General features: G+C 40.0%; 4 protein-coding genes across 9 annotated transcripts in view; 3 read left to right on the top strand and 1 right to left on the bottom strand.

The window, feature by feature from the left end:
- The window catches only part of tango2 (transport and golgi organization 2 homolog), a 25557-nt gene extending 7492 nt beyond the window's left edge, over nucleotides 1–18065 (top strand). For 2 of the 3 annotated variants that reach the window (XM_084053885.1, XM_084053886.1), the window contains exons 3-9: nucleotides 222–310; nucleotides 2222–2341; nucleotides 3295–3412; nucleotides 13846–13913; nucleotides 14778–14931; nucleotides 16372–16479; nucleotides 17642–18065. In XM_084053885.1, the coding sequence (XP_083910011.1) occupies nucleotides 222–310; nucleotides 2222–2341; nucleotides 3295–3412; nucleotides 13846–13913; nucleotides 14778–14931; nucleotides 16372–16479; nucleotides 17642–17762 (778 nt within the window). In that variant the 3' untranslated portion in view covers nucleotides 17763–18065. The remainder of the gene's footprint in view (nucleotides 1–221; nucleotides 311–2221; nucleotides 2342–3294; nucleotides 3413–13845; nucleotides 13914–14777; nucleotides 14932–16371; nucleotides 16480–17641) is intronic. The other variant, XM_084053887.1, reaches the window with a different exon arrangement.
- A 2268-nt stretch (nucleotides 18066–20333) lies between these two features.
- On the top strand, nucleotides 20334–39048 carry dgcr8 (DGCR8 microprocessor complex subunit). Of its 2 annotated transcripts, none has more exons than XM_084055857.1 (14): nucleotides 20334–20447; nucleotides 21021–22040; nucleotides 24693–24855; nucleotides 26531–26673; nucleotides 27512–27851; nucleotides 28231–28428; nucleotides 30424–30525; nucleotides 30622–30720; nucleotides 31648–31730; nucleotides 32963–33063; nucleotides 33164–33270; nucleotides 33556–33683; nucleotides 34862–34975; nucleotides 36765–39048. In XM_084055857.1, exons 2-14 carry the CDS (start codon nucleotides 21330–21332, stop codon nucleotides 36846–36848), a joined length of 2373 nt encoding a protein of 790 aa, XP_083911983.1. In that variant the 5' UTR covers nucleotides 20334–20447; nucleotides 21021–21329; the 3' UTR covers nucleotides 36849–39048. The 2 variants fall into 2 exon arrangements, with proteins under 2 accessions (XP_083911983.1, XP_083911984.1); XM_084055858.1 differs by lacking the exon at nucleotides 20334–20447 and adding an exon at nucleotides 20467–20708.
- Nucleotides 39049–39116: 68 nt separating this feature from the next.
- trmt2a (tRNA methyltransferase 2 homolog A) lies at nucleotides 39117–48352 on the bottom strand. 3 transcript variants are annotated; one of them, XM_084055859.1, is made up of 12 exons: nucleotides 45109–45195; nucleotides 43907–44556; nucleotides 43169–43277; nucleotides 42669–42850; nucleotides 42393–42507; nucleotides 41863–41978; nucleotides 41469–41580; nucleotides 40936–41058; nucleotides 40596–40671; nucleotides 40277–40393; nucleotides 39698–39794; nucleotides 39117–39567 (listed from the first exon to the last, which is right to left on the bottom strand). In XM_084055859.1, exons 1-12 carry the CDS (start codon nucleotides 45160–45162, stop codon nucleotides 39387–39389), a joined length of 1932 nt encoding a protein of 643 aa, XP_083911985.1. In that variant the 5' UTR covers nucleotides 45163–45195; the 3' UTR covers nucleotides 39117–39386. The 3 variants fall into 3 exon arrangements, with proteins under 3 accessions (XP_083911985.1, XP_083911987.1, XP_083911986.1); XM_084055861.1 differs by lacking the exon at nucleotides 45109–45195 and adding an exon at nucleotides 47782–48352 and having other exon boundaries at nucleotides 39118–39567; XM_084055860.1 differs by lacking the exon at nucleotides 45109–45195 and adding an exon at nucleotides 44914–45046 and having other exon boundaries at nucleotides 39118–39567.
- On the top strand, nucleotides 46315–52592 carry ranbp1 (RAN binding protein 1). Its single transcript, XM_084055862.1, has 6 exons — nucleotides 46315–46486; nucleotides 48479–48618; nucleotides 49100–49257; nucleotides 49400–49528; nucleotides 50229–50297; nucleotides 51188–52592. Exons 1-6 carry the CDS (start codon nucleotides 46472–46474, stop codon nucleotides 51307–51309), a joined length of 633 nt encoding a protein of 210 aa, XP_083911988.1. The 5' UTR covers nucleotides 46315–46471; the 3' UTR covers nucleotides 51310–52592.
- Nucleotides 52593–71479: the final 18887 nt, after the last annotated feature.

Here is a 71479-nt window from a genome sequence, read left to right on the forward strand (position 1 = left end):
GGAGGTGTCCTTTTAGAGGTAGAAAGAAACGGTATGTGGAGGGTGCTTAGTGTTGAGCATGTTGATGGATGAATTGTTGATGACATTTGTCTTTTGTATAGAAAAAACATTGACTGCCCTCTCCAAACACCGGCATCGATCATGTCGAGGGAATTAATAAAACGATAATCACCTGCATCCACCCACCCACACACCTTTCTGTTCTGTTGTGTCTTTCTCAGGCTTATATTGGCTGCGAACAGAGATGAGTTCTACAACAGGCCATCCAAAGCCGCTGACTTCTGGGCCAATAACACTGAGATCCTCAGCGGTGAGTAGTTCTTTGTTATCTTCACCTATTGTTTTTTTTTTTTTACATTTTGCTTTCAGTTGTGTGGTTTATTTTGTGTATTTGCACAGACACGGTATAAAGAAGTAAAGTGATGACGATGAGTGGGTAAGAGAGTGAGTATGTTAACGGTGTATCACAAAGGGTTCCCATCAACTAGGGTTACTAGGCAGAGTATCAGCATCTTGACCACACAAAGGTGTGTACACTAAACCTGATTTTGAGAAGCTTATCCCGTGAGACGGAATATTGTTTGGACAGTTTGACCCTTGTATTTAATATGTATTAGTTAATGGTAATGTTGGTGATCTACGTATGAATTAAAGCATATTCTGCTGTTGTACTTGTAAGTAGGTCGGAATGGGCGCATTGTAACGTGGGAGTCTTATCCCGGTTACAATGCGCTGAGGAAGACTATCCTGTAGAAACGTTGGTTTCTGTATTCTAATAAATCAATTTTGCCTCGTGGCTGCGAGCTGTGCGGCCTCCTCCTTTTTATCTCCCTGGGATTTGAACCTGTGTCTCCCAAACTTTCACCGCTCCCAAGACTGAATCCCTGCTTGGGATTATTGATTTTATGAGCTTCAGGCAGTACTATCATGGTCTAAATTTCTCAAAGGAAGGGTATGAATACCATCGCCAACCTCTGTAGAGGATGTTACAGTATATTGAATTACCATACTCTAGAATAAAAATGTGTTAAAATTATAGTTCTGGATTTCAGCTTTACACATTCTGTTAGCAAGTACTGGTTTTGATATTCCGTAAAAGTCTGCTCCATTTGCTTTCAGAATGTCTATTCTCCTTTTCCCCACCGCACAGTAAACTACCCTTTAATTGACTGATGCTCAGCAGTCCGATACGTAACACGTCTACGCCTTAGAAATCCATCATCTCCTTTTCCTGTTGAAGGAGGAAACACAAGAGATGGCCTCGGCTTGCTCACCCGTCTCCTCTGCCAGGGGTCAGGACTACAGCAGTACTGCCTTTAATTGATGGCTGCTTTTATGTGGTGTGACAGAAATAAATAGCCATGGCTTATCTCAGAGACAAGGGCAGAGAGAGCAGTGCCGGTGGTGATGTGAGGTCTGAAGGATACCGCATAAGGAGAGTGGAAGTATAAGCTACAGTATAGCTCACAGAGTGAGTTGGAGTTGCCCCGTTGCTACTCCCTGAGCAATAAAGCGGACTACAGACTGTAAGTTGGCTGAAGTCAGGAGATCAGCCAGGTGAAAAGTGTGACAAACTTGCTGAATACAGTTCTCCACACACCGCACAGACAGTTGACTGGTATGGTGCTAAATTTAGAGCTTGATATTCGCTTACAAGAACAAACGTATGAGCATGCCCACATGCTTAACTAACAATTTGTGAAAGGGCCCCTGCCTCCCTCCCGCCAGGCTAAACATCCAATCGGAGAGCTCTACCCCCCTCTCTGCCCCCATCTCCGCCACCCCGCTGCTATCAACGGGCAACAACAGACTGAGCTGGCTCAGTCTGCAAGTGACGCTTCACTACAACTGATGACCATGTCCTAACCATGTACACACTGCACACACTGCAACAGATTTTCGGCCACAGACGGTTTCCAACATTTGTCGACGTCGCACTGGTGTGTGGGGGCTGTAAGACCGCCCTTGATGAAGGTCGACATGGACCCTTTTCTATGATTAAAAAACTAGCTAATCCTGAAGTATTAGCGTAAATTTATTTTCAAACCACTTGATTTTTAGTTTCATATATACATTTTACAAAACTACCATCTACTAAATTAATTAATAGTGATTAAGCTGAGACGGTTAATTTCTGTCTCAGCTTAATCATTATGTGCTTTGTCCTGGAAGTCGTTATGTATTATATACAGCCATATTTTTAATCATTCTGCATTTCCAGGACTTGACCTGGAATACGGCAAAGAAGGAGGCTCATGGCTAGGAATCACCAAGAGGGGCAAGTTGGCCGCTATTACCAACTACCTAGAAGGACGGGCCAACCCTGAGGCACAAGGGCGAGGTGAGGGGACAAGTTACCCCAAGAATCATCACTACTGTATGTCTTAAAGAGCATAATGTTAACCTGCATCTCTGTTTTTACATTATGCATTTACCTGTCACGTTAATCCTGAGTGACTTTGAATTTAATGAATCAATAGTTGAGTTTCAACTCAACCTCTGAATTACAAAAAGATGAGAGAGCTATGATCCAGTAGACTTGTTCTAAAGCCTCCCTCTATGTTCAAAGACAGAGTTGTATCAGAAACAGAAACGTCATCGGTCAAGTACATTTGCACATACTGCTGGAAGGACCTATGACCGAACCTGAACCTTCCAATTTCCAGTCGACCGCTCGCTCTACCTCTCGAGCCACTGCCACCCCTACAGTGTAGAGGAGGGCAATGAAGTAAAAACAATTTAAATGTAGAAAATCTTTATGATCAATCAGTGTAAATGGACTGCCTTGAGCATTTTTACTAGTTCTGCAAGAAGTGAAGGTGTTGTCAGGTTTGACTGGCCTCATTTAGGCGCATCCTCGCAGTAGCTCCCCAGATGCTCACCACAGATGTTTCTTTACCTCAGGGACTCGCGTCTTTGTGTTAGAGCAGCTTTCTAATTTGTTTGCTTTCCCTCAAGGTTTCAAGGCCACATTTTTCAATGTCTCGTTGTTGTTGTTGTTTTTTTACAGATGTAGGAAAACTAAGAGGTAGACACAGGAGACATTACTGAATGTATAATTTACAGTCTTACAACTTTAAAACAAGATCTATGGTTTTTAAAGCGTGGGCAGTGTTCTCTCTTTGCTGTTTTCTATGTAAATCAAAACTGATTAGGTTGCAGATTGAAAGCAGAGAAGGTATTAGCAGGATTTGACGTGAGCCCCGAAATCAAGGCCATGTCACATGCAGAATATAATATTCTGATTTCTGAATTTGCTACACTAGTCTATTCTTTTTTTTCTTTATCTTTTAGGATTTCTGGTGTCCAACTACTTGGCGGACAGGGACGTGGACAGCCACTCCTACCTGAAAAAGGTCTCAGCAGAAGGCCACCTGTACAATGGCTTCAACCTCATCACGGCAGAGTTCAAGTGAGTTAAAGGTGTGGTGAAGTCCTTGAGACGATGATTATCAGCTTCAGTCTCTTCCTCCACTATTCATGACTGAAATAACCAATTTAGTGCAAAAACTTGTGGACAATAAAAGGAGACGTGACACAAGGTCGATTAGGTTAAATGCTACGAAAGAAAGAGTGCGTCCTCCAGTCCATCACATCCCTAGTAGAAGAGACCAGGGAGGAATGGTCGAAGAACTTTAAAGCTTACATGCATTTCTGACAAATCTAATGCGGGAATGTTGTTTTGAGATGACAGTCATTGCTATTATCTTAGCAATCATTGTCATTGCTAGAGCTATTATCTCTAACATGCTGAAGCAAAAGACCAGTGACAAAGCTGCTACAGCCACGTCATTTATGATACTGACATGACACCGATGTCTCTAACGTTGTCATGTTGAAGTTGAGCATGCTCATGCAAAAGGTAATTGACATTTTATTTTTTATTTTTTTCATTATTCGACTGAGAAATTGGCCTAATTTGTTATATTAATTAACTTATAGGGATAAAATGAAAAAATAGGATATCCATCATGATTTATTGGGAGAAACCAAGCAAGTATATGTTGAATCAGACATTAAGCACCCCTACAGCTCAAATGGAATGTTCCTCTATTGCATAACATCTTTTTTGCACGATTCGACTGATAGATTGGCAGTCGGGAATCAGTCTGATTCGACTGCCAATCTCAGTCGAATCATGGCAAAAAAAACGTAAAAAAATATAAAAATGTTGGTGTTGCATTAGTCGAGTATTAGTCGACTATAGGCAACATTTGGCCAATCAGATTTGACTATAGAAATCCTTAGTCGGGGACAGGCCTAATATATATATATATATATAATATATATATATATATATATATATATATATATATATATATTATATATATAAATTAGATTAAATACTGATAAGAGTGATGTATCATAGAGGCTATGTTGAGCTTTTTACAAATACTGTTAAGTTATTCTTTTTACTAGTTATTATTATTAATTATTATTTTACTCTTTAAACTCTTGTTTACTTTGGATACATATTGAGGAATTCTTAATTTCTGACCAACTATGTGGCTTGTGTTCCTCAGACACTCAAGGTACAGTAGATGTTTCAAACACATTTATTGCAGAGAGAGGGCGAGAAGCCATAGATAATTTAGTTGCTTTCATGGCAGAGGCTATTTCCTGTGTGTGAGGAGAATGGAATGATTCATTTATCCTGTGTGCTATCCTGTGTGCATCGATTAGATTCGATGCACAACAGGTGTGCAGTCACACTCCGCTTGGATTCAGGCTAGGTACTATGACTGCTTAAATCAGCTATCTCCCGCACCACAAACCCTGAGGCCAGGGATAATCCCAGCCATAGCCTACTAGTATTAGTACAAGTACTTCTGGACCAGCGGGCCATTTTATAATGTCGATCCCTACATGTGTCCTCTCTTCATCTTTAAATGTAAAATTGCTAGAAGAGTTCATTTCTTTCAGTAAGGGATTTATTTGTCACTCATACAGATACAAGCAGCGAAATGTTGGTGGAACATGTTCTGCCACAGATTGTGCTAACACAACAATACAATATGATAACATAATAAAGAATGATAATACTGGATGTAATTACTGTACAATAAAATTGTAGATAAAAAATAACGTTAAAAGTATAGGTAGAATGTCGGGTATAAAAAATGCCTCTTAAGGCAGGTATGGTATCTTTAGCAGCAATGGGGAATATGCAAGAATGCAATATACACAGTATACTCTGTATACTACAGAGTTTACTATTGGATTTTTAGCATCTTCGAGAGCTTTATGAGACGTTTCAATATCAGTATCCGTGACTAGTTACTGAAAATAGAACATGAGCTTAATGATAATTACTAACTTATTGCAAAAGGAATTTAATCATTTTACCTATCGCTCTCATACACATGCACACAGAGCCTCCTACACATGCATTTCATCAGAAAGGTTAGTCAGAGTGCAGGGTTACCTCGAGTGCAGCACTCTACAGATCAGTTTTGAGATCCACTTCATTGCTGATGGGCATTTTTGCAGAGGTCATGTGCCGCATACTACTTGTAATACCAGTCAACCTTTACTGACCGCTCTCTACAGGAACAATATGCCCTGTCCAAAGAGAGGGCCAAATCATCAAACCTCTAGTTAGTAGTGAAAAGTCTCTACCTCTAGGGCTGGGCAAACCCGGTGCCCAAAAGACTGAATGTTAGTGGGTGGATGTTGTGTAGAGTGCTGGGGAAAAACTGTAATGATAAAACAGACGTGATGCCGATGTGCCAAACGTCCCTCAATAGTAATTATAAGATGTGGCCCAGCACACATAATGTATGTGCTCATTCTTTGCATGAATGTGCCCTATACTATTCTGAAGCTGTACGATCCGGGCAAAAATTGTCTCACTTAACATTTGATTGGAAATCCATAACAGCATTCTACTGAGCCGTGATCCCAGCTGTACGATAACTTCCACATTGAGATATTTTATATTCTATACACATTTAGACCTGAGAGGCATAGAGAAATCCCACATCAGTGTTGTCAGATTGTAAAACAAGTTCATAATTGCGCTGTACCATGGGATACTAGAATTCCATGGATATGGAGTGCGAGGCATTGTCGACGTGCATTGAGATCTCAGTTCTGTTCAAATATTTTATGTCCCGAAAGGACCATTCTCCTTGCAAATTAAAAACAAAATGAGCAAAGTGTCTCACAAGATTAACTCATCACAGATTAGGTTGCTCATCGGTGCAAGATACAAACTTGGAATGAGAAGTGCTCTGCCACATTTGACACTGCTCAGTGCTGCCCGTTTTAAGAGGTTTATCATACCCTCTGTACCTGTACTTTAACTTAATTTCTATCTTATCTATTTACTTCATTATCCATTATTATTATTCATTACTATTATTATTATTTAATTAATCTAAAAAACAAAATCTAATTTTGTTGTTGCATTGTTGTTAGCACAGTCTCTGCGGCCACCAACATTTCACTGCTTGAACTTGTATGAATACTACATTGAGGTCTGCAGTCAGGAAATTCTAGCAGAGTTTGTATATGTGGTCTCTTTAAGGGGACATCATTCTTAGTACTACAGGATTAAAAAGAGAGCCCAATCTTTTCTCAAAGGATACCTTGAGAGAGAGACAGACCCCACCGGGCTGTGTTCCTCTCCTGCAGTCTGACATGATTTAGTCTGGTGACCCGGTGAGAGGAAGGATGGGAGTGGGGTTGTTGAAAAAGAGAAAGAAAGAAAAATGTGAGTGGCTGCACAGAGCAACAAACTGTACGACAGAAAGCCAGAAAAGGAGGTTTAGAAATATGAAGGCCGGTTGAGGGATCACACACATTCAAAGGCAAAAAGACATGGGCAAAAACGAAGAGTGAGCGCAATGGAGACTTGGAGGCAATGAGGAAAGGGTGGGAGAGACAAAGGGAAACAAGAAAGAACTGCCAGAAAGCGATACACACACACACACACACACACAGAGAAAGTGAAATCAAAGCTAGATCAGTTCAAACAAAGATGGCTATCACTGAATCCCTGTAGTTATCTTGCTATCGGCATTGCAACAGATCTTCCTTTTTAGAGGCTTGGAGATTCAGTTGCGGTGGTCTGTCCCCTCTGCCTTCCTCGATCTGGAGAGAGAATCTGTGAACGTTAGTGGTGTGATCCATCGATGGGTGGTGGACATTTATGCAAGGAGAAAAGGTCCATGCCTTTATGGTGATCGCATAGCCAGAACATTCTTTATTTGGGTTTAAAATGTGTATGGTCTACTTCATTGGAATGCAGAAAATGGGAAAGCCATAGGAGTCTGCTTTGCTGTAATTTATGCAATGCTCTGTCTGAATGTTGCTGCTTATTGGAGTAATATTGCCTTGATTAATAATGTATATGCATGTTTGATTGAGTCTTTACATAATGAGCAGTGCAGCCATTTGCTTTATTCATACTGCCTTGCCTCGGTGCAGCTAAAGCCATTTGAGCTTTATCTCAGACATTACCAGCTTGATATATTCAAGATTGGATTTATGCGTGAATGCCCATTTCAGCAACATTATGTTAATATAGTTAACACGATTTGACGTGTTTAGAGCTTGTATATAAGCTATTTTTGTGTGACACTGTTGTCCGACAAAGTATACAATGCTACAATACAGTGGTTAATCTAGACTAATCTATTTAGTCAATTATAAAAAATCTATATCTGTTGATATACTTTTTTTAATAAGAAAAAAACACCCCTCTTGATTATGCAATAATCAAAAAGGTAATTGATAGAACTAGAAGCTCGCCCCCGCTACGCGGGGGCTCGCGTCTAGCCCGCGGCCACGCCCACGTAGCGCCCGCGGCCACTTGGCAACTCATATAAGTGGCGTAGCGTCATGAGGGTCAGTGGGGCCGTGGCTCGGTCAGTGAAGACCCTGTAGTGCGGATGATATGTGGCATAGAGGGGCAGATTGTAAATCCCCAGAGGAAACATCCGTGGGCTACCATTGGTTCAGCGATGTGTGCGGTCGCCCTGCGGCCCCTCCTCCTCCACCAATGTGCAGTATTGAGAGCCCTGACGTCACAACAATTGGAGCGATGGGCACTGCACTGTGGTTGGTTAGGGTACACCTAGGGCCCAGGTAGAACCCAGTTAAAGCCTGCATGGGCAAACCCAGGTAGGACCCGCCTTGGTCCCACATAAACATGGGTAGTTGGGGCCCACCTAAGGGCCAGGTAGAAGCTACTTATAGCCTGCATGGGCATCGCAGTTGGGACTGAAGTGGATGCCGCTGACATTGCTGACATGGGGTCCATATGCTTTAGCCCACCTTGAAACCATATGGGAACTACGCTGGCATGCTGGCTGTAATGCAAACGCTGCATCATACCTGCAGTGTGTAGTTTGATGTTGTGTGTGTAGCAGATATACCTGCAGTGTGTAGATCAATGTCCATATGAAAGTCAATGCCCAGCAGTTTTTTTTTCCCCCAGCAGAGTTTCTAGTGTCTCTGTCTCTCTCTGGAAGAGGTTGCACATGAACTCTGCAGCCGCACTGAGGCGCTCCAACACAAACACTCTGACATTAAGCTGCTTCACACAACAAACATCAGTACGACGCTGCTGTTTGTCCAAAAGACACAATATCTCCTCTCCCACCGACGTCATGTGTTCATTTATCGACAGCCGTACAGACTCCTTTTGACACATTTTACCTCGTTTATCCAGCTCACACTGACTCATCGGGCTGTTATTTTGCTGCGATCAAGTCAACGATGTGAGAGATTAGCTATCACAGACGGACGGACAGGGGGTGAAACATAGTCTTGCGCCATGCCTTTCGGCCTGGCGGAGACAATAAAAAAAGGAAAGTAAAGGAAATGAGCATTTCTGCAACAAAAGTAGTCAACAAACTATACTATGAAAACATGGGCCACATTGTCAAAGAATGTAAGAAAGAGGCAGTCATGTAGAAAATAGCCGATCTACAAGCTTACAAAGCCTCTCAACGTGAGGCGTTTTGAGCTTGTAGATCGGCTATTTTCACAATATGTACTTGTGGAACGGAGTCAAACAGAATGGGGGGGTCCCCAGATCAAGTATGTTTATTTGGGGGGGGGGGGGCGGCGTGAAAGGGTTGATAAGCACTGCTGTAATCGGAGCGAAATTATCTGAAATTACTACATGACCATAATGCAGCCTAACATGCGTTGCACGGGGCGGTCCTGCCATTACGTTAGTTACTGTAGTTGCTGTGGAGCTACATAGTTCTCCAGAAGACACACACAAACATACACCATCTACAATGGACTAACTGAGCAGCAATATTGACATTCACCACACGAACGTGCATTGTTGACAAAGTGATTGCACAGCCGCTGCAGGCATGACAACCACTTTAGCGTTAGCGACATGGCAGCTATCACAGCGCCCTGTCCGTCGTCGCTGGGACTAACTGTGATGGCTACAGCAGTAACAGCAAGCTGTCTGCGATGCCATCGTCTGGAGACTGCTCTTAGCGTGACACGACCAATGAGAGTGAGCGCTGTAGTTGTTGCTAAGATACGGTGGCGTCTCTGCCCCATAGCTTGTAGATCTCTCACGCATGATTGGCGTAGGCTGCGTTGCCAGGTCTGACTGTTCGTATAAGCGATTTTGGCCTTATTTGGGTGCACTTTTGGGCTCGTTTCCATAGACCACGGCAGCGCTTATTTCTTTCCCGTGACCGATGTGGCCAAAAAAGTGCAAAACGAACCATCCGGAAGTAAATTGCGAGATGAAATATATAGCACTTTTTGATTATTAGAGAAGGAGACACATGTGAAGGTTGAAAATGAAAGGTAGGAGATTATATAGTTTTTCATGAGGGATTTTTGTAGCAAGTTGTGAGAGAATTGGGCCACTCCTGTGGGCGGGGGGCTGATTAGAACCATTGGGGTTTGAAAGGAGACGCTCTCTGTTTGAGTGATAAGATAATTGCTAAGAAGAAAATCGATAGTTGCGGCCCTACTTATTGCTATACTCGTTCTCCTAGCCGGTAGGAAGGAACGTAAGAACAGGTGAACGCCTGATCATAAAAGAAAAAGAACAGCTCAATGACATTACTGTATGTGAATCGTTACAGTGGACAGCTCCTCTGATGTGTTTGGCAACAAAAAAAACCCAGGCAGCACATTTCTTTGAGTCAAGCAGTATGTACATGTGTTTTCTAAAAACGATTTAAAATGTGGTTTGTGGCCTGTAACTGTGAATTGGAGCTCTTGGCAGAAGCTTGTTTTTTGTAGGAAATAGGAAAAATAGTGGTGGCTCAGATTTGCACATTCCAAAGCTGGTATCACGACTGAATGATCTCTTAAGGGTGTCATGTGGAATAGCTTTGAATATTTGTTGTTTCCTAATGTCTGCATTACCCTGGCTGTAATGGAAACAGTCTGTATGATATTTGTGTTGATAAAATTCTGTAAAATGGACTCCTACACTCAATAACTAGTACATACAATAACATTTCAGTGTGCCTGTGAGTGAATCCAGATGTGAATCCAAATATGTACCTATTGATTTTGGCTGCACAATTGTTGCTGTGGGACTATATTTTATATCATTATTGTTGTCTCCGCCAGACCGAAGGCATGGCCGACACTATGTTTTTGCCTCCGTCCGTCTGTGTGCAGTCCGTTTGTTTGTCTGTGTACAGCAAATCTCTGGCACCGTTGGCCCGATCTGCATGATCGGCGTGCACACACACTCCCTGGACATCGGCCTGTTATAGCGCCACCAGGAGGCCGATTTTTGAACACATATTTTGATATTACTCCGTCTCCTACGGATTTTGTCCAAACATCACGCCAATCGGTACACATTATCTCTATAGTCATGTGATCAAGACGGATCTGTCCGATTCTGATTGGCTAAGATTGGCTTCCAAAGTTTGCAGTGGAGTGGCCCGTTTTGAACAAAATGCCACTAATCATGCAACCGTACAATTTTTTCAATCGGCCTCATGGTGGCACTCTAACAGGCAGATTCACGTTTTGGCCTTTAGCTCTTGAACCGTAGCTCATACAATCAAAATACATTTTCCCTTGGATGCCTTAGAATATTACCCAACTCCCCAAATAAGCCACGTCCATTTCCACCGGATACGTTTTCCGCCGTGTTGCGTTTTCTTTCAACATTGCTGGCCCACAATAAGCTACCTGGCCTGGCGGAGACCTGTGCTCCGAGAAGCACATTTTTCTAGTTCATAATATAGTTCTATTACCGGTCACATCTCTGTTGCTCCTGCTGAGTAAGATGTGATCTAATGCACACGATCACTTACAGGTTTTAGATTATTTAACATTGGCTGATTAGTACCACAGGATGGAATTTACTCGCTCTGCTACATTACATACATATATGGACACATAATGCAAGCAAAACATAATGTAAACTGAACAGACATCCCACTGTAGTGCAAAACGGCAAGCAGCGCAATATAATAGGGTAATTCAAGCAACATCGGATAATGAGTAAGTAAACATGGAACATGGGCAAGACAGTGTGATAAGATGCAGACATGAAATATGGAGACTATATATGAGAGGTCTTTATGCTTGTCACAGAGCATACTTTTTTTAATAAACATTTTATTGATCCTATGGCAAATTAAATATATTCAGGAAGCAGTATAGTTTGCAAAGTTTTTCCGAAAGCAACAGGGACATAAAAATCAAGTGAGACAAACTATAAGGGCAGAGATTTTATGTGGAAAGCAGCTCGTCCCATCCCATCCCAAATTCATGGCTCCACGTCGAACAGTCAAATTGGACTTGGCTAAATTCGTACCCCTGATAGCCTTTCCCCAGGGTTGTAACGGCTCACTCCTTGTGAATGACATCCTCCATGTGTCTTATCCCAGTCCCCCCACCTCCTTTTATGTTATCATGAATACTGTATATTTTAATTTTCTATATTTTTGTGTAGTTTCTGTTTTGTCCAGATGTTTGATTGTTAATAAAGTATTCAATCAACCAACCATCATTGTCAACACAGCTGTAATCTGAAACTAGATTATTGCAGCTTCAGCATAGAAGACAGTTCATGAGGACATCTTCCAACCAGTTTACTGATGTGCTACAGAAACAGAGGTTTGAAATGCAAACATGCCCTGTTCCAACTCCTCCTTCCTCATTCTCCTTCTGCCCAGTGGTCCCTCTGCCTCCCACTGTTCTTTCATCTCAGCCCCCAAATTAACCTGTAGAACACCTGTGGAGAAATTTGATGTCCTCGCTAGGCCTAACATTGTGTAAAATACTGTAGACCAATCCCTCTGTAAATCCTCACAGTCAACATCACAGATTCCGCAAATATAGACGGCTGAGATGGTTTGGGGAGTTGAGGTTGCGAGTTCTGAGCTCTAAATTGTATTTTCATGCCTTGTTTTTTTGGCAGCAATGGCATAATCCACAGCCCAGATAAAGAGTCTTGACAAACTATTTGGCTTCAGTTAAATGCCATATGGTTTCCATGCAGCATGTGCAAACTGGGGGGTGAAGTGGTGTTGATACGTTGGCATATGCTGCTGTGTTCACGCTTGCCATGAGAATAGAAGAAAATCAGGTTTGGCTTTAGTTAGGCTTAGAGTCTGGAAAAACATGAGGGTCATTAGTTTGTTGTATGAAATAATGCTCCTATGTCAACACAGGAGCATTCAACAGTTTAGTACAGCTGCTAGGAAACACGGTGATCTGGCTTTTTAAAAAGTCAACATTTTCACTAGATAAGACAAACGATCGTGCAAACACACAGATGACCCAGACATAACGCCATAAGACGAATAACTTGGCTTTGGAAATGTCTTTTTTTCTTTGCTCATTCATTTTCGTCTATTCTACTCTCCGTGTTTATACTGTGTCTGACGACGGACATGATGCAAGTTGTCTTGTGCAAAGCGGGTAGTTGTCTAGTCTATTATGTACAGCACACACCAATCTACTGGCAACTGGGCAGCAGTTAACACAAAAAGAGCAGAGCAACATAACGCAAAGATAGCACTCAGAGCAGTGACAGCGACCAATGCACAAACATTGTATAGGGCAGGCAACACACAATGGAGTGTCCTGACTGAAAAGTGTGGGGGTGGAGGCAAAAAAGATCGCTGCACCCCCGTTCCAATGCTAGTGCCTGAACCCACATTCTCGTGCACAAAAGGCATGAGCTAATGTATAAATGTGGAAGGCAAATGTGGCATGCCTGTGTCTCTAATTTTATTACGGTAATCCTGACGCTGCTGGATTGAGTGTTGTGAAATTGACAATGAAATTCATTCTAGACCCAGTTCAAAGAACTTAGGATGTAGTATTATTCAGTCCAGAAACAGCAGTGGATCCATTGATGTCAGAGAGCATACGTTTCCTCTGCAATCCGAGACTCAACAAAGCGATTATAAGATTACATCTTAGAAGGTCTCAGGCATTGCAAGGTGTTTGTAACTCTTCCTTTGAAAATGGAACTCTTCGTTGTGAGATTCACATGCTGTAATTGGCCATTGTACTTTTTGGCCGTCAACATTTTTCTTTCACACTTGAATTGACTTTGCTAGTGTAACACACTATTAATGACTGCTTACTGGAGTCTACCAGTAGAATTGATCAGTTGTTAAAGAAAGGAAAGTACAGTGTGCTGGGCTTTTGGAATTAAAGTTTACTGCTAATGACAATGGCCCCTATTTGGCATAATGCCTGGAAGAAAAACTGCCCTTGAAGATTTGTTGCTGCCGTAATTTGGGTAATTTTTCTTTTTAACAGTATAAAAACTTGATGAGCCTTAGAAGGGCCTTGGTGATTAGACATGTGCCGTTTAATTGGTCACTAAAACAGTATATTTGGTTTTCCATCTCACTGTGTCCCATGCAGAGCCAAAGAAGACATTATGTGTTACTATGGCAACAGAGGCAGCCCCAAGCCCCTTCATCTAAAACCAGGTCTGTATTTTATAATATGGTTACCGTAGAAACTGATCAATTCACACTCCGTCTCTCCTGCTAGGTCTACTGATGTTATCCTGTTGTTACCATGCTGTTTAGCACATTGGTTCTCAAATTTGGGTCCGGGACCCCCAGGGGTCCCCAGCAAAAGTAGTTAACATAGCATCACAATCATTTGTATATCTTCTAGTTTTGAATAGCCAACGTATAAAAGGTGGTTCCTTTTATACGTTGGCTATTCAAAACTAGAAGATATACAAGCTCATAGTGCGGCACCAAGTGCCGTACTATGAGCTTGTAGATATGCTATTTTTCAAAGATCTTGAACATTAGTGAACATTTTTAACACAAATCTTTGCTTCTCGGGGTCCCTGGCACAACATATTTTCAGATGGGGGTCCGTGGCCAAATATTTATCAATTTGGGGGTCCTTGACGTGAAAAGGTTTGAGAACCACTGGTTTAGTAGATACAGTATGTTAAATCGCTGACTCTCAACGTCAGGTCCTGGGACCACCAAGTGTCCGCCTGGAGCCTTTTGAGTCTGTAACTCGGAGAGTGTACTAATGGAACCAAATATTCCCTTAGGGGTCCATTTTGGTAAGCACTGAGGATTTTACAGTGTAGAATGGAGTCCCAGTATATTTTAACTCAGTGATTCATCTCAACCCTTTTAATTTCAAGAACCCCCAGTTTGATATGTATTAGGCCACGGACCCCATTTTGATAACCTTTTTAATCTCTGGGACCCCAGTCTACTCTACACTGTAAAATGTAGATGTCGAGAGACAGTGTATTAAATCTTGTGTGTGTGTGTGCCGTTCGCCTATCGATGTAATTGTTTTGATTGTGTCCTTTCCAGCAGGAATCTATGGTTTAAGCAACTCTCTGCTAGAGACGCCATGGAGGAAGCTGCAGCGTGGCAAGCGTCTGTTTACCAGCGTGGTCGGTAACCAGTCTCTGTCCTGCGACGGCCTTGTACATGAGCTGCTCTCCGTTCTCAACGACGAGGAGCTGTGAGTGATGATTTATTTTACACCTGCTGTCTTGCTAGTTGTTTATAGCAGTGATTCTCAAACGTTTAATTTTAAGGACCCCTAGTTTAATATGCACTAGAGGGTTTTCAACTGATTTTGACCCAGGGACCACCATCCTGACTAAAAGCAACCTGGGGACCACCACTATTGTGCGTGGCGGGTCCATCATAGACCCACCCCACACAATAGTGGTGAGGGGTTCATGTACCACAGGGAGCTGGAGAACATAGCTATAATATCAATATAATATCTAATAAAATACATCGATTTTGTTTGAATATGATTAAGGATTACTGTTATTATGGTAAGCTCACATTTCATATTACACACACACAATACAGTAAGAACTCCTGTAAGTTATTAAAAGTAAAAAAAAAAAAAAAGTTTAACAAAAAAAAGTTTTTTTTTTCTTTTTTTTTTTTTTTGGCCAGGGACCACCTGCAATACCTCCGCGGACCACCAGTGGTCCGCGGACCACCGGTTGAAAACCCCTGACCACAGATCTAGATTTGATCACATTTTTATCTCTAGTATAGGACCCCAATCTACACTGTTAATTTATCTCTTGAGAGCGCACAAATGGAACGAATTGGACTCCTAACTTTCAAACATTTAGCTGGGACCACCTGGACCCCTGGGGATCTTAGGACCCCATGTTGAGGACCAGTGGCTTACTGTATAGCTTATAGGCAACTATGCAAGGCTCCATTGAATCTGATGGTCAGGGGCAGGTCGATGCCCTGCATGCTCTTGGGGTTCTGTGTGTTGAACTTGTTCAAGGACACTTGATTATGATGCCAGGCAGGCAAGGGATTGAACCGGCCTGTTCGGGGCAAACTTTGCTGGTATATTTCATGCACAGGAAAACTCAATGATCATCAGAGGAAATGCATACAATGTATGTGCCAATAAATGTATTGAAATGTGTGACAATGCATTGCTTAGAGAAAGATGACACATGGTAAAAGGACCCCTCCTGCCCCCACCTCACCTTTTTTCTGTTAGTACCGGTAGATCTATTATTGCTTTTAGTGTTGTTGCTGATATTTAGTGTATTGTATGTCATGATGATGAATTGAATACTGCACAATGGACCACAATGGAAACAAGCCCCCGCAGGGCTTTTTGTGTTATCCTTCTTACTGTACGGCCATGCTGTTTTCAAACTTGTTAATAACGAAATCAATCAATTAATCAAAAAAAAATAGGGTCTCATATGAAGTGCAAAATGAACAGTAGATAATATAAAAGACCCCTCTATATATTAAGCTACATATCGTGTGTGTGTGTGTGTGTGTGTGTGTGTGTGTGTGTGTGTGTGTGTGTGTGTGTGTGTGTGTGTGTGTGTGTGTGTGTGTGTGTGTGTGTGTGTGTGTGTGTGTGTGTGTGTGTGTGTGTGTGTGTGTGTCGTTTTAACAGGAACACCCCAGATCCTGTGCAGGAAGGCCAGGGTCAAGGAGGCTACAGCAAGTCCATGCTCCAGGCCCTTTCAGCTGTGTGTGTTCGTTCTCCTCATTATGGCACAAGGTCAGTGTCCTCCACCTACACACACACCAATTATCTGTGTCTTTGCAAATCCCCCATGAGCTACCTGCCAGGCCTATGACCAGGGTGAGAGAGCAACTCTTTGTACATAGAAATCAGTCTGTCATGACCTGCAGTCAGCAAGGAAGTTAAAGTTGCATAGTTGGCAGAGCGGGGGTAGAGTGGCCAAGTGGTAGGTGAGACGGTCGCATATCTTAACGTTCACAGATTCACAGTGTGTCCATTAACCCATTAAGACCGGGAACGCATCTGTGTAACCACTTTAACTATTATTTTATACTTTTAAAAATAGCAGATATACAAGCTCGTAGCGCAGCACCGAGTGCTGCGCTACAAGCTTGTAGATCTGCTATCTTTGAAAATCTTGATATTTTTATTTTTTAACTCATTTATATTTATTTTTATTTTTAACTCAAATCTTTGCTCCTGGAGGTCCCTGGAACCAAATATTTTACAAATGTTCGCGTTAAAGAATATATATTTAAAGATTTGCACAGATTTTTCAAAAATGGCAGATCTACAAGCTCATAGCACTCGTGCCGCGCTATGAGCTTGTAAATCTGCAATTTTTGAATAGCCAAATAAATCTAAAATGACACAGATACGTTCCCGGTCTTAAAGGGTTAACAGTCACAGATTCACAGTGTGTCCATTAACAGTCATGTTCTGTTTCTCCGGACAAGCAGCCCCTATCTGCACAATCAATCTCAAATGCTCAATGTAAGTTACTTTGGGTAAGGATGACCGCCTAAAATAGAAAACTGATTATTTCCTCTGTGTCATCCCCACATACACTATAGGTGTGAAATATACTGCTGCTGTGCAGTAAATTGAACTAGGCAGTTCCAGAATTTCTTTGGGAGGGGGGATCTCTGGCAGCTCATGGACAAATGCTATATACTGTCACATTTGGGTTTATACAAGCAAGTTTCTACAAGCTCACAATGCGTCGCAATGCAACACATCGTGAGTGTTCGCTAATTTGGGGAGAATACTTTTATTTTATTCCCTTTGAAAAAAAAAAAAATTGGCCTAACTAGGCACGTAGTGAACTTTTTGTAATCTGATTAATTACTGTAATCCAGGTATTCTCCAATCCCATCAAATATCTATTCATTTTGTGTGTTTCCTCGCCTTCTCGTAGGACCAATACCATCATCTTGATCGATGCGGCAGGGAACGTGACCTTCACAGAGCGCACCATGCTCAACTGTGACATCGCCCAGTGGAGTTCCAACTCCTTCCAGTTCCAACTACAGGAGTGACAAAAGAGACGTCCCTCTCCTTCTCCTGCTGCTCCTTTTGGGAGCATGTGTTTTATATTGAGGAGAAAATCCATTCTCTCCATGTGCCTTTCTGCAAATCGCTCCTGGCCCTCCCATTCCTCAATCTGCTCCCTCAAATGAGCACACTGCATCATGGCCACGTAAATAAAGAGACTTTGTCCCACATTGGAACCGTGGGAGAGGCGTGAGACAGTGAAATTAAAGGACTTCCATGGAAAATAGATTAATTGCACTTTTTCTAGTGACTGCCTGGCTGTTTGTGGTGGGTGGGGGGGCTACATAAGACATATACCATATATGTACAGTATGGCCATTTTTGACTTGATCAAATTATTTATCTCAACTTATTTTAGGTAAGCCAATAAGAAGTATGAGTGAATAGACTACTCTTATTCTTGATTTGTTAGGAGGAAACGATTTGTATTGGTATGTGCTAATGAAGAAGATTGCCAAAGAACAACTGTGATCTAACAGAGAAGAGACAAAGTAAATGTGGCATGAAATCAGGGTTGAGGATGATTACTTTCAAAATGTAATCCGTTGCATTACAGAATACCTGCTTCAAATTGAAATTGGTAATGTAATCCAATGCAAATATTAACACTGTTATGCAATGTAAGCTAGTTTTTGATTGCTTTTAAAATCAATCAATCATTTGCAGTGACATTATTTCTTTGCCATTATAATAAACAACCATTAGATTTGTCTTCAATCTCACAAAGTACTATTTTATGTTGGAACACTTTTGGAAGTAATCCAATAAGTAATGATTGTATTTTATCTAAACAGAAGTATCTGCGATATGACTACTGTGTTAACATCAGCTGTAATGTTTTACAGTTACTTTTTGTATTTAATCCTCTTGGATTGCAATCACTTTTATTAATTACTCCCCAGCCCTACACAGTAATAATCTCAGCGCTGGTTTGCTGAAGAAGACAACAGAGCACTGAGTGTCGGACTCAAGTTGTTTCTGGCACACTATCTCTGACCTCTTCTCAAGATAGACAATGAAAGCATTTTCATCACCGCTCACTTATGAAAAGATTGTATCACTGCACTGGGATTTGGTTGGTTGGCAGCTAATGTCTTGCATCAAATCTCTATTTGAGTAAATCACTGGGAGAGAAATGTCACCGGCTTCGGATGCATGGAATGGACATTATCACATTTAATCAGACTATTGATTGGTTTAAGTAGGTGAGATACTGACCTACCGACGGGGCTCAGTAGGTGTTTTGTCGTTATTCTGTGGGTTGATGAATGTTGGGGCAAACGCTCACCCCAAAACATGATTTACGATTCTGTGGCACATAACTCAGATGGCGCGAACTTCGCAACGTTCGGCACGGAAACTCGCTCGCTTTAGCTTGCTTGGTGGTGCCTCTCGTGGCTCAAGTTTACTTGAGACGGCGCGCCTCCATCGCGGTCCAAAACTATACTTTATACAAAACACCTTCTGAGCCCCGTCGGTAGGTCAGTATCTCACTAGTCTCGCGTAGCCAGACCCCACAGAAAATGAAAAACAGCGACCTCTTGAGAGATTAGTATCTCACCTACTTAGGCCAATCAATAGTCTGATTAAACGTGGGTAGGTCAGTATCTCACCTACTTAGACCAATCAATAGTCTGATTAAACGTGATGATTCAGTGCATTGACAGCATCCGAAATGGGTGGAAATGTCCATGACCGCCAACCTCCTGTTGAGAAGTGTTTTGCTTAGCCTCTGTGCTGTTTTATTAATAAATACATAATAATACTATTCAATAAGACAGTTTTACTGAGGAAATTGATTTTACCACTACATTGTTTCTCTCTTCTTACCAGCCTGTGGATATTAGGAAAAGTGAGCTTATCCACCACTGAGAAACTGTCTATTGAAGCATATTGATTGTAAAAAGAAAGCTTTGTGTTAGAACATCATGGTCAATAATAATAGCTGATGCACGTGTGTGTGGGAGAGAGGGACTTCATATGAGTTGTGGTGGTGGTTACAAATAAAAAGTACTTGTTCTTTAATTAGTTGGTTGTCTTTACCTTTATCTTTGTTCTGAGTCATATGTATGTTCAAGCAACCACATCTTTATTTATTCTATAAACAAAATATTTAGATGTTTTTTTTAATAGAATACTTTATTAACAGTTTGCCAAAAAAAGCACAGAGGTACAGTTTCATACAAAAGGATGCTAAAAGGATGAACCTTATGGCATGTTTCCATTAGGGTCATGTGTATTCAATACATCGAAACATTTAAAGACAATAATATACAATAACAGTCATGTTGGTTGTATTTTCCTGTGTGATATATTTTCCTCGGATGATTCGAGGGTGGTTTAGGTATAGATTGGTGGGAAGGATTCCAACGTGCAACAGCTTCTGCGGTTGAAGAGCGCCGTTCAATGCTTAAGAGAGGCATTGCGTCTGCAATTCATGCACAGCACACTAGTACTAGACTATCCGGTTTTATAGACGGAAACGGAAAGTGGGCTCTAGACCGGATCTAACCACTGAACAGTAAATAGGAAACCAGGCTTTCCACAGTCGCGACTCGCGACTCGCGAGCGTATGTTAATGCAAGTTGTTGCAACGAGTGCAAGTAAAAAAAAAAAGACAAGTTCTTGCGTTTGGTTTGTCTGGATTCTCGTCGAATATTTTCCAGCCGGTAAGCAGCCCGTCTGTTGATTGGTGACTTTGGGGGGTTTATTATATTAATAATATCGAACCTAGGGCCAAATACCGGCCAATCCATGTAAAAAAAGCCGGTATTCGTATTGCAAGGCGTCTGGCCGGCCGTTTGCAGTTGCGGTTCTCTCTGCAAGATGGCGGAATTAATGGGAAAGCCGTGTGGCGGTGCCTCTAGGAAAAAACTGATGTAGCGACGTAGATAGGGGCCAGAGCAAAGTGAAATTAGTCCTTTACATTGGTAAGTATTCCGATAACCCGGTACTTAACTGTTTGCGGCTATATCTAGCTATTGCTACAGCCTACAGGTGCAGCGTCTTGTTGATGCTTACTAGCAACATTAGCATGATAGCAATAATGATGATGATGGGGCCTGCAGACTGTGAGGAGGTTTCGAGAAATAAACGTATTTGACGTGTTATTTGGGAGCAGTCGGAGCTTGCGTGCGAAAATGAAAAGGGTGCCTTTAATCTTCCATTACTGTGTTGAAGATCGGTACGATATTGGGTGACTTCTAGCTCATCTTGACTCTCATTGTTCTTTTTCCTTGCAGAGGGATACAGTGGAGGATGATCAAGAGCCTAGAGACCCCATATTAAGCTGAATGCATTGTGATTTCCAATAATTGAGACAGTAATTCTAAAAGCTGTCTACATTAATGAAAAGAACAATGTAGTCAGCTTAGCATATTCAACAACACTGGTACTACACGGTCTATACACAGGAATGCTCCTCTGCATGTGTCTTGCTTAGTTTCAACTACAGCTCGTGGAAGAAACCGTTCCAAACTAGGTAGATAGTTGGAGTAAATAGCCATTCAGTTTAGTGTAAATCTAAAAAGCAAGTAGCTCACTCAGTAAAGATGGAGATAGACGATATACTGCCCCCTCTCCCCTTGGAGCCACCTAGTGATGAGTTCGGACAGGGCGATGGCCGAGCACCTCCACTACCTCCCCTGCAAACGTCCAGTGAGGCAGAGCTAATGGACGTTGGCTCTGGTGGTGATGGACCCACACACACCCCAGAAGGGGATGATGGGGAAGCGCAGCAGCAGCCGCAGCTCTTCACTAACGGCTCCTTAACATTCTGTACTCACCTCTCAGATGAGGGACCCCCTCCCACCCCCGGTCCTCCCCAGTGTCCCCGAACAGCCCGCCACGCTCCCACTGTCACCAAGTTCCTCCCAGACCTCAAGTTGCTCCGAGACGTTAAGATCAGTGTGAGCTTCACAGAGAGCAGCATTACTAAAGACAGGAAGGTTTTGTACACTGGCATAGGGCAGGGCAATGCAATGGAGGTTGGCATGGATGGCCTGAATGGTGAGTTGCATGATTCTAGCGAGCAAGGGGCAGGCGAGAGTAGCTCTAGCTCCGGTGTCGCGAACGGTGCAGGCAGAGGAGAGGAGTCTGAAGTAGATCTGGAGAACAAGGTAGAGTTCGCTGTACTGGATGAGCTGGACGACTTCAGTGACAACTTTCTGGATCACGATGACCGGGGGCCCGGTGGCTTTAGGTCAGAGGTGATAGCTCAGCAGGAGCAGGCGGAAGATGAGGTCCTGACATACTCTTACGAGGTACGTCTTCCCATCCCTCTTTACTAGAGCCTAGAACTTCACTGAACCTATGCTATCATCCAGTGTCAAGTGAATAATGCTATCATCCAGTGTCAAGTGAATAATATGCATCATACTTCTGTGCCTTGACCAATGTTGCCAGTTTTGTCCCTTCTTTGAAGTGACTGGTGATGCTGGTGCGTATTCAGCCTATGGTGTTTATAATTCATTATTTTCTTGGCTGTTCATTAAATCATTATATTAGTATGTTGTATTTAACAACTTTATGATCAATGTACAGTATATTTTTCATTGAAGGAGTATGGTACCCTTTTATCCTAAACTTGAAGAAACCTTATCATCCACAGAAACTAGTATTTTTGTCATCTATTGTTTTAGTTTTCATTGTTATCTAACCATTTATTTATGGTTTAAGTTTTTTAAAGCTTTAATTTATGTGTATTTTATTTGTATTTTATGTTTCCTCTAAGTTGCTATGTACTGTTGCTATACACTGATCTGCTTAAATGTACTTTTAAGTGATATTATTTGGTTTGAACAAAGTTTAGTCAAAAGGTTCAGGGTCTAATCTGATAGTATATAGTGTTTAATGTTAACAAATATACTTTCAGACGCATTGCCAGTTTCAGCCAATCAGGAGAGAGTACTCATTTTTTATTTGTCTTGTATCCTGTATTGTGTTCCCTCTCCTGATTGGATCACATTGGTATCCCGACCTGAACTTGCATTTTCTGTTTAGGAGAGACGGGGAGACCCCAGTTACTGAACAAACACTCTATAACAATGACTATTTTCAGATGCGTTGCCAGTTTCAGCCCATCAGGAGAGGGTACCAATTCTTTTGTCTTGTATCATCTTGTGTTCTCTCTCCTGATCGGATCACATTGGTATCCCGACCTGAACATGCATTTTCTATTTATTAAAGAGCTGGAGATACATGGACACTCCTGAACAAACACTCTATAGCAATGAGTACATATAATCAGAATATAAAGCTATTTAACACTTATTTTAACGAAAATGAATGTGTTAATTAATAACACTTAATAATAATGAATAAATCACTGACTGCACCTTTAACCGCTTTGTAAACAAGCATATTAAACTTTTCATTAAGGTGCACGGAATCCTTAAAGCATAATGGCATTTCGATGGAGGTTTGGGTTGTGTTGTTGCCTCACCATGGTGTAATTAAAATTTAAAAAAATACACAAGTACTACATTGTAAGTACTACACAGTAGGTACATATCACAGTGAAACGGATCTCAAAGGCACTCTTTTAGTACACAAACAAAGTCAATATATAACATTACAAAACCAGATTCTTGAGTGATTTCTTTTCCTTCCTTTTCCTTAAAATGTATACTTTACTCTTGATTTTGCGGTTTGAAATTCGGAAGAAGACTCGTATAATATTGCATCCGCAGATCCAGATCTTCAAATAGTAAAATCAACAGGAACATCAGAAAAAAATACAGATCTGGGTTTTGTAATGTTATACCTGGTCAAAACTGACTTTGTGAGTTTATTTGTATGCTAAAAGAGTGACTTTGAGAGTCAGTGGGAGGATTTTTTGGATTATCAATTTGCAAGAATCAGCAGAGCAACTTTTGAAGATGTTTCACTAGTGTGGAGTTAAATCATGGCAAGGTATACACAACCCAAACCTCTACCAGTGCCATTGTGCTTTAAATATGCTTGAATTTGAATGCAATTTCTAAGTTCATGATTGTGCTTGAATAAAGTACTAGAAAATACTGTAATTTCTTACGATAATGATACTGTAGCGTAAAGCAGCTTGATGTACAAGTATACCCCCTGGACATCACGTTAGTATCTTGCAGGGACTTAACCCTAATCCAACCCTTGATGCTGAGTTCCGAGCGGGGAGTAATTGGGTACCATTTTTATAGTCTTTGGTAGCCAGGGATTGAACCCTGACCGCCCAGTCTCAGATCGCACTCTAAACCGCAAGGCCGCTGAGCTGGTGAACATTTGTTTAACAGTGTCAAACAGTGTCTGTTTGCTTAAAGCTGCAATCCAAATCATATTTTAATGAATAAAAGCTATTTTACCCAATCTGTATGGTAGAGTGTGTTATTGATACACTATAAAATGAATACATCTGCACAGTGGTTGGAGGGGTCTAACAACTTCTGTTGAGATATTTCGGCCCCTGGTTGTGGTGTAGGACACTTGAGTTGACAAGTAGTATTGTATGAATCCCATAAGTGCTCCCTGGACAAGCAGAGATTTTACAGTTAGGTCTCAAGCAGAGGTCTTGGATTCGATTCCCGGGTAGGACATGAAAATTAAGGATTGCAGCTTTAGGTAGATTTGCACTCCGCACAATTAGATTTGTCTTTAGACATTTTGTTCTTAAATCGCCTTGTGAGCACATGCATCGCCTGATTTTGATTATCTAAAAATGCCACATATTGGCCTGGTAATTGGTCTATCTCTATACAACATTGTATAGAATACAATTAATAACATTTTGCTTTCCAACTGGGGAAACACATTTACTACACACCTTGAAAGTGACAGAAGTTGAGCTCTGGGATGGGTGACCCCCACACACCCAGTTTATGCAACAAGACTGGCTAGTCTTCTATCCCTTCCCCCTCGACCTTAACCACAGTCTCTTTTAGGAGGAGTTTGATAATGACGTGGATGCACTGCTGGAGGAAGGTCTGCCGGTACCCAAGAAGATGCGTATGGCGGAGGACAAATATGCCGGGGAGAGCGACCATGGGTCAGATGGAGAGGGAGGTGTCCAGCCCATGATGACCAAAATTAAGACTGTCCTGAAGAGTGAGTGGTGCCGCGGGTCTGCCGGTTGGATTGAGTGTTATTTGGGGGGGAGCAGAGCTCCTGGACTTATGCCTGTCAAGTGTCAACATGTTTTTATTTGATGGTATTAGTTAACAGTGAATAACGCATGAATAATCTAGGGACGTGCCAGGGGGGCATTAGTAACATCTGTTGTCTAGGTATCATGGCTGTGATTCTTCCTTGCTTTTAGTTTTGTAACGTTTGTATTCGAGGACTTCAACCTTATTTTACTGTTTCACTTGGCGTTTAGAGAGTATACCAATATTAGGGATGCACTAATACTGCTTTTTCATGACTGAGCACACCAATGGTGACTTGGAGTATTTTACATAATATTGACAACCATTTTATCATAGAGCAGGGATTTTCAACTGGTAGGCCGTGGACCACTGGTGAAGGTCCCTAACCATACATTTTTTTCCTTTCTCGTTTCTTTTTTTAATTCAATATTATTTTGGAGAAACCTATACCACAGCTGTTGGTATTTGTGATATAAGGACAGTGGAATTAAAGACGCTTATGATCAGTGGTCATTTGAGGAGGTTTTTTCTTCAATTTAATTTCAAAAGAACTTCAAGCTTAACTACCACAGGTAGAGAGGATCAGCTCTGTCCAGAGGCACATGTGTGAAACACAGTCCCTTGTGAAGTTCTGTACGAGTTGGAAGGCAGAATTCCATTTACAGCAATTAAGTGTCTTTTATTTTATGTTTTACTTTTTGTAACTACTTGTCTCAGTGAGAGGTTATTTATTTTTTCTCCACACTGACATACCTTAAGTACAGGCCTACTGGGCTAGGTTGGAGCCAGAAAATGATATGAGATTATGTCCCTGTCCACCACTATAGGCAAGAATATACAGACTCTGTGCAACTCAAGAAATACCATATCCCCACCCAACATAACGGTGGTCCCCAGGTTGATTGTTTTAGTCAGGGTGTTCATATCACTAATTACTTATGGCTCATTGGTCTCTGTAGACACCCTGCTGAGTATTTGTTTGAAAACCAACTAGCCAGTCACAACAGGATTGTCCTTCTAGGTTGTGGGATGTAAAGAGTCGCCCTACCTGTGACCTAAACATTGGAGAACAATATTGCTTTTATGTGTTGTCTTGTGCATTCAATTAAACTTTTATTAAAGTGTCAAATCACAACAAGTTGTCTCAAGGCACTTTACAAGTAGAGCAGAGACTCGACATTGTCCCACCCTGAGCAAGCAATTCTTGCAGCAGTTTCAAGTGGTATGCCTTTTTTAAATACTCCCAAATCGTGGACATTTTAAGTGTGCGCATCCAAGGTCTGCAAAAGTTTTGGCAACAAAAAACTATCTGAATGAGCACATTCAAGTTAAAAAGCATGTTGATGCATTTATAAAATTCATTTTGTATTGTATTGATTCTGGTTGGTGGTCTTCACCGATTAGCCTGGTATCAACCCAATACAGGCATTGTATGGGTGCACCCTTAAAACAAAAGCAGTCACACAGCAGGTCACAAAGGTGTGGGGAAGGGGAGGTCATTGTCGTCTTTTGTCTACTGGTTGTTTGTAACCACTGGTTAAACTTTGTGACTCGCCCCAATTATTGTCATCCTTTTCAGCAGAGGGGTCCAATTAGTGCATGTATCTTTCTTTCCTGTGTTCTGCCTTTCCTAGGTCGGGGTCGACCGCCCACTGAGCCCCTCCCTGATGGATGGATCATGACATTCCATAACTCAGGCATTCCAGTCTATCTGCACAGGGAGACACGTGTGGTCACCTGGTCAAGACCATACTTTCTGGGGACTGGGAGTATCAGGGTAAGACGGAATGCTTGTTTGAATTGATAGGTGAGACAGTTTCTTACACTCAACATAGTATAATTAGTTTGCTAATACTTCCTTTGCTTGTGTAAGACATGCTGTTATCGTCCTCACACTGAAATACATATTCTTTGTATAACCGTACAATCCACAATTTTTGCTTTTAGTTTGGACGTGTATGAGCAACACAAGTTCATTCAGGAAACTACATGGTTTAGCCGATTGGTCCACCTTTTAGTGTGCAATATCAGGTGAACCAACCACTATTCACACGCCCTACATGTCAACTACAGGACACATACTTACCCTACTCATTTTGCTGTCTATCTGATCTCCTGTTTGCTGCTCTGTGTGATATGAGAGTCCTGCTGCTTTTTTACCCCCCAGCTCCACCTGCTTACATCTGTTTTCATGTGCATGGCAACCTCTGATTGTGCAGCAGTGAGCCATAAAAGCAGATGTAGTCTGCAAGACTAAAACGTATTGTCCTGACTGAAACTTATTTACGATATGTAAAATTGTACCAATTTCACATATTGCACACGTGTGTCCGGATTTGATATTTGTATTATGATAACTTTAAATGTATTGATTGATTATTATTTTAATTCTGTATCCTATTCTTGGTCTCCGTCGAGAAGCAGCAATAAGTTATTTGATCATCCCCAGGACTTGAAATTTGGAACTTTTACACAAGTCTTCAAACTATTGGTCGCTATTCTGTTGCAGGCATTGTACATTGCTCTGCGTAAGATCATCGGCTAAATATAGGCTGCTAAAATATAACTCCATTAAAACTTCAGTCTGCTCTTCCTTTTTGTTCGTCTGGGTACAGAAACATGATGCTCCCACCACCAGCATCCCCTGTCTGCACTACAAGAAGATGAAGGACGTGGAGTTGAAGGAACTCAATGGAGAGGTGACCCCCAATGCCGAGGTGTCTCCCGTCAAGCCGGGTGAGGAGGAGATGGCCGACAGCACAGACAGGGCTGACGAGCCAGACTCGACTGCCCAGGAACAAGAGGAGGGCCAGGCTGTTGTTGCCAGCGTGGCAGAGGGAGCGGCGCCAATCCAAAGCCTGGACAGAAAAAAATTGCCCCATGCCTTCGACACGGCTCAGGGAGCCCTGGGACAGGTCAAAGCCAAGGTCGAGGTGTGCAAGGACGAGTCTATAGGTAACAGATGAGAGTAAAGCAACAGGGGGGATTATGCACATTTGTATGCCTCATTTTACCTCTTATATACATTTAACATATCTTAAGTCAGTCATTACAATCATCGGTATTACGATATTATTACGTTATTAAGTCCAATCCAGGACTGTTAAGGATTGAAGATTGAATTAACAAAAATAAGTTTAATGTCCTATCAAGAGCTGAACCAATCACCTAATGGCATAAAAACATGTCTTGCTTTTCTTTTTCTACCCATTTCTTAACATCTTGACATTGATCTCTCTCAAAGCGTTGTGTATTTAGATCATGTTTTAGGAGACTATTTTCAAATGGAACAACAAACTACTTTTTAAATTTGCTTTTCACTGGGTTCCTCTAGATCTTGAAGAGTTCCGTATTTACTTGGAGAAGCGATTCGACTTTGAACAGGTGACTGTGAAGAAGTTCCGCACCTGGGCCGAGCGTAGGCAGTTCAACAGAGACATGAAGAGGAAGCAGGCAGAGTCGGAGAGGCCCATCCTCCCTGCCAACCAGAAACTCATCACGCTGTCAGTGCAAGACGCACCCACTAAGAAAGGTAATTGTGGGACCTATGAAGCTATGACCTTCTCTAATGCAAGCAAAATACAGTATCTCTGGTCCGGACTGCTTGGTGTAGCAGTCCGGGCATCTAGGCTCCAAAGTAGCAGAGGTGGGACAAAGTCCCTATGTTGCAAGTCCAAGTAGAGTCTCAAGTCTTTGCTCTCAAGTCCAAGTCAACACAGGCAAGTCCCAAGTCAAGTCCAAGTCCTAAACCTTTTGTTTCGAGTCCCAAACAAGTCATAATGCTAATTAATGATATGTAAAAATGGACATACATCATGAGCATTTTTCAGAATTTGCATTTATTTTAAAACGAGGATTATTACAGGCCAACAGAACGCAGAAAGTTTGAGCACCACTGATATAGTTTTCAGAAAACTGCAAACCACAAAGGCATTTGTAGAATCGGTCTCAGGTCTTAATGGGTTTAATAGATGTCATAAAATGCCTTGTAGCCCTACATGAATTACAGATGAAACTACTTTCTATTCATTTATTATTCATTTAATTAATTTCACCCCGCTCCCTCAGTCCCTCCCTACCTCCCTGCCCCCTCCCCCCTTCTCTCTCTCTCTCTCTCGTTAACTTATAGGTATCTGCCCCCCCTTCTCCTCTCACTTGATGATTACAGCAATGTTGATGTATTTGGTCTCTCGTTCTCTCTTTCTCGCTCTCCCCTCCCTCTCGTTAAGTTTGCAGTAATGTTAATGTGTTGTATATGTCTCATTCTCTCTCCAGTTACAATAATGTTTTCCCTCCCACTTGTATTGTAGACTAATGTAGAATACTCTTCTCTCTCGCTGTGAATCTTGTCAAAGTATAGAAATGTTTTAGGCTACACTGGCCACCCATCAATGATAGCGACTAGCAAGTTAACACTAACAAACATTACTGATTAAATAAGAAAAAGAGGTTGCGCATCAACAATGGATTTTCTCAGTGGAGTGCTAGACCCAAAGTCAGTATACATATCAAAAACAGGAATTTAAAAAAAAATCCAAAAAGGTAGCACATCCAAAAATGTCAATTAAATGGAGGACAAATTAAGCGTTCACTTTATTGGTGTGCCAATAAAAAAGTGGAAATGTGAGTAATTTGTCCTCCATTTAATTGACATTTTTGGATGTGCTACCTTTTTGGAATTCCTGTTTTTGATAAACATTACTGATTGCAGGTTTGTAACAGATTACTGCATGCATGGCCATAGAAGAGTAGTTTTCTTGTAGCATTAGCTTAGGTCACTTATATCTGGATCGACTTACCTGTTTTTGTGCACCTTCTTCAAATGTTGATTGAAGTTTGAAGGAGTTGCAGTAACTGCGGTAATTCTAGCACTGCATGCCTTGCATACTGCGATTCTTGTATGGTTGCATTCCACCTCGTAATATTTACAATCGAACAATATAATTGATGGGTTCGACATTTCCTTCCACCTGGCTTCCAGCAGCCACGGGCCGGCAGGAGTGAACGCGTGTGTGTGTGTTTTCTGTTTGGTAACGTACTACAACACGTGAAGCGATGTCACTGACGGCCGGGATTTTTAAATAATAACATTAGTAGTTGATGGGACACTTTTTAACCATTTTAATATTTGGGCTTGCTGTAAAGTATTAAGTGGCTTGAAAAGACTTGAATTCTCAAGTCAAGAGGGCTCAAGTCACAAGTCTTTGGCAGTCAAGTCACAAATCTTTGGCATTCAAGTCCAAGTCTATTTTTTTATTTGATCAAGCAAGTCTAAAGTCATAAAAATCGGGACTCGAGGTCCAAGTTGAGTCCCGAGTCCAAGTCCCCACCTCTGCAAAGTAGACTGACAGCACATCGTGGGTTCGAGTCCCATTCCCGACGATCTTTGCTGCATGTCGCTACCCATCTCTCTCTCCCTGTTTCCTGTCTGTCTCTACTGTAAAAACTATAAATAAAGCCCAAAAAGCCCCCAAAGAATTGTTTAACCATGTTGTACTCCTTTGTTAACGTTGTCCTGTTTTATCAGAATTCGTCATCAACCCTAATGGGAAATCAGAAGTTTGCATCCTACATGAATATATGCAACGTGTACTAAAGGTCCGACCTGTTTACAACTTTTTTGAATGTGGTAAGTTTCTATTCTCTTCAGTGATACTTTGAAGTTGTCGTATAAATTCTACTGTTTTTATTAGCCAGTAATTTCTGTTTTGCTGCTTCCTTACAGAGAACCCAAGTGAACCCTTTGGAGCCTCAGTCATTATAGACGGAGTGACTTACGGCACAGGAACTGCAAGCAGTAAAAAACTTGCCAAGAATAAAGCTGGTAATGTCCTTGACCTTACCACTGTGTGTGTTGAAATGTTGATGGTCTATACCAAAGGTTCCCAACTGTTTTTTTTCTGGTACCTTTTTCTTCTTCACTGTAACATTGAATACATAGGGAAGTTCCTGGCTCAAAGGGACCCAATTGATAACCTCAAAGTTATAGCTGCTCTGCCTCTTAGCTTTATTCCACTATCAAATTGAGATTTCTACTGGTATGGACTATGGTTTTAATACCACAAGGGATAGTTTTCTCACATCCTGTATTTTAGTAAAATGTCCTGTATACATGCAGTATATTGCAACAATTTTAAGATAAAACACTTTATTAATTCCTGTGGGGAAATTCAGGGTATTACAGCAGCGCAGGATAAGAGTACTGGAATACAAAGTGAAACAATACATTGCGGTACTGAACCATACACTAGGCACGAAGATCAAATAAAAAAAGAGAGACCCCGCATATACACCTACACACAACAATACAAACATCAACTCAAAGCTCTCAAACAAACAAGGCCATGATTTTGGGGGATGCAGGCTCTGATGGCTTTTGGCAAAAAGGAAAGCGCTTTGTTTTTAGGTAGATTTTCAGTCATTACTTAAAGTAGCTTTTTTTTTATTGATTCATGAGACATACATTACCAAAGCAATACCAACCACATTGACTGGTGACATGGAGTAGAAATTTGATAAAATAAAATAAATAAAAGCAGTTAAATCACAGACTTAATTACTTGCATTGTAAGACCAATGTGTGGTCAGTTATTGTATTATTAATAATGAGACAGGGATATCTTCATAATTTTACTCATGAGTGTAAAACTAACCAAACGGACCCGCTGTTTACATTTGTACACTCAGTTAGGGTTTCACGGTGTACACTGTACACTACTTAACAGTGTTGTTGTTTTTTTGTGACTTCCAGCTCGAGCCACACTGGAAATCCTCATCCCTGACTTTGTGAAGCAGACATCTGAGGAGAAGCCTGTAGAGGGCGATGAACTGGAGGTACCAATGCTCTCATCCAGACTGACAGTAGTAACTAAAAGAGTTGGAAAAAGAGGCTGTACTTGTTATGTTGTGCTCTAAATTGACTATGCCTTTTCTCATGTAACCCAATATGTGAACAAAGGGTATCTTTGGATAACAGTTTATCATCACTGATGGTTGGAAGCCTCTATGTCCAAAACCATGATGTGTTGTGAACTTGTAGATCGGCTGTTTTTCATACTTTGTGTGACACTTGTGTACAGCGAAGGAGGTGTATTTTTGAATTTCCATTTCTGCTCAGCAGGAACCTAGATATGCTTTGACTAATTAGATTGACAGAAGGACAAATTAATGCAACAGCAAAAACGGAAGTGAGGGGGAAGAGGACATCCACTTCACAGCTCTTCCGTTGCTCGGACTGTATGACGGAATCATTTGTAAATTGTGTGAGCCTGCTCAGGACTATGTAGAGGCTATTGATATCCAAAGCTGTAATACGCTTAAAGGGCAAGACCACTTTGGTAGAGGGTTGGGTTGTGTGGTTACCTTGCCATGATGTAACTCCAAAAGTGGACAAGAAATCAAAAATAATTGCTCCATTGATTAGAAATGGATCATTCAAAATATGCTCCCCATTGACTTACATTGTACAGTGAAACAGCTCTCAAAGTCACTATTTTAGCACGTAAACGAACACAAACAAAGCTGATTCAGACAATATAGAACATCACCAAACCCAGTACTGTTTGTTTTTTTAATAAAAATGTCAACTTCCTGTTCATTTTACCAGTTGAAGATCTGGATCCGGATCCGCGGATCCAGTCCGGGTTTTCTTCTTAATTAAAAATAGCAAAATCAAGGAAGTTAACATTTTTATTTAAAAAAAAAAATAGTACCGGGTTTGGTGATGTTCTATATTGTCTGAATCAACTTTGTTTACATTCGTTTATGTGCCAAAAGAGTGACTTTGAGATCTGTTTTACCGTACAATGTAAGTCAATGAGGAGCATATTTAGAATTATCAATTTCTAATCAATGGAGCAATTATTTTTGATTTCTTGTCCACCTATAGAGTTACATCATGGCAAGGTAACTACACAACCCAAACCTCTACTAAAGTGGTCTTACCCTTTAACAGTAACGGTACCTGCTAGCTACTCCTGGTACTCTTGCTTCTCCTAGTTACTGTCTGAGAAAAACGTCTTGTATAACTAGTTTAACAATGTATTATTCTGCATTCTCACTTACAGTATTTTAACCATATCAGTATTGAAGACTCAAGGGTATACGAGTTGACCAACAAAGCAGGTCTCCTCTCACCATATCAGATTCTTCATGAGTGCCTTAAAAGGTAGGAGCCACTATTAAGTTCATGTTTTTTAACGTGTGTCTTCATTTATTTACACTCATTTTTATGACCACTTTTTTGAATATTATTTTCATTGCCATAGAAACCATGGAATGGGGGATACCAGCATCAAATTTGAGGTTATCCCAGGGAAGAACCAGAAGAGCGAGTATGTGATGACTTGTGGCAAGCACACTGTCCGTGGATGGTGTAAGTACACCATTAACTTGTCTCATATAGAGGCAGTATATGCACACACAAACCATATTTTGAAATTCATCAGTTCCCAAAATCAGCAATGATGGATCTAAAGTTTTTATACCCACCCACTTTTGTTATAAGCTGTTACACCCCAGTGTATGTTTCCACATTCACTGGGGTGTTATACCATAGTACTACTAACGTTAATGCTAGCATTCAGTAGTACTAATACCATTAATGGTAGATGCTGTAGTACTAATAACATTAATGCTAGTATTGCTAATGCTACTACAGGCAAGAACAAGAGAGTTGGCAAACAGCTGGCATCTCAGAAGATCCTTCAGATGCTTCATCCCCATGTGAAGAACTGGGGCTCCCTGCTGCGCATGTACGGACGTGAGAGCAACAAGATGGTGAAGAAGGTGGGTCTGCCTCGGCACAGCGGGGAAAATCTTGATGGGTTTTGGAGCTCTCATCTTGAAAGGGGTTTTGAAGCTTTCATCTTAAAAGAACTGCAACTTTTATGTTAAAAAAATTGCTTGCCAGGCCAACTGAATTGGAAATGATCTTTTATCAACCTGGAGGCCTTCGGGCACACATGCTCCGAAAAGATTGTCGAGTGCAACAGAAGTGTGTATGTGTGGGTGCACCTAGATTATATGCTAGCTCACCAGTGCAATCAACTAAAATGTTAGTCTGGAGCCCTGTGGAAATTATAGCAAACATTGACATATATCTCTTACTGTAGTTGTTCCATGCTATAACATTAAAGGTGTATGGAAAAAACAAACCCAAAAATGAGATTGTGAAACTTTTAATAAAGTTTAATACATGTATCTATAGGCATTTTTTATAAAGTTTCCTAGGTTTGCTGTGAAAAGCCTGGGATCTTGTCAACAACTAGTCGGTGAAAACGGTTTTGTCTTTATTTTATCATTTTGGTGGTGGTCAGAGTTGGAGATAACATCAAGTTACCAAGAAAATCCACTCTCATTCCCAAAAGCTCATGGCTCATAATTCATACTGTCACTCACACACACGACTCCCCGCTTCCCTCTCCCCAACGTCCTAGCTCCACCCAAAGGTTTCCTAGCTCCACCCAAAGGTTTGCTACTTTCAATCTTGTGGAGTGAACTGAATAGGGCTGGACAGTTAACCGAACATTTATCGAAACTGATATTTGAAACCAATAACCGACTTCAAATGCTGTAGGTTAATCAAATAATGTATGAGCAGGTTTTTTGTTTGTTTTTGGATCATTTGTTTTAATTTCTTGTACGTCAACGAATCAACATGAAAAAAATATATATATATATTATCGACTAAATTGATTAGTCTGGTTAACCACTTAACCCTGCCTTAATGCTTTATACTTTGTTGTACAATGGTGATGTACAAAATTAGTGAAAGTTGCAGATATTTTCATTATTTAAAAAATAATGTGTTTAGTAATCGAGGCAAAAGTTTTAAATAATCATGATATTGATTTGAAGTCATATGGCCCAGCCCTAGAACTGAGACAGGTTTCATCCAATATTGGCATGAGATGGTAAGCCATGTTCTTACATATTTTTTGGAATATATGATCTCTTTTTTGCAGGAAAGCAATGACAAGAGTGTGATTGAGCTTCAGCAGTATGCCAAAAAGAACAAGCCAAACCTTCACATCCTCAACAAGCTGCAAGAAGAGATGAAGAAATTAGCCAAGGACAGGGTAAGAAAATCTCCTCTGCTATGCTCAGTTAAATATTCATGTAATTCTGAAATCCTTCCTGTAACCACAGATAAACATATTATTACACATCTAATTTTAGAATTATAATTCATGGGATATTCTGTAGTTCTGTACTGAACAAGTTAGAAGCTTCATTCATAATGTTGGCATTGCATTTTGTACATCAACATTTGAATGTTGGCTTTTCAACTTTTTGCGTGCCTGTTTTGTTTAAAGTGATACTTGTGTATCAAGTTTGGCGCAATTTTTGCATTTGTTGGCTGCGAGTGATACCTAATCAGTGCTTTCAATAAGCACTTAATCCATTTTTTGTGTTGTGTCAAATTAGTTCCTGGTATTTGAGAGGCTTCAATGGACATTGAACCTGTTAGGTGTGATGTTTCATGATTTGATGGCACTGTGCAAACACTAGATTACGATTTCAATTTCACGATTTACAATTTAGCTGTTTAACCCATTTAGACTGGGAAACCCTATACGTAACTATACCTTTCAATCCGGGAACCCCTTTTGGGGTTGTTGTTGCTATGTACAGTATATATTATTTGTAATTTTTGAATGAATATTTGAAGTTTTTCAGGATTTAGAAGGCGTTTTTAATATCGGCCTCAGGTCTAAATGGGTTAACAGGTGCTCTCATCCAGAGCTGAGGGGATCTTTTATATGTCACATCCAGGCCATATTTAATCTCAGGCTGTATCAGGTTAAATTCATGTTAAGAAGTCCCTTAACGAGAAGGCTTGACGTTTCCAACACTGAAGATCATATACAGCGTTTTAATCAGGAAAGAGGTGCCGCAGGGGTAAAATACCTGCACACCACATCGTTTGTTCCCTCCATGGTGCCTCCGGCTTGGCCGGGCGCTCCAATAAACAGAGTTGCCTGTGTGTTCCGGGTGTGAAGCCAACAGAGGAGGGAAATCTCTGTCACTGAGCTAGCAACTCCTACAAGTTGGTCGGGGGCACCTGTTAAACAGGCAACAGAATTGGTAGGGACAGCGGATTTGTCCCAGCATGCATGGCCACAGCTCTTCGTGTCAGATGAATAGAAGCTGTCGACTCCATATGTATTGGAGGGGACGTACTGTAGTCTAAACCCTCCCCTGACCAAACGGTAGGGGTTAGCCGTGACAGGGCCTTTGCACAAGAGAGGAATTGGCATAATTACTAAATTTGGAGAAGAAAATTTTAAAGATGGAAAAAAAGATTAATCAAGATGATGCGCTGACCTTATCAGTTTTCAGTCCCTTACATGGTTTAGATTGATAAAACACAAAAAAGCACAACTGTAGACTTTTCAAACATTTTGACAGCCAAAAATACATTGTAAAAAAAAGTGCTCAGGAGCCGAGATACAGCCTTTTTCAGTAATAAGTTAAACAAGGAGTGAATGGAGCAGCAAATCTTCAGATAATGATATCTTGGGTTCTGAACATTTTTTTTTCAAAAAGAAAAAAAAAGAATTGGCACGCTGGGCCATAGCGGTAAAACACGTGAAACACGTCAATGGCACTCAATGAGTTAAAACATACATAGCTTCATTTGAAAACCTAAATAGAAGTTTGAGTGTCAAGAAATTTGTATTATATATTTTCCATATCTTCCTTTACACTTTTGCTCGAATGCATCGTCACGTTGACACCTAGGCTTATTCAGTTGGAAAAGCACTATTTTTGTCTAACTGGGTTTTGCAACAACGCATAAATAAAGTGTTGTGACTCATGTTTATTGTGGTTGTGATGTTAATACATTCCTGTTTCTTTTGTCAGGAGGAGACTCGGAAGAAACCCAAGATGACCATCATGGAGTCCGCCCAGCCGGGCAGTGAACCTCTCTGCACTGTTGACGTCTAAAAGTCTAGAAAACACTGACAACCGGCCGACCCGACCCGCGGCACTGACCTACAGCCACTGTCACACACTCGCACCATGCTCACTTCACCCTTCACTTTATTATGCATCACTGAGTTACAATGGCAATACAACAACACATTTGACAAAGCTGGTAGAACTTGGCTTGCTTCCTCCCTTACACTCTGCTGTGTTTTTATTGGTTCACTGTGGTGGGGTGTTACGGGGTAGGGGACAAAAATGCACTAATGGATAGCAGAGCAAACATCTACCTCTCTAGATGCATTCTCTGTATACTGCACTTGGGAAAACAACATGGTGTGACTAGTGACGATATACCTGTATGAACCATGACGTGGCATGCTTCGCTACTGCAGAGGTTCTCATCTTCAGACCAGGGGACTTGAGCTACTGCTAATTTTAAATTCTACCACATCATTAGTTGCATTCATCGGTGTCCTAGGTCTAAACTAGTCTCTAATTAAATGAATGAACTCCAGTAGTAATCTGCCTCCTCATAACTTCAGCTAAGAACCATAGCTCTACTGCATCTAACCACTGGTTACCTATTTTATTTGTTTTTAGTAGTGCTGTTTTTCTAACCTTCACACATGCAGTACTGGCACCTGTTTGTTCTTTTTGTTTTTCTTTTTAATTTCAAGGTTACCAGACAGTACATGTTTACTTGACCAACTTAATCGGATAACCAATTGTACGTGTTTAGTGGGTATTTTAAGTGGTTGGTGTTGCTGAACATTTTGGGTGGTTTATTACAAATATGCTTTTCTGTTCTCCTCTTTAGAATGGCCAGGTGAAGTCTTGGTTTGCACGTTGAAATATACCATGTGAAGTGATCACTATTCAGAACCACAATTATGCACTCACGTTCTGTCAGATATTTATGTCAACTAATGCTGTTAGTGCAAAACAATAATGCTGTTAGTGCAAGTATGTGGAGTTATTTAAGTTTTTCTTTTCTTTTTCTTACTCATGTATTAATAGGAACTAATACTTTGAATTGCCTTTTTTAACTCTGGCAATACAGAATGAAAACATATCAACAGACTGCTATACAGGCTGGTCTGACAAACTAGCGTCCTGCTCTCTTAGCACTACAGGGAGCTGAAGCACAGGAGCTTTGAATGCTGTAAGAGGTGATATACAAGGTAAACAATTTAACTCGCCTTTTTTATTTTATGCTTTTACGTGTAGCTAGCGTTTCAATATGTTGCCGTAACGTTCATCATAACTAATGCCAATGAACCCAACCTGACAACTTACTCAAGTGTCTCACTTTGGAATCCATCTCTGTTTCTGGCCATTTCAGTGTCCTTAAGGGAGTCAAGTCAGGTACATGTTGCCTTAGTTAATCCATTTCATGAAGGGCTCCACAAGTGCATACATTTGGACCTAAAAAGAAAACTAACGACCCACTGGATGGATATGGAGCTATCCCGTCTTTACTTGAGAAAGTTTTGAGAAAATGTATTGTTTAACCAATTTAGTATTTTTAATGGTAATAAATATATATATATAAAAAGCCTAAATGTCTTCATTGATACACAAAGGAGAAATCTGCCTATAGCATGAGCAGATTTTAGTTAATGGTTTGGTTTGTGTACATTTTGCCATTGTTGTGACAGTTGATTGTGTGTCCTGGTCCATTCATTTTATAACTTGGGAGTAGGATAATGTTAAACTGAAGTTGGTACGTTTACCTCTGACAAAATGCGATCAATGTCATTGAATCCAAACAATGTGGTACAAACCAAAGCTTAAAAACAGACTTATGCATTTTATAGAAAACTCATGTTGCTGCAGAACGCATACAAAAAAGAAATCTATAAATATAGACATGCAATACCTGCTGAAACAAATACACAAACAGCTGTGCATTCATTCATTCATTGTTTGGTCTGTGCTTTCTTTTCCTGGAATGTTCATACAGTATGTGGACAATTCAATTTGGTAGATACAAGGCTGTTGTGGAACAGTGGACTGTTTGAAGAATGTGCTATCCCTACCGTTGTGTTCTTGCAAAGTGTGTGAAGAAGAAAAAAAGAAAATGCTTTTTACACTTGTTGGCATTGTTCCAATGGATTGTTTGCTTGAGATGTTGCTGCCTAGAAAATGAAGTATGTATTGCAACTGAGCTCTATAACTTCAGTGATATTTGTTATGCAAATAAATTGTCCTAATTAAATATGTCTTTGTGTAATCATACTAGCAATAAGGGGATCGAACTGTTCCAATTAACAAAATGGAAGTTTTATTCATTCAGGAAGGTATTTTGCAAAAAACATGTATTGAACAAACTCAAAATAGGGATTTAGAGTCAAGCATTGCATCAAAGCATTGGAGGAAAAAAAACAGTACTTAATTACAAAAAAAAGTTCTATGCTAAGACTGCCTTGTTATTTAAGGTCATGCTGTGGCTTTTCTTTATTAACAATTGAGAATCATACCCTTAACCCACTGAGCTACTATGCACAGGTAACAGAATGCCTATCATTGTCAGGGTTTGCATTCTGCTCTACATGATTATGTTTTGGGAGTTGTCTCTTCCTCTCCATCTTCCATATCCTTCTGGGAGTTGTAGTCCACCCTCTCAAAAAGCAGAAGCATCTCAACATGTATTGTCTGGGGGAAGAGATCCACAGCCATGGCTCTAACTGGTCGGAACGGGGTTCCTTGCACTCTTTTAGAAGGTGCTCTGCATAGGCTGGAAAGTAAGAAGGGTCAACACCTTAATGAAATAGAACCATTCGATTTTTAAATGGTGGACAGGCTTTTAGTTATATTGCCTTTGTCCACATAATTTGCTCAAAACTGATTAAATGGCAGAAACTCACTCAATGAAGTTGACCATGGCTGCCTTGGCATTGCAGGCCACATAAACCAGCCGTTTTAGATGTTCCGCTCTCCTGATGGCACAGACCACCTTTGAATCTTTTCAAATAACAAAAATAGTAAACACATGGCTATCATTGTCTGCATTATGAACTCAAATTAGTTTGGCCCCAAAAGGTAAGATAATGCATTTGAAAAGTGTATTTGTCAACTATTAAACGGTGGGGTAAGTGATTCTGATAGTGTTCGTTTGGTAACAGGAGTCTCCATGTCTCTCCAGCTCTTTATTAAACAGCATTGCATTATGCATAAATGCATTTTCAGGTCCGGATACCAATTTTATCCAATCAGAAAGGAGAACTCAAGACAGATTAAACACGTGAAATTGGAAGTGATGACAAAGAAATGAGCAGACAAAATTGGAACACTATCAAAATGAGGTACTCTCCTGATTGGGTGAAATTTGGTCATCTGCCTGAAAAAGTATTTTCGGTTTATCAAAGAGCTGGAGAGACCGAGATACTGAACAAATAGCTCTATAGCAATGATTGCTATCAGAACACGGTGGTCAGTCTACTTACGCAGGCCTGCTCTGGGTGGGTCCACAATGGCTGTGACATTGGATGTCACCAGAGACTTAAGAACATTGGGAAACACGTCTTCCGCCTTTCCACAATGAAACTCAATGTTACTCAGACCTAAAAACATTTTGTCAAACAATAAATGAAGTTGTAATTAAGAGCACAACAGCACCGTTATGTTAGTACAACCAAATTAAAGTACAAGCTATGCTTCGGTGAAAAGGTGTTCTGCAATATATAGCTTTGCAAAAATTACGCCTTTTCAACTGAAAGAAAGTCAAATGTTGACATGAATCACTGAGGTAAACAGATGTCCTACCATTGAGCTTGGCATTATATTTGGCATCATCTATTGCTTCCTGGCACAGCTCTATCCCAATAACCTTCTTCACCCTCTGTGGAGGCAAAAGAAAGTATTCACAACTTGCCAGCAGACAAACTCACCCTAAATCATTCTGGTTAAAGGACAAGTCCAGACTAAAATAACATTTTCCTACTTATATTGATCCCAAATGACTGGCCATGGAGTTTAATTGCAGAATTGCCCCTGTCGTCCAGTGCTCATATCACCGGCAACTCAAAATTGGGGTTCCACCGTACCAGTAAGACCCCAGCGCACAACTACTGTTAGGAGAATGCAAGTACTGCAACATGTATACCTTAGCCAGAGAGATGCCAATGGTTCCTGTGCCGCAGCACACATCAAGCAGAGTGCTGTCTTGTTGCAGCTGAGCCCATTCCCCCACTGCAGAGTACAGCACCTCTGCTGCTCCCGTATTCACCTAGAGGGGGCACAAATACAAACACTAAAAACAAACACTTGGTTGGAAGACCACATCATGACAAAAATGGCATGTTTTAACTGCTGATGTGGAATTTTCAGTTGAAAGTATGTCATTTTTGTTCGACAAAGTTAGCCTTAAATAATAGCAGAGACATGGAGCAGATTGTAATGTCAAATTGTAATGTCATTACAATTTGTTTGAGTGGAGCTGCTCAGTAGCCAACAGTAGAGGACTGTGGTGGTTACCTGATGCAATGGTTGAGAAAACTGAACTACAATGTAATGAATGGATACATTGTAAACAACACTACTGTCATACAACTCTCCACTTTCTGCGGCCCAGTACCCGGTCAGTAGTTGAAGTGGAAGACCATTTGTGTGCCAACAATACACACATGTGCAAATTACCTGGAAAAATGAATGAGGGGATATTCTGAACTGCAGATCCAGAAGTTCCTCATGAATGTACGCTTCTCCAGCTACCAACTCAAAGGGCAAGTCCTCTTGGTTAGGGGATTTCCTAGACAAAAATACATACATATTGACCATTATCTATTGTACTGATCCCTAAAACTGTATTTAACCGCTTTAAACCTGGCGTTCCTATTTTGGCATGACATAGGTGGGAATGTTTTGTAAATAGCAGATCTACAATCTCACAATGCGATGCGTTGTGAGCTTGTAGATCGGCTATTTTTGCCACACGCCACTATCATACGACTAACTAAGCATAAAATAGAGCTTAAGTGTTTAACAGCTCTCTCTGACATTTATGGAGAAACCATGCTTTTTCATTCCTCACCTTTGACCCTCTCTTATGAAGTAAAGGGATGTGATGCCACTGTCTTTTCCCTCTCCTTCTGTGAAGTAAATCCTTAAGGAGTTCTTTAGTGCAACAAGTTCCTCCTCTTCAAGTTTCTGTATAGAGATAGCTAAATTAAATGCAGAAAGGCATGGGAATATGGGAATGAAAAAAACCCTATCCTTTCACTATTCAGATTAACTTATGAACTGACACTTGTGGACAGAGCTTTCTTTACTATAGATGCTAATGTGTAGGCCAATGTAGTACTTGAAAGAATAGCCATGTATTCAAAAATAGAAAACAAAATGAATCTTTATCATTACAAATGTTTTCAAGATGCACAAATGTCAACTCTGTATCACTATCAAAGCTTTGACTGTACAGTATATATATGTTACATCCAAAGAAGTACATTTAAGAACTTTTTTTAAGGATGAGTGGTCAAACATTGTAATTTCACTTTTAGGATCCCACAAAATACGTCACCGTTTTATTTCGTGGAATATCAAGTCACAGTGCTTCAATACCTGTGGGTTGAAAAACACCATAGCCATGGCGTGCTTCTTTCTTGTGGTCCTCACTGTCAACTGCTTCCAGTGCCCTTCATATGTCTCAGCATCATATACCTTGTATTGGGTTGTCCTGTGTGTTAATTGGGGTTCAATGTGATGTCATTATTTTCCAATTGCTTAAAACCACAGAATGTTGCTGTGCCTCAAAGACAATATCCTGACTGGCACATCCTGAATACAATCATAACGTGGCCCACACAAAGTTATGGAATAGCATTATTATTCACTTACCTAATGAACTTCTGAAAGGCGCTGACCACTTTCTTGGTCTCATCTGAAACATGGGTGGTATCTGCAGGTCCCACCACAGCACAGGAACCACCTTTATATTTTCCAAGACGGAAGCCGACAGTCTTGTCTTCACCATCAGCACCCACAGAAATGAGGAATTCACACTTGTTCCTATACTCAGTCTGCCATGACACAGTAGGGACACATAGCATTTCAAAAGGGTTGTTGATGATGACATATAACTAAAATGATGTATTCATTCACCATTTGGAGAGACAAAAAGGACCCCTACTCTTTTAAAATTAAAATTATTTCAATGATAAACACAATTCATAACAATACATTAAAACAAATTGTGGCTACTTTTAAAATCTTTAACTGACCAAATGTATCTGTATTTATGCTGTTTAATGATGAACTTCTATGAATGTATTAGACAAAGTTGTGTAGTGTTAAAGAACATGAGTGTTTTGACTTGAATAAAGTCCAACATGCGATACCTGACAAGGAGAAGGTCGAATGGCTTCCAGGGGACAACACTTATTCTTATACTTCCCCTTCTGTGAAAACAGCCATGGCAGCATTGCTTTGTTTGTGCTGCCTATTTCTCTGAAATACAAAGATATAACATTTAGGCTACTTATTCAGATTTGAAATCAATGTGCATTCTGTATGCTACGCATCTTATTTAAACTTAGCCCGTAGTAGCACTTAACCAAGCCTTGATGACCATGCAGTCTTATGCAAAGTTTAAAATGTAATTTAGATAGCATGTTATTTAGACAGATGCTATGTTCATTCGGTTACCTGGTTAGAACAGATTTCTTTTTTTAATATATTGTTTAATGTTTTTAGACTGATGCCAGGTTCTTGGTTGACCTATGATCCTAGATTACTGAGGCACACTGTCTCTCTGCTTTTGATTGCTCTCTGAGTTTACCTTGCTTACCGTTAGTCGCTTTGGATAAAGAGTGTCTGCTAAATGCCTAAATTGTAACTAACTCGGAAGTGTACTGAACCATACCGATTGATAATGGACAGGTAAAGCTTTTAGACTTTCAGATGAATTGCCTGTAGTATAGACATGCTAGTATGGGGCCCATATTTCATATATTTTGTACAAGCTTTCTTTTAAGAATTCAAGGAAATTCACTTAATTAGTGAATTGTGTTAACTCAATTAAAAAATTCAAAGTCAAAAATTAGAACCCCAGGCGATTAGCATCATCAAAGCCTTACTTGGCCAGCGTCTGCAGGACTGCCTCCACCTCCTGCTCCTTCTTTCTCAGCTGTTCCTCATAGGGGACCTTCCACAGCGGTGTCACCACATTGGCAATCTGTACACTGAAGGGCTCCTCTTCTTCATCCGCCTCCTGACGCTTGGATGGGGGTCGCCCTCCTCCTCCTCCAGCACTCTCCCCCTCATCTTGCTTCCTCTTCCTGACGATGGGGTCTACTTTGGGCTTGGCGAGCCTCACAGTGAGCGTATTGCCTTTCCACTGCATGCCATGCACCATCTTCATAGCCTTGTCACGTTCTTCCTCATTCATGAAGGTGACAAAGGCAAAAGACTGCCTGCCGAGCAGTTTGATCTTGTGCGGGTTGAGGCCATTCCTAGCCAGGAACTTCTTCAGGTCATTGAAGCCGACATACTTAGGGAGGTTCTTGATCTCCACTTTGTAGATCTCTGAAGTGAAAAGGTCCTCTTGGATGTAGCGGTATTTGCTAGGGTCTAACACCTCATCGCCCTCTCCTTCTGCTTCTGTTTTCAGTTCTGGTTTCACATTGTCTGTCATGTCCTCTGTATCACCAGCAGCAGTCCCTTCCACTGAGGAGGGTGTGATAGCCACTGGGTCCGGGGTTTCAACTGTAACATCTGCCATGATACTCTGAGGGGAAAGACCATTCGTCATCAGAAGGTACAAACACTCTGTCAAGGAATGCATACACATATTGTACTTTTACTCCTCCACAATTATATGAAAACTTTAGTTAGTAGTTACTTTGTAGATTTTGATGCGAGGCATTGTGAGCTTGTAGATCTGCTATTTCAAAATATTTTTTTTACATATTGAACTTGAATGAGTATTTTTACTTTTGGTACCTTATAGAACATTTTCATGCAAATACTTTTATACTTTTACTCAAGTAAATTCAGAATACAGAACTTTCACTTGTAACAACACAGTATGTTTACATTGCATTGCAGTATTGATACTTTTAATTACGTAAAAAAAATGTAGTACTTTTTCCACCACTGACCAGAGCCCCAATGTGTGGCGAATCCGTCAAAAATAATTGTGAATGGTTGGTACCTCAGTCAATGACACTGACAGTATGATCAACACTAGTAGACAACATTTTCAATTCGTGTAAACAACTGTACTGTGAACGCAGTGACTGCATCTAAAAAAAATGAGTCAGTGAGTCAGTGTACCTACCTTCTTCTCGCTTTCAGTTATAAGCAAGGAAGCCTGGTTACAGGGCGCTGCCATATTGGTTTAGCCACGTGCAATGCATTGGTGAACTTTCAACTGCGACTAGCGGTACCAGTGTTGCCAGGTTTTGCGAGAGAAACAAGTAACCAGATATATTAAAACAAGCCTAAAAGAAGCCACATTAGCGTCGGATATTTGAAAATAGCCAATCTCCAAGCTCACAACGCGTCGTGATGCGACATGTTGTGAGCTTGTAGATCTAAAAAAGTGCAACATTTTGAATATTTTTTGGGAAACATTTTAACAACACAAATCTGTTACAGGGGTCACAAAATACTTTTAGATGGGGGGGGATCCGTGGACAAATATATATTGATTTGGGGGTCCTTGGCATGAAAATGTTTGAGAACCACTGAGTTTTTACAACATTAGGAAACAAGCCCAAATAAGCAACTACACTTTAGAAACAGGCCCCAAAAAAACGCAACCCACGCAACTACCAATATTTATTTTCAAGCAACTACACAGACAAACAAGCCCAAAGTTGCTTATAATAACCAGATATGGCAACACTAGCTTTCAGCACAAAATACAAATATCCGGCAAAAAGATCTCTTTGTATCCGGTGTGGAGACCACTTCCTGTATCCGGTCATTTCCACAGTGGATGTTTGTTTACGAAATTTACAATAACTCTCCAATGCAATGCAACATGGTCGAGTACTAATAAGCCACTTTCTTTTTCTGTAAAGTTGCTTGTAATTATTTGCAGTTGCGTTTTTTGGGCTTGTTTCTAAAGTGTAGTTGCTTATTTGGGCTTGCTCCTAAATGTTGTTTAAAAAACAGTGGTTCTCAAACATTTTCATGTCAAGGTCCCTCAAATTAATATGTATTTGTCTGCAGACCAGACCCCCATATGAAAATATTTTATACCATATTTTATATTTTATATAGGGGCTACACATGCAAGATTTGTGTTGTTGAAATGTTTGTTTTTTATCCACATTTTTCACATTTTCAAGTAGATTGTTTTGAAAATAGCCGATCTACAAGCTCCGTGACACGTTATGAGCTTGTAGATAGGCTATTTTCAAATAGCCAATGCAAAATTGCTGTTGTGGCCTAAAAGTTGCTTCTTTTGGGCTTGTTTTCATAGATCTGGTTGGTTGGTTGCTTTTTTCTCTCGCAATATCTGGCAACACTGCGGACGGACACGGTGTGTGTGTGGAGGAAATTCGGCGCGCGCGAAAGCTCGAGCAGCAGCAGCAGGAAGGAAGAGAGAGCGAGAGAACAGACAGAGCTCTACATCTGAGTTTGGCTTCAGTCTGTCAAACTAAATTCCATAATCTACAAACATCTACGTTACAATGGCGGATCCCAAGGTGAGGCCGTGCTCCCGGCGTAGTGTTGTGTCTCGTGCATGGCCCGAAACCAACATTTTCTGCCAAACGGTGCATTTTAATCGACATTCATTAAAGTTTGTAAAAGGAAGCGACGGAACAAAAAAAATGAATGCCGGCAATGATGATGCTGTGTTTGCGACGTCGTTATTAACAACAAAATAAGAAATACCGCGCTGACACGTTCTCCCCTTTAAGCAAAAGTATTTGCTTAATTATAAGACAGAAAACTATTATTTTCACCGAGTCCTGAAAGTGACCACTTTGAATACTTTACCGCCTTTCTTTAGACTTAGCGAAGCTCACAAGTAAGAGTGGCCAGCTAAGCTAGCATGCTAACGCTAGCTACATAGCATTGGGCTAAATTCCTGGCTAATTTATTCTTCGCCGCGCGACAAAAACGACGTATTTTCAACAGGAGAAATGAAACGTTGACGCAGGGCACGGTGACACCATTTCAGTTGAAAATACGACATTTGTCCGAACCACGCTTGTCGTAATGGGTTTTCTATTCTCTCCATGACTGAGTCAATATAAATGAAGCCCCAACTCGGGCACACAACATCTGACGATGGCAACGCTGTCAGTACAGCTAATGCATAGCTCCAGTCCTTTATTTCTGTGATTGCGTTATGATCAAGTTAAATAAATCCGTTAAACTGATGATAATCTACACGGGTCCTTTCTCTATTACAAGCCCTGTGTCATTTGCTTCCTGGCTAAACTAGAGCTAACTAGCCATTTAGCAGTGTTGACAGGATCAGTCGCATATGATTGTTTGGCTTGTTTGCACTAATTATCCTATGTGTCGCTGTAATCAATCATATTCTGCTGCTGATGAAGCGCACATCGGAGCAAGCTGATAACTTAACCAAGTTATCATCCAAGTTACTTTTATTCTGATGAGTTGTTTGCTAACATTAGCTGTTAAAGGCCCCGAACTGAAGTTAATATTGACAAATACTTGATACCAGGTGTATCATTCGTACAAATGTACAAGACCCCCTTTTTAGGCAAAACACAAATTAAATGTCAGTCTTTTTGCTAAATAAATATGTGTTTTAGATTCAAATAACGTGATCAAGTTAAGAGTAGCCACGTTGTTGCTACAAGTGCTATTTCTTTGATGCGGCAAGCTAACTAGCTGAACCAAGCTGAAGAGTAATGTGACAGTGTTAGCCAAAAGTTATGTATTGTGGTGCAAACAGGACCGCTTTGTGAGTTCTGTCCTTTTCTTCTGCAAAATGTAAACACATACATCCACTATGGCTGCTTACTTTATCCGATGTATACTGATCCTCAACATGTTACATGCCAGTTGTCACCATAGCGTGATTGTCACCATAATCATGCTGTAAATGTATACAGCCATACATTTTGCTCCCAGTTTAGCTGTTCATGTTTGCTCTCAGTGGTTTCTGTAAACACTCCTTTAGACATGGCACTGAAGAACTATCAAACATATGCTCTCATTGCTCTGGTCAAAATCTTTTGTATTTTTTCCCTTTGCACCTTACTTTTGACACTATGTAAATACAACTGCAGTGGAATTGAGTTTTGTCCTAGCCTTGGAACATTACATTTTTTTGTTAATTGTTGTACATGATTTGTCCTAACTTTCTGGAAATAAAAATAGTGTGAGTATTTAATCCCACCTTGCATCAAAGATGCTTGGCTCAGCACCAGCAACTGCCAGTTACAAAGGCTACTGCCAATTCCCCCCACAAAAGCTGTACTTCCCAACAGTGATCTTTTTAATCCCTCCATTGATTCTTACTTTCTGTTTGTAGACAGCAGAGCCCAATAGTTACTGTAACCCTAAAGCAATGATGTGAGCAATTTTGATAAAATCATGCCTGTATATACAGTATTACTAGCATGAATGTTTATTTACAGAGATAATAATAATTAGCGTATGATGATTTGTGTACAGTTATATGTAACTGTGTAACTGTTCCATTCTGTCTTTTTAAGGACACTCAAGATGACCAGCCAGAAACGGCCACAGACAATGCTGAAGATGTGAATCATGACCCCCACTTTGAGCCCATCGTGTCTCTTCCAGAGCAGGAAGTGAAAACGCTAGAGGAAGACGAGGAAGAGCTTTTCAAAATGTAAGATGCTCCCATAACTGTATAATGATGATCATGTATGTACTTTCAATGTCACAGACAACATGTAGGTGGAGGATTTTGGAGGAAGTGTGACAGTATTGACTATTGATACATCAAAACTACATTTTGTTTTCAATTAATTGCAAAACTATGAAAAAGGCAGAGATGGTTCAAGACTGGTATACACGGCCACTTCCTTGATTGTACTAGTAGTAAACCCACTCCGGTGTTGCAAATAATGTTTTGAAAATTATATCTCTTAGTTGAGTAATTTTTCCAAAATATGCAAAGCATCATGCAATTTATATAGCAGTGCCCAAATTCTCTAATCTAGGCACAAAATATTTGTAAGAATCCCCTTTAATTTGCACACCTATTCTGGCTTTATGTAATGTCTCGCTCCTCCCAACATTACTACATAGAGAGACTGTTCTCATTTTACAACCAGTGACACCCTGTGTACAAAAAAATCTCTCTGTAGGCGGGCCAAGCTCTACCGCTTTGCTTCTGAGAATGACCCTGCAGAATGGAAGGAGCGTGGTACTGGTGATGTGAAGTTGCTGAAACACAAAGAGAAGGGCACCATCCGCCTACTGATGAGGAGAGACCGTACTCTGAAGATCTGTGCCAATCACCACGGTGAGTCAGCTTATTATTTTTGTCAAATTATTATCACTACACAACATTCCTACTACCATATTTGAGGTCCAAAAACCAAGCATGGTAACACTAACCAACATACTGAAATTCGTAACCCTTTTCCCTTCCTTCTGGATTTCAGTCTTGCCTATGATGGAGTTGAAGCCCAACGCCGGCAGTGATAGGGCCTGGGTATGGAACACACTGGCAGACTTCGCTGATGAAAGTCCCAAACCAGAACTCCTGGCAATACGGTTCCTCAATGCAGAAAGTGAGCATTCTCTTGCCTCAATGTACTTAAAATTCGAACACAATTTATTTAATTGGTCCATAATTGAAGCAAGCATTCTTACTTCAAGCAACTTGGGGAAGCTGTTTATTGGAAGGCTAATAGTTTTTACAACCAGAAAAATGTCAGCTGAAGTTGACCATAGTCAATTTTGTTTCCACGTTTTGTTATTCTGTCTTTGTAAGTACATTTGACCACAATATTACCTGTATGGATTAAAGTTCTCAGTCTTCACAACTGATTTCAGTCATTTGGATTCCATAGAGTCCAGAATGTTTTTGGTTTTCTCTAAAGGATACTTGGTTGTGCACCAGTTAAGTTAATTCACTTAGCGTAATATGTCCTTTCCATCACATCACAGCAGCACAATTTGTGCTGAAATTGGTTTGAATGCAATTCATCATATATTCAATGTGTAGCAGTGAAGAAACTCTTCCAGAGCCTTCCAGAGGTTTCCTAATTTGATTGTGGCTGTAATGCATTGGAGGTAGAGTTTGTAGCAATAAAGCATGTATAATCACAAATAAAGATGACATTATGCAATTTGGCTTTACACAACGGGATACCAGTGCTCTTATGTAGACTGATATGTGTTAGATGTTAGATGTGTCTTTGATTTGAAACCCTTTGTTTTTGTTTGTAAAATCATGTAACTCATCATAAACATGTGATCACTTTTCAGACGCTCAGAAATTCAAGGTGAAGTTTGATGAGTGCAAAGAGGAAGTCAGAAAATCAGAAAAGGAAACGGGTACGTGCATTACTCCTGAGCCATAGAGACATGACAGTGATTCTGTGATACTAGCACAATTTTGAACTCCACATAATATGTGGAGTATCATTTTTTACCATATTATGGTAAAAAGCCATATGCTCCACCAGGGTTTCCGCTAGGTATTTGTTTGGGCTGGCCAACGTGACTGAGGCCATAATGTAATACATCACGTGGGTGTTTGCAGATATGTGCGTCTGCGCCACCCTGATTAGGGCTGTGCCCAACACAGAATTGAATTGGTCGGATCAGATTTGGGATTTTAATGTGAATATTTGACTATTCATTTTAAAGGTCTCTAAGACTGTCTGACAAAATACAGTACATGTATAAGTGTTTCGGTGCTGATTCAGACCACCGTAACCCATTTAGACTTGTGGCTGATTCAAAAAAATGCCTTCTAAATCTATATACTGTATATAGCAAAAACTACACACAGAGGTGTTCCTGGCTTGAAAGTTATAACAACGTATAGGTGTTCCAGGTCTAAAAGGAGAACAGAATGATTGAACATTTTGTTAGCATTTAAGATCAATAAATCTGTTAATATGATGGCAGACGGCTTATGTAGTTGAAAAAAAATATACCAGCTTACAGAAACCTTGTGCTCCACATGAACTCCTCCCAAGATAATGAGTTGGGGAATCCCACTCCTGATAGTTGCGTGTCGCTCCCCATCTCTCGCCGCATTTCCTGTCCTATCTTCACTGTAATACTATCAATATAAGGTAGAAAAGCCCCAAAAGAACATGAGTTATGTTTGTGCAGTCTGTTTTAGAATTTGCGATTTTATTCTTCTTGGATAAATATTTGAGATGGTTGCTTTTACTGAAATGTGGAATTTGATGTGGTTTTCCATTGTCGTACAGGAGGTAACACGGACAGCGCAAACAAAGTGGCAGAGAAGCTTGAGGAGCTCTCCGTAAAGGAGGACAAGGCATCAGATGAAAAAAAGGAAGAGAAAAAGGAGGTGAAGGTTGAGAAGAACTGAGAGAACTTGCTTGGCTGATCTGCAATTTTTATTTTATGTTATTTTCCTCTTTTTCTACAGCAGACTTTAAAAGAACTGAATTTGGACACTACACTCTTTTTTTGGTTCCTTCTTTTTTTCTTTACGTTCCATTTTGCCTCGATCACAAGTCCTTGGTTCCGCTGGGAAATAAAGTAGTATTCAATTTCTGGGAAAAAAAGATATCCATTCCTACCCCCTCATCCCCCCGCCCCACACACACGTCGTACACACACACACCCACCATGGAGCGCAGAGATTTCATTCTGCTCACCTGTTCAATGTTATTGTATTTTCTTGACAAACTGTGAAATGAGGCTTGTGATATTGATAATTCCCACATTGGGGTAACACTTTTTCCTTTTGTTTTTGTTTTTTACGAAGCATGGTTAGCTTCTAGGAAGGATGAGGATAATTGAGTCAGTGCAGGTGCATTAGGGAGGGCTGAATCCTACAGTGCATCGCAATGAGATTTCCCTTCCCTTTGTCCAAGTCTCCATTTTTAGATACAGCTGAGTGTAAGGTTAAACCTATACAGTGGATGCCTTGTAGGAATCTCCTTTTTCTTAGGTTCAACATCGGTGATCATTGCTCTGATGGGACTTGGAGGAGGAAGCCACTTCAGACAGTTGGTGACATCTGGCTGTTAGGTGATCATCAGATTCACTTATAGGTCATATTTTTCAAGTGCTTTTCTTTCTCTGACATCTCAATCATCACACCAAATCCAAAGTCAACGGTTCGTCAGATTTGGGTGTAGGTAAAATTCTGGCTGGACTCCCAGCTCTGGGTGGTCCAGTTTGTATATTTTTTTTTAGTAGGTCATAACATTCCCTCAGATATAAAGCATGTAGATTGTGTATAATGGAAGAGTATGACAATGCCGTATCAGGTCTGTGTGCTAAATACCCATAACAGGTCTCTGACCCCTCCCTTGCCTCGAGAGTGCATCGAAGTGCCAGTGCATCTGTTCAATGCTTTTACAGGTGACTGTTAAAATGCAGGAAATGTGTCAGTAATTGGGGAATCAGTGTAAATCATCATTTTGAAAGCAGAGTTCTTTTGGTATATGTTTTGAGAGGTCTAGAAATGCTGATCACAAGAGCCCTGTTTTTATTATACCTTCTAAGTAAATCCCCAATTTACTGAGTCAAACCTATTTTAGCAGGTAGCGGTGTATGAATAAAATGTGTTTTGTTTTTTTTTGCACTCAAAATGGTATGACAAATTTCCTCCACTTACAATAAAAGCTCAAAGACCATGTTGACATTTGTTTATTATTGCAATAATGCCGTGAATACTTGATGACAATTGTTTTTACAACATTTTCACTATACAACAGTGATCAACAAAGATCTTTTTAACAATTTAACAATACACACAATTTGTAATTATCTGACCTTGTATGGTGCATGATGTGAAGTGATGTCCATCTAAAATAAACATCCCAGGAAATTGCCTCTTGGGGGATAATGATGGCCAAACAGACTTTCTGTTTGGACACCTTTGTCCAATCTATCTCTAGTTGCCGTTTATATTCATGTTTGAAAAAATGTAACGTATCACTATTGACATTTGACGAGCAGGCAAACATGTCCACAGTAAGATGAACATTTTAAAGTATGAATGAGGTTACTAGGCGTAAGTATGTAGTTGTAAGCCTGCCTTTAAATGTCCATTGCCGCATCGACAATGCATGGGACGCTTAAAGTTAAATATCTCCAAAACTACAAATGATTTCAAACAAAAAATCTCAAGCATGCATGTCCACAGTAAGGTGGCATTTTTGAACTGTGAATGGAGTTTCTAGGTGAAAGAGTTTTTTTGAGGTCCCAAAACCTTCCATCCGCCTCCATTATAAATCTCTGAACGTTTAAAGGAGTACAATTCTAAAACTATGCAACATTTCAAAGATTCTTTTTCAGGCAAACATGTCCAGAGTAAGATCAACATTTTAAAGTATGAATGAGGTTACTAGACGTAAGTATGTAGTTGTAAGCCTGCCTTTAAATGTCCATTGCCGCATCGACAATGAATGGGGCGCTTAAAGTTAAATATCTCCAAAACTACAAATGATTTCAAAAGAAAAAATCTCAAGCATGCATGTCCACAGTAAGGTGGAATTTTTGAACTGTGAATGGAGTTTCTAGGTGAACGTGTTTTTTTGAGGTCCCTATACCCTAACCCTAACCTTCCATCCGCCTCCATTCTAAATCTCTGAACTTTTAAAGGAGTACAATTCTAAAACTATGCAACATTTCAAAGATTCCTTTTCAGGCAAACATGTCCAGAGTAAGATCAACATTTTAAAGTATGAATGAGGTTACTAGGCGTAAGTATGTAGTTGTAAGCCTGCCTTTAAATGTCCATTGCCGCATCGACAATGAATGGGGCGCTTAAAGTTAAATATCTCCAAAACTACAAATGATTTCAAAAGAAAAAATCTCAAGCATGCATGTCCACAGTAAGGTGGAATTTTTGAACTGTGAATGGAGTTTCTAGGTGAAAGGGTTTTTTTGAGGTCCCAAATTCGTCCATCGACCTCCATTATAAATCTCTGAACTTTTAAAGGAGTACAATTCTAAAACTATCAAACATTTCAAAGATTCCCTTTCAGGCAAACATGTCCACAGTAAGATGAACATTTTAAAGTTTGAATGGGGTTTCTATTCTATATATGACATTTTGAATCATTACAGTCAGTTCACCTTCTTTTGGGTCTTGAGTCGAACCAATTACTCCCGCGGAGATATCAAATTTCTCTTTTGGGCCTTGAGTCTTGGGACTCAAGGGGGGCCTTGAGTCTTGGGACTCAAGGCCCAAAAGAGAAATTTGATGTCTCCGCGGGAGTAATTGGTTCGACTCAAGACTCTTTTGGGTCTTGAGTCTTGTGAAAGAAAAAAAAAGTGTGCCAGTTGGATTTGAACCAGGAATCTTCTGGTTGCAAGTCCTGTATCTAAACCACTGCACCACAGAGGTCCTTACATGTTCTGTTGACTTGCGTGGAATTTGTCTGAAAGATTATATAAAGGTAAAAGCCCCAGGTAAAAGTTAGAAAGATGTCCTTGCGAGATTTGAACTCAGGACCTTCAGTGTGTAAGGCCTGAATCTTAACCACTGCTCCATCATGGTACATACTTTCTATGGTGTCTTACACGCTGTTCAGTGAAAGATCAGATAAAGGTGCAAGAGTCAGGTATTTGTTGGAAACCTGTCCTGGTTGGATTTGAACCGGTAACCTTCTGGTTGCAGGTCCTGTAACTAAACCACTGCACCACAGAGGTTCTGACTTGTTCTGTTAACTTAGCCTTGAAAACTTTGTACCCTTTTCCCTTTAAATATCCATTGCCATTGACAATGCATTAGGCGCTTAAAGTTAAATATTTCAAAAACTACAAATCTTTACAAGGTAAAACATCTCAAGGATGCATGTCCACAGTAAGGGGGAATTTTTGAACTGTGAATGGAGTTTCTAGGTGAAAGTGTTTTTTTGAGGTCCCAAAACCTTCCATCCGCCTCCATTCTAAATCTCTGAACTTTTAAAGGAGTACAATTCTAAAACTATGCAACATTTCAAAGATTCCTTTTCAGGCAAACATGTCCAGAGTAAGATCAACATTTTAAAGTATGAATGAGGTTACTAGACGTAAGTATGTAGTTGTAAGCCTGCCTTTAAATGTCCATTGCCGCATCGACAATGAATGGGGCGCTTAAAGTTAAATATCTCCAAAACTACAAATGATTTCAAACAAAAAATCTCAAGCATGCATGTCCACAGTAAGGTGGCATTTTTGAACTGTGAATGGAGTTTCTAGGTGAAAGAGTTTTTTTGAGGTCCCAAAACCTTCCATCCGCCTCCATTATAAATCTCTGAACGTTTAAAGGAGTACAATTCTAAAACTATGCAACATTTCAAAGATTCTTTTTCAGGCAAACATGTCCAGAGTAAGATCAACATTTTAAAGTATGAATGAGGTTACTAGACGTAAGTATGTAGTTGTAAGCCTGCCTTTAAATGTCCATTGCCGCATGGACAATGAATGGGGCGCTTAAAGTTAAATATCTCCAAAACTACAAATGATTTCAAAAGAAAAAATCTCAAGCATGCATGTCCACAGTAAGGTGGAAATTTTGAACTGTGAATGGAGTTTCTAGGTGAACGTGTTTTTTTGAGGTCCCTATACCCTAACCCTAACCTTCCATCCGCCTCCATTCTAAATCTCTGAACTTTTAAAGGAGTACAATTCTAAAACTATGCAACATTTCAAAGATTCCTTTTCAGGCAAACATGTCCAGAGTAAGATGAACATTTTAAAGTATGAATGAGGTTACTAGGCGTAAGTATGTAGTTGTAAGCCTGCCTTTAAATGTCCATTGCCGCATCGACAATGAATGGGGCGCTTAAAGTTAAATATCTCCAAAACTACAAATGATTTCAAAAGAAAAAATCTCAAGCATGCATGTCCACAGTAAGGTGGAATTTTTGAACTGTGAATGGAGTTTCTAGGTGAAAGTGTTTTTTTGAGGTCCCAAATTCGTCCATCGACCTCCATTATAAATCTCTGAACTTTTAAAGGAGTACAATTCTAAAACTATCAAACATTTCAAAGATTCCCTTTCAGGCAAACATGTCCACAGTAAGATGAACATTTTAAAGTTTGAATGGGGTTTCTATTCTATATATGACATTTTGAATCATTACAGTCAGTTCACCTTCTTTTGGGTCTTGAGTCGAACCAATTACTCCCGCGGAGACATCAAATTTCTCTTTTGGGCCTTGAGTCTTGGGACTCAAGGCCCAAAAGAGAAATTTGATGTCTCCGCGGGAGTAATTGGTTCGACTCAAGACTCTTTTGGGTCTTGAGTCTTGTGAAAGAAAAAAAAAGTGTGCCAGTTGGATTTGAACCAGGAATCTTCTGGTTGCAAGTCCTGTATCTAAACCACTGCACCACAGAGGTCCTTACATGTTCTGTTGACTTGCGTGGAATTTGTCTGAAAGATTATATAAAGGTAAAAGCCCCAGGTAAAAGTTAGAAAGATGTCCTTGCGAGATTTGAACTCAGGACCTTCAGTGTGTAAGGCCTGAATCTTAACCACTGCTCCATCATGGTACATACTTTCTATGGTGTCTTACACGCTGTTCAGTGAAAGATCAGATAAAGGTGCAAGAGTCAGGTATTTGTTGGAAACCTGTCCTGGTTGGATTTGAACCGGTAACCTTCTGGTTGCAGGTCCTGTAACTAAACCACTGCACCACAGAGGTTCTGACTTGTTCTGTTAACTTAGCCTTGAAAACTTTGTACCCTTTTCCCTATAAATATCCATTGCCATTGACAATGCATTAGGCGCTTAAAGTTAAATATTTCAAAAACTACAAATCTTTACAAGGTAAAACATCTCAAGGATGCATGTCCACAGTAAGGGGGAATTTTTGAACTGTGAATGGAGTTTCTAGGTGAAAGTGTTTTTTTGAGGTCCCAAAACCTTCCATCCGCCTCCATTCTAAATCTCTGAACTTTTAAAGGAGTACAATTCTAAAACTATGCAACATTTCAAAGATTCCTTTTCAGGCAAACATGTCCAGAGTAAGATCAACATTTTAAAGTATGAATGAGGTTACTAGACGTAAGTATGTAGTTGTAAGCCTGCCTTTAAATGTCCATTGCCGCATCGACAATGAATGGGGCGCTTAAAGTTAAATATCTCCAAAACTACAAATGATTTCAAAAGAAAAAATCTCAAGCATGCATGTCCACAGTAAGGTGGAATTTTTGAACTGTGAATGGAGTTTCTAGGTGAACGTGTTTTTTTGAGGTCCCTATACCCTAACCCTAACCTTCCATCCGCCTCCATTCTAAATCTCTGAACTTTTAAAGGAGTACAATTCTAAAACTATGCAACATTTCAAAGATTCCTTTTCAAGCAAACATGTCCAGAGTAAGATCAACATTTTAAAGTATGAATGAGGTTACTAGGCGTAAGTATGTAGTTGTAAGCCTGCCTTTAAATGTCCATTGCCGCATCGACAATGAATGGGGCGCTTAAAGTTAAATATCTCCAAAACTACAAATGATTTCAAAAGAAAAAATCTCAAGCATGCATGTCCACAGTAAGGTGGAATTTTTGAACTGTGAATGGAGTTTCTAGGTGAAAGGGTTTTTTTGAGGTCCCAAATTCGTCCATCGACCTCCATTATAAATCTCTGAACTTTTAAAGGAGTACAATTCTAAAACTATTAAACATTTCAAAGATTCCTTTTCAGGCAAACATGTCCAGAGTAAGATCAACATTTTAAAGTATGAATGAGGTTACTAGACGTAAGTATGTAGTTGTAAGCCTGCCTTTAAATGTCCATTGCCGCATCGACAATGAATGGGGCGCTTAAAGTTAAATATCTCCAAAACTACAAATGATTTCAAAAGAAAAAATATCAAGCATGCATGTCCACAGTAAGGTGGAATTTTTGAACTGTGAATGGAGTTTCTAGGTGAACGTGTTTTTTTGAGGTCCCTATACCCTAACCCTAACCTTCCATCCGCCTCCATTCTAAATCTCTGAACTTTTAAAGGAGTACAATTCTAAAACTATGCAACATTTCAAAGATTCCTTTTCAGGCAAACATGTCCAGAGTAAGATCAACATTTTAAAGTATGAATGAGGTTACTAGACGTAAGTATGTAGTTGTAAGCCTGCCTTTAAATGTCCATTGCCGCATCGACAATGAATGGGGCGCTTAAAGTTAAATATCTCCAAAACTACAAATGATTTCAAAAGAAAAAATCTCAAGCATGCATGTCCACAGTAAGGTGGAATTTTTGAACTGTGAATGGAGTTTCTAGGTGAACGTGTTTTTTTGAGGTCCCTATACCCTAACCCTAACCTTCCATCCGCCTCCATTCTAAATCTCTGAACTTTTAAAGGAGTACAATTCTAAAACTATGCAACATTTCAAAGATTCCTTTTCAGGCAAACATGTCCAGAGTAAGATCAACATTTTAAAGTATGAATGAGGTTACTAGGCGTAAGTATGTAGTTGTAAGCCTGCCTTTAAATGTCCATTGCCGCATCGACAATGAATGGGGCGCTTAAAGTTAAATATCTCCAAAACTACAAATGATTTCAAAAGAAAAAATCTCAAGCATGCATGTCCACAGTAAGGTGGAATTTTTGAACTGTGAATGGAGTTTCTAGGTGAAAGGGTTTTTTTGAGGTCCCAAATTCGTCCATCGACCTCCATTATAAATCTCTGAACTTTTAAAGGAGTACAATTCTAAAACTATCAAACATTTCAAAGATTCCCTTTCAGGCAAACATGTCCACAGTAAGATGAACATTTTAAAGTTTGAATGGGGTTTCTATTCTATATATGACATTTTGAATCATTACAGTCAGTTCACCTTCTTTTGGGTCTTGAGTCGAACCAATTACTCCCGCGGAGACATCAAATTTCTCTTTTGGGCCTTGAGTCTTGGGACTCAAGGCCCAAAAGAGAAATTTGATGTCTCCGCGGGAGTAATTGGTTCGACTCAAGACTCTTTTGGGTCTTGAGTCTTGGGAAAGAAAAAAAAAGTGTGCCAGTTGGATTTGAACCAGGAATCTTCTGGTTGCAAGTCCTGTATCTAAACCACTGCACCACAGAGGTCCTTACATGTTCTGTTGACTTGCGTGGAATTTGTCTGAAAGATTATATAAAGGTAAAAGCCCCAGGTAAAAGTTAGAAAGATGTCCTTGCGAGATTTGAACTCAGGACCTTCAGTGTGTAAGGCCTGAATCTTAACCACTGCTCCATCATGGTACATACTTTCTATGGTGTCTTACACGCTGTTCAGTGAAAGATCAGATAAAGGTGCAAGAGTCAGGTATTTGTTGGAAACCTGTCCTGGTTGGATTTGAACCGGTAACCTTCTGGTTGCAGGTCCTGTAACTAAACCACTGCACCACAGAGGTTCTGACTTGTTCTGTTAACTTAGCCTTGAAAACTTTGTACCCTTTTCCCTTTAAATATCCATTGCCATTGACAATGCATTAGGCGCTTAAAGTTAAATATTTCAAAAACTACAAATCTTTACAAGGTAAAACATCTCAAGGATGCATGTCCACAGTAAGGTGGAATTTTTGAACTGTGAATGGAGTTTCTAGGTGAAAGTGTTTTTTTGAGGTCCCAAAACCTTCCATCCGCCTCCATTCTAAATCTCTGAACTTTTAAAGGAGTACAATTCTAAAACTATGCAACATTTCAAAGATTCCTTTTCAGGCAAACATGTCCAGAGTAAGATCAACATTTTAAAGTATGAATGAGGTTACTAGACGTAAGTATGTAGTTGTAAGCCTGCCTTTAAATGTCCATTGCCGCATCGACAATGAATGGGGCGCTTAAAGTTAAATATCTCCAAAGCTACAAATGATTTCAAAAGAAAAAATCTCAAGCATGCATGTCCACAGTAAGGTGGAATTTTTGAACTGTGAATGGAGTTTCTAGGTGAACGTGTTTTTTTGAGGTCCCTATACCCTAACCCTAACCTTCCATCCGCCTCCATTCTAAATCTCTGAACTTTTAAAGGAGTACAATTCTAAAACTATGCAACATTTCAAAGATTCCTTTTCATGCAAACATGTCCAGAGTAAGATCAACATTTTAAAGTATGAATGAGGTTACTAGACGTAAGTATGTAGTTGTAAGCCTGCCTTTAAATGTCCATTGCCGCATCGACAATGAATGGGGCGCTTAAAGTTAAATATCTCCAAAACTACAAATGATTTCAAAAGAAAAAATATCAAGCATGCATGTCCACAGTAAGGTGGAATTTTTGAACTGTGAATGGAGTTTCTAGGTGAACGTGTTTTTTTGAGGTCCCTATACCCTAACCCTAACCTTCCATCCGCCTCCATTCTAAATCTCTGAACTTTTAAAGGAGTACAATTCTAAAACTATGCAACATTTCAAAGATTCCTTTTCAGGCAAACATGTCCAGAGTAAGATCAACATTTTAAAGTATGAATGAGGTTACTAGACGTAAGTATGTAGTTGTAAGCCTGCCTTTAAATGTCCATTGCCGCATCGACAATGAATGGGGCGCTTAAAGTTAAATATCTCCAAAACTACAAATGATTTCAAAAGAAAAAATCTCAAGCATGCATGTCCACAGTAAGGTGGAATTTTTGAACTGTGAATGGAGTTTCTAGGTGAAAGTGTTTTTTTGAGGTCCCAAAACCTTCCATCCGCCTCCATTCTAAATCTCTGAACTTTTAAAGGAGTACAATTCTAAAACTATGCAACATTTCAAAGATTCCTTTTCAGGCAAACATGTCCACAGTAAGATGAACATTTTAAAGTATGAATGAGGTTACTAGGCGTAAGTATGTAGTTGTAAGCCTGCCTTTAAATGTCCATTGCCGCATCGACAATGCATGGGACGCTTAAAGTTAAATATCTGCAAAACTACAAATGATTATAAATAAATAAAAATCTCGAGCATGCATGTCCACAGTAAGGTGGAATTTTTGAACTGTGAATGGAGTTTCTAGGTGAAAGTGTTTTTTTGAGGTCCCAAAACCTTCCATCCGCCTCCATTCTAAATCTCTGAACTTTTAAAGGAGTACAATTCTAAAACTATGCAACATTTCAAAGATTCCTTTTCAGGCAAACATGTCCACAGTAAGATGAACATTTTAAAGTATGAATGAGGTTACTAGGCGTAAGTATGTAGTTGTAAGCCTGCCTTTAAATGTCCATTGCCGCATCGACAATGCATGGGGCGCTTAAAGTTAAATCTCCGAAACTACAAATGATTATAAAAAAATATATATATCAAGCATGCATGTCCACAGTAAGGTGGAATTTTTGAACTGTGAATGGAGTTTCTAGGTGAAAGTGTTTTTTTGAGGTCCCAAAACCTTCCATCCGCCTCCATTCTAAATCTCTGAACTTTTAAAGGAGTACAATTCTAAAACTATGCAACATTTCAAAGATTCCTTTTCAGGCAAACATGTCCACAGTAAGATGAACATTTTAAAGTATGAATGAGGTTACTAGGCGTAAGTATGTAGTTGTAAGCCTGCCTTTAAATGTCCATTGCCGCATCGACAATGCATGGGGCGCTTAAATTTAAATCTCCGAAACTACAAATGATTTAAAAATATATATATATATCAAGCATGCATGTCCACAGTAAGGTGGAATTTTTGAACTGTGAATGGAGTTTCTAGGTGAAAGTGTTTTTTTGAGGTCCCAAAACCTTCCATCCGCCTCCATTCTAAATCTCTGAACTTTTAAAGGAGTACAATTCTAAAACTATGCAACATTTCAAAGATTCCTTTTCAGGCAAACATGTCCACAGTAAGATGAACATTTTAAAGTATGAATGAGGTTACTAGGCGTAAGTATGTAGTTGTAAGCCTGCCTTTAAATGTCCATTGCCGCATCGACAATGCATGGGACGCTTACATTTAAATCTCCGAAACTACAAATGATTTAAAAATATATATATATATCAAGCATGCATGTCCACAGTAAGGTGGAATTTTTGAACTGTGAATGGAGTTTCTAGGTGAAAGTGTTTTTTTGAGGTCCCAAAACCTTCCATCCGCCTCCATTCTAAATCTCTGAACTTTTAAAGGAGTACAATTCTAAAACTATGCAACATTTCAAAGATTCCTTTTCAGGCAAACATGTCCACAGTAAGATGAACATTTTAAAGTATGAATGAGGTTACTAGGCGTAAGTATGTAGTTGTAAGCCTGCCTTTAAATGTCCATTGCCGCATCGACAATGCATGGGGCGCTTAAAGTTAAATATCTCCAAAACTACAAATGATTTAAAAAAAAAAAAACTCAAGCATGCATCTCCACAGTAAGGTGGAATTCTTGAACTGTGAATGGAGTTTCTAGGTGAAAGTGTTTTTTTGAGGTCCCAAAACCTTCCATCCGCCTCCATTCTAAATCTCTGAACTTTTAAAGGAGTACAATTCTAAAACTATGCAACATTTCAAAGATTCCTTTTCAGGCAAACATGTCCACAGTAAGATGAACATTTTAAAGTATGAATGAGGTTACTAGGCGTAAGTATGTAGTTGTAAGCCTGCCTTTAAATGTCCATTGCCGCATCGACAATGCATGGGGGCGCTTAAAGTTAAATATATCCAAAACTACAAATGATTTTAAAAAAAACAAAAAAAAACTCAAGCATGCAAGTCCACAGTAAGGTGGAATTTTTGAACTGTGAATGGAGTTTCTAGGTGAAAGTGTTTTTTTGAGGTCCCAAAATCTTCCATCCGCCTCCATTCTAAATCTCTGAACTTTTAAAGGAGTACAATTCTAAAACTATGCAACATTTCAAAGATTCCTTTTCAGGCAAACATGTCCACAGTAAGATGAACATTTTAAAGTATGAATGAGGTTACTAGGCGTAAGTTACTAGGCGTAAGTATGTAGTTGTAAGCCTGCCTTTAAATGTCCATTGCCGCATCGACAATGCAGGAGGCGCTTAAAGTTAAATATCTCCAAAACTACAAATGATTATAAAAAAAAATCTCGAGCATGCATGTCCACAGTAAGGTGGAATTTTTGAACTGTGAATGGAGTTTCTAGGTGAAAGTGTTTTTTTGAGGTCCCAAAACCTTCCATCCGCCTCCATTCTAAATCTCTGAACTTTTAAAGGAGTACAATTCTAAAACTATGCAACATTTCAAAGATTCCTTTTCAGGCAAACATGTCCACAGTAAGATGAACATTTTAAAGTATGAATGAGGTTACTAGGCGTAAGTATGTAGTTGTAAGCCTGCCTTTAAATGTCCATTGCCGCATCGACAATGCATGGGGCGCTTAAAGTTAAATATCTCCCAAACTATAAATGATTTCAAAGAAAAAATCTCAAGCATGCATGTCCATTGTAAGGTGGAATTTTTGAACTGTGAATGGAGTTTCTAGGTGAAAGTGTTTTTTTGAGGTCCCAAAACCTTCCATCCGCCTCCATTTTAAATCTCTGAACTTTTAAAGGAGTACAATTCTAAAACTATGCAACATTTCAAAGATTCCTTTTCAGGCAAACATGTCCACAGTAAGATGAACATTTTAAAGTATGAATGAGGTTACTAGGCGTAAGTATGTAGTTGTAGCCCTTCATGCCTTTAAATGTCCATTGCCGCATCGACAATACATGGGGCGCTTAAAGTTAAATATCTTCAAAACTACAAACTAATAAATAAAAAAAAGATCTCAAGCATGCATGTCCACAGTAAGGTGGAATTTTTGAACTGTGAATGTCCTAAGCTCCAGAGCTCGATGAATGTTAGGGACCAAAAAAGTGTCACTACAAAGTAATTGGATTTTTTTTCGGATTTAACTTTCGTTTCGGTTTCGTTTCGGTAGTGACCCAATGGTGAAAAAATAAATGTACTAAGTCCAGAGCTCGATGAATGTTAGGGACCAAAAAAAGTGTCACTACAAAGTACTACCAATCAACTCTAAATTGCCTGAAACGTACTCCTAACAGGTTTTCGGGGGGACAATTTTGGCCTCCACACTTAGTGATTTTTTCGGATTTAACTTTCGTTTCGGTTTCGTTTCGGTAGTGACCCAATGGTGAAAAAAAAAATGTACTAAGTCCAGAGCTCGATGAATGTTAGGGACCAAAAAAAGTGTCACTACAAAGTACGGTAGCACTTTACAATAATGACCCGTTATAAAGCATTTATAAACGTTTATAAGTAGTTTGTAGACTTTTAACAAATCATTAACAACCTGTTTGTTGACATTCGTAAATGATTACTAAAACCTTTATAACTACAGTTACAAATCATTTATAAAGTATTAGTAAGTAGTGAACTATTCATGAATAAGCCATTTATATACATCTGTAAAAGATGATTAAATAATTTGTAACGACCCATTCTAAAGCATCTATAAACGTTTATAAGCAGTTTGTAGACTATTAACAAATCATTAACAACCTGTTTATTGACATTCGTAAATGATTACTAAAACCTTTATAACTACGGTTACAAATCATCTATAAAGGTATTTTATGACTATTCATGAATAAGACATGTATAATACATCTGTAAATGATTATTAAATCATTTGTAACTGATGTTACATAATATATACAAGCTACTGGTAGCTTGTTAATGTTTAACATATGCTTTGTTAAACATTCCTAAAGTATCTATAAATCCTTAATACATGTTATTATGTGCCCTATAGTAAAGTGAAGACAGTTCATCATTTACAACTGTCTGTTAATGTGTTTTTTCATGTTTAACATGCTTTGTAAAACATTCCTAAAATATCTAAGACTATGCATTATTATACTCTACCAGGAAGGCTGTACTTGTCAGCCATCTGTTAGCTCAATGGGTTGAGACGCAGTATTCATGATCCAGAGGCCATGAGTTCAAATCCCACTGATGTCATTCCTATGATTCTTTCCTTTGCAAACTGGCTTCCAGAATATCAACTGAAAACTACCAGGAAGGCTATATTTGTCATCCAACTGTTAGCTCAATGGGTTGAGACGCAGTATACATGATCCAGAGGCCATGAGTTCAAATCCCATTGATGTCTTTCCTATGATTCTTTCCTTTGCAGACTGGCTTCCAGAAGATCAACTGAAAACTACCAGGAAGGCTGTACTTGTCAGCCATCTGTTAGCTCAATGGGTTGAGACGCAGTATTCATGATCCAGAGGCCATGAGTTCAAATCCCATTGATGTCTTTCCTTTGCAGACTGGCTTCCAGAAGATCAACTGAAAACTACCAGGAAGGCTATATTTGTCATCCAACTGTTAGCTCAATGGGTTGAGACGCAGTATACATGATCCAGAGGCCATGAGTTCAAATCCCATTGATGTCTTTCCTATAATTCTTTCCTTTGCAGACTGGCTTCCACAAGATCAACTGAAAACTACCAGGAAGGCTGTACTTGTCAGCCATCTGTTAGCTCAATGGGTTGAGACGCAGTATTCATGATCCAGAGGCCATGAGTTCAAATCCCATTGATGTCTTTCCTGTGATTCTTTCCTTGAGTGGGTTCGATTCCCACTCCGAGTCATGTGTCCCCGGTAACTTGGGGCAACGGATGAATTGACTGATATTCTTCGTGATGCTTCCCTTTGCAGAATAACTTCTAGAAAAACAAGTTAAAACCACCAGGAAACCTGTAACTCTCAGCCAACAGCATAGCTCAACTGGTAGAGCGTCTGTCCAATAACATGACTGACTTGACTTGAGTGGGTTCGATTCCCACTCGAGGCGAGTGTCCCCGGTAACTTGGGGCAACGGATAAATTGACTGATATCCGTAGAATAACTTGTAGGAGTGTGCTGGTTCAAATCCAGTTCAACCCAGGACCGAGCGGTCCTGGGTTCGATTCCCACTAACGTCAAGTCCCCGGTAAATTCGAACCCGGTAAAATTGAACCCACTCAAGTCAAGTCATGTTATTGGACAGACGCTCTACCAGTTGAGCTATGCTGTAGGCTGAGAGTTACAGGTTTCCTGGTGGTTTTAACTTGTTTTTCTAGAAGTTAGTCTGCAAAGGGAAGCATCACTAAGGATATCAGTCAATTTATCCGTTGCCCCAAGATACCGGGGACACTTGACTCGAGTGGGAATCGAACCCACTAATGTCAAGTCAAGTCATGTTATTGGACAGACGCTCTACCAGTTGAGCTATGCTGTAGGCTGAGAGTTACAGGTTTCCTGGTGGTTTTAACTTGTTTTTCTAGAAGTTAGTCTGCAAAGGGAAGCATCACTAAGGATATCAGTCAATTTATCCGTTGCCCCAAGTTACCGGGGACACTTGACTCGAGTGGGAATCGAACCCACTCAAGTCAAGTCAAGTCATGTTATTGGACAGACGCTCTACCAGTTGAGCTATGCTGTTGGCTGAGAGTTACAGGTTTCCTGGTGGTTTTAACTTGTTTTTCTAGAAGTTATTCTGCAAAGGGAAGCATCACGAAGAATATCAGTCAATTCATCCGTTGCCCCAAGTTACCGGGGACACATGACTCGGAGTGGGAATCTAACCCACTCAAGTCAGGTCAAGTCATGTTATTGGACAGACGCTCTACCAGTTGAGCTAAGCTGTTGGCTGAGAGTTACAGGTTTCCTGGTGGTTTTAACTTGTTTTTCTAGAAGTTATTCTGCAAAGGGAAGCATCACGAAGGATATCAGTCAATTTATCCGTTGCCCCAAGTTACCGGGGACACATGACTCGGAGTGGGAATCTAACCCACTCAAGTCAGGTCAAGTCATGTTATTGGACAGACGCTCTACCAGTTGAGCTAAGCTGTTGGCTGAGAGTTACAGGTTTCCTGGTGGTTTTAACTTGTTTTTCTAGAAGTTAGTCTGCAAAGGGAAGCATCACTAAGGATATCAGTCAATTTATCCGTTGCCTCAAGTTACCGGGGACACTTGACTCGAGTGGGAATCGAACCCACTCAAGTCAAGTCAAGTCATGTTATTGGACAGACGCTCTACCAGTTGAGCTAAGCTGTTGGCTGAGAGTTACAGGTTTCCTGGTGGTTTTAACTTGTTTTTCTAGAAGTTAGTCTGCAAAGGAAAGCATCACAGTAAAGACACCAGTGGGATTTGAACTCATGGCCTCTGGATCATGTATACTGCGTCTCAACCCATTGAGCTAACAGATGGCTGACAAGTACAGCCTTCCTGCTAGTTTTCAGTTGATCTTCTGGAAGCCAGTCTGCAAAGGAAAGAATCATAGGAAAGACATCAATGGGATTTGAACTCATGGCCTCTGGATCATGAATACTGCGTCTCAACCCATTGAGCTAACAGATGGCTGACAAGTAAAGCCTTCCTGGTAGTTTTCAGTTGATCTTCTGGAAGCCAGTCTGCAAAGGAAAGAATCATAGGAAAGACATCAATGGGATTTGAACTCATGGCCTCTGGATCATGAATACTGCATCTCAACCCATTGAGCTAACAGATGGCTGACAAGTACAGCCTTCCTGGTAGAGTATAATAATGCATAGTCTTAGATATTTTAGGAATGTTTTACAAAGCATGTTAAACATGAACAAACACATTAACAGACAGTTGTAAATGATGAACTGTCTTCACTTTACTATAGGGCACATAATAACATGTATTAAGGATTTATAGATACTTTAGGAATGTTTAACAAAGCATATGTTAAACATGAACAAGCTACCAATAGCTTGTATATATTATGTAACATCAGTTACAAATGATTTAATAATCATTTACAAATGTATTATACATGTCTTATTCATGAATAGTCATAAAATACCTTTATAGATGATTTGTAACCGTAGTTATAAAGGTTTTAGTAATCATTTACGAATGTCAATAAACAGGTTGTTAATGATTTGTTAATAGTCTACAAACTGCTTATAAACGTTTATAGATGCTTTAGAATGGGTCGTTACAAATGATTTAATAATCTTTTACAGATGTATATAAATGGCTTACTCATGAATAGTTCACTACTTACTAATACTTTATAAATGATTTGTAACTGTAGTTATAAAGGTTTTAGTAATCATTTACGAATGTCAACAAACAGGTTGTTAATGATTTGTTAATAGTCTACAAACTACTTATAAACGTTTATAAATGCTTTATAAAGGGTCATTATTGTAAAGTGCTACCCAAAGTACTACCAATCAACTCTAAATTGCCTGAAACGTACTCCTAACAGGTTTTCGGGGGGACGATTTTGGCCTCCACACTTAGTGATTTTTTTGGATTTAACTTTCGTTTCGGTTTTGTTTCGGTAGTGACCCAATGGTGAAAAAATAAATTTACTAAGTCCAGAGCTCGATGAATGTTAGGGACCAAAAAAAGTGTCACTACAAAGTACTACCAATCAACTCTACATTGCCTGAAACGTACTCCTAACAGGTTTTCGGGGGGACGATTTTGGCCTCCACACTTAGTGATTTTTTCGGATTTAACTTTCGTTTCGGTTTCGTTTCGGTAGTGACCCAACGGTGAAAAAATAAATGTACTAAGTCCAGAGCTCGATGAATGTTAGGGACCAAAAAAAGTGTCACTACAAAGTACTACCAATCAACTCTAAATTGCCTGAAACGTACTCCTAACAGGTTTTCGGGGGGACGATTTTGGCCTCCACACTTAATGATTTTTTCGGATTTAACTTTCGTTTCGGTTTCGTTTCGGTAGTGACCCAATGGTGAAAAAATAAATGTACTAAATCCAGAGCTCGATGAATGTTAGGGACCAAAAAAAGTGTCACAATAAAGTACTACCAATCAACTCTAAATTGCCTGAAACGTACTCCTAACAGGTTTTCGGGGGGACGATTTTTTCGGATTTAACTTTTGTTTCGGTAGTGACAAACTTTCGATCAATTAGTGACAAACTTTCAAGCTCTGGACTTAGTAAATGTATTTTTTCACCAAGAACCTTGGCCTTGAGTCTCGGGACTCAAGGCCCAAAAGAGAAATTTGATGTCTCCGCGGGAGTAATTGGTTCGACTCAAGAGTCTTTTGGGTCTTGAGTCTTGGGGGGAAAAAAAAAGTGCACTAGTTAGATTTGAACCGTCTTGAGCCTTGGGACTCAAGACTCAAATCCTGGAAATCAAATCCTGGAAATGGCAAATAAGCATGTGTCTCTCTCCCTGGGGTCTAGTGCTGTAATAGGGATAGACTCCTGTGTTCTTGGCTGTTGCTGACAATAAGCCCATTTGCAAAGTGCATGAGCCAAATACCTTTAATTCATTTGGTGGATTGACCCATGACGTTCATGTAATGTCTCTGCTGCTGATGTAGCCATAGCTGAATGGTTAGAGACCCTGCCTGGCAAGACATAAATCCCATGTTCGATCCCAGGCCACAGCAATGTGTGAAAGTATTCCAGAAGAAGACACAATAGTTCACCTAAAAAAAATCTTATTTTCTATCAATTACACACTCCATGAAGCCTTCAATTCATGGAGATTTTTTTGTTTTTTGACACATTCCTGAGCACAGACTCAGACATATTGGTTGGATGCATGGCGCATATAATAGGCGCATTGTAGATTAGTAGGCGATAATTCCAATATTCACTATACACTCCTCATGTTTAAGCCTAACTGAATTATATATTTATGGACTATATAAATTGTATATATTTTTAGACGACTTGTGCATTTAATTTGTCGGCAATACTTTGCCACGTTTTTCCCCTGGATCCATTTATTGCGGCTATGTTTCCTTTCTTGCTTATTATACACTTTACTTCCTCGTATGATTCCGGGGAGACATCAAATTTCTCTTTTGGGTCTTGAGTCAAGACCCCGGCTCCCAGGGAGACATCAAATTGCTCTTTTGGGTCTTGAGACATCAAATTTCTCTTTTGGGTCTTGAGTCTTGGGACTCAAGACCCAAAAGAGAAATTTGATGTCTCCCTGGGAGCCAGGACCCAAGCCTCAAGACTCTTGAGCTAAAAAGTTTTTGAACCACTGCCATTTAGAACAGACTCCTAAATTGATATACATTTGGCGGCGGAGCCCCATCTGAAAATGTTTTGTGCCAGGGACCCCCAGAAGCAATGATTTGAGTTAAAAAATATTCACTTTAAAAATGTATATATTTCAAAGATATGCACACATTTTCAAGATTTTTCAAAAATAGCAGATCTACAAGCTCATAGTGGCTTGTAGATCTGCTATTTTTGAATAGCCAAAGCTAAGTGGTTAAAAATGATTGTGACGCTATCAGTGGCATACACACCGTAGAGGCAGGAACTAAAATCTCGCCTCCCCTAGAGAATGAAGTAAAAGACTGACTGAAAAACAGGCAGTGAAAAAAATCCAAACAGAATAGTGTCCGTCGGACACCAGCTATTGCAGCTAATCACTACCGTATCCATTCAGCAGAGCGACCTTACCTACATATAGTGATGCAAATGTATGCCTTTGTCTTGATGGGGTACCAGAAGTGCCAGGGGTGGGGGTCTGGGCCATCACCTGTACTCACCTGGCATAAAAGGGGCTCAAATCTCCTGGTACCAGTGATGAGCCTGAACAAGACAGTACTGATCTGAGTAGTTCATACCATGTTAAATGTCTTATTCTTGGAATTAAGATCTAATATTTGGGATTATTTTGATTAAAAAAAAAAAAAAAAAAAAATTAGCTTATTTATTGTTTATTTGCTACAAAACGGGTATTATTGAGGGCAAGGTCAACATAAAAGTCAAGGCCAAGATATGCCAATTTTGTTAACATTTTGGATCCAAAATTACCTTGACATTGACCTTGAACATTTGACACTTAACACTTAACTTTAGAATTGCTCTGTCACCTCATAAAACAACTCAGCACACCAGAAAAACTGCCCACAAAAAGTTCGGAAACTTAACTTTGGTTGATTATTCCTCCCCTTTAATAATATCAATTGGTATTGTATTTTATATCATTTTCATCGTTGATTAGTCACCTTTACAAAGAGGTTTGTAAGGATCGAGCATTCGGGGAATGAGCAACGCAGCAAAATGTTTGGGTAGCGCCCCAATTTCTTTTACCAAAATCCCCTGCAACATTGTTCTGTTGGCATTCACTCTCGATTTGAGCTTCAAGTGCTGGCAGGTGTGTGCCAGTCACAGGTGTATGACTGGCACCTGAGCATGGGTCTTGCAACTTTGTTGAGTTTGTATATGCTCCAAGCAGCAACACTGCTTGTTGTTTACAGGATAAGGCCTGTGCAATAGGGCAAGTGAAGCTGGTGTTCTGAACGCAGAATGGCAGCATCATTTGGTGTCAGCCCTGGTACTATTTCCAAACTTAGGACCAAGTTCTGTGAGACTAGTGAAGTCAAAGGACGACAACACCCTAAGAAGACCGGTACCTCACCCTTGCTTCACTGAGGACCCATAAGTTTTCTTCCAGAGTTCTACAGGCAAGATTTGCACAACGGTACCAAAGACAGATGTCAAAGTTGCAGGACCCATGCTCAGGTGCCAGTCACACACCTGCCAGCAAATGGTACCAGGGCTGACACCAAATAATGCGTAATCTGCGTACCGGAACACTAACTTCACTTGCCCTAGTTGCCCTAAATCCTGAAGGGACAAATGTGGCATATTTCCAATAGGGGCAGTGTTGCTGCTTGGAGTATACACAAACTCAACTAAGTTGCAAGACCCATGCTCAGGTGCCAGTCACA

This window comes from Gymnoscopelus microlampas (assembly GCF_963454915.1).
Source record: "Gymnoscopelus microlampas genome assembly, chromosome: 4".
Taxonomy (NCBI): Eukaryota; Metazoa; Chordata; class Actinopteri; order Myctophiformes; family Myctophidae; genus Gymnoscopelus; species Gymnoscopelus microlampas.

What these genes read in the sequence shown, in the direction of transcription:
- trmt2a (XM_084055859.1), bottom strand. Translation starts at nt 45,162, where the DNA reads ATGGCAGCGCCCTGTAACCAGGCTTCCTTGCTTATAACTGAAAGCGAG. An exon ending in TTCATAAGAGAGGGTCAAAG is followed by an intron (nt 41,581 to 41,862) that starts GTGAGGAATGAA and finishes ATTTTTGTCTAG; the next exon opens with GAAATCCCCTAACCAAGAGG. An exon ending in GCCATGGTCAACTTCATTGA is followed by an intron (nt 39,568 to 39,697) that starts GTGAGTTTCTGC and finishes CTTACTTTCCAG; the next exon opens with CCTATGCAGAGCACCTTCTA.
- dgcr8 (XM_084055857.1), top strand. Translation starts at nt 21,330, where the DNA reads ATGGAGATAGACGATATACTGCCCCCTCTCCCCTTGGAGCCACCTAGT. An exon ending in AATTAAGACTGTCCTGAAGA is followed by an intron (nt 24,856 to 26,530) that starts GTGAGTGGTGCC and finishes TGCCTTTCCTAG; the next exon opens with GTCGGGGTCGACCGCCCACT. An exon ending in AGAAATTAGCCAAGGACAGG is followed by an intron (nt 34,976 to 36,764) that starts GTAAGAAAATCT and finishes TTCTTTTGTCAG; the next exon opens with GAGGAGACTCGGAAGAAACC.
- ranbp1 (XM_084055862.1), top strand. An exon ending in GAGGAAGAGCTTTTCAAAAT is followed by an intron (nt 48,619 to 49,099) that starts GTAAGATGCTCC and finishes ATCTCTCTGTAG; the next exon opens with GCGGGCCAAGCTCTACCGCT. An exon ending in AAAATCAGAAAAGGAAACGG is followed by an intron (nt 50,298 to 51,187) that starts GTACGTGCATTA and finishes ATTGTCGTACAG; the next exon opens with GAGGTAACACGGACAGCGCA.